The following is a 71,150-nucleotide window of genomic DNA, read 5'->3' as shown; positions in this document are numbered from 1 at the left end:
TGCTGTTGCCCTTGGGCAATGTGTCTCAGCAGCTCAGTTTGAGCAGCCAAGATCACCTCTAGCGAAGGCGGAGGCGAAGGCGGGGGAAGATCCTGCCTCTGCTCACTGCCACTAGGAACAGAGCCGGAACGGGTGCGGTGCGCCATCTGCAAGAGTCAGTGTTCCATTAGTTACATAATCCTAGAAGTTTTCCAAACATGAGGGAACTTATGTGCTGAATCCTTAATTGCTACTCTTGCCGATAGTGCAACACAACAACACATCTTTTATTAAGGAGGTGCACATCTCCCTTTGCCATCTTAGTTAGCAACTCACTCGCTTCTGCACCCAGCTACTGTCGTTTTACTCTTGCTAACCGAACGGAAAGGTATTTTGATCCACACTCGGTAGGGCCCACAAGATCTGTGTTCTCATCGGCTGGTCCGCACACATCCTCGGGCGAGTTGAAACTTTATCCCATGGGTCCCGCTATGTCTGACCCTTAGTGCCCGGGTCGAGCGAGGTGGAGACCTGCCGTGAGGGGTCGGGCGCATCCGACCTCGTGACCCTGGGTCGGCCAAGTTTTGGATAGACCCAAAAGAGCGGAAACTTTGCGTGCGGTCATAGCACAAATTCTCACACAACTTTGGCATTCAAGGCGTGTCCCAAAGGGTCAGAAGTGGATTCAAGAGCGAGGGGGAAAACATGAACTGATTTCGACAAAAATATTTCGTTACTGGTCTCTTAACACAGGAGGAGTACTCAACTCATGGCTAACCTATTACATCACTATCCAAAATTATAGGTTGCGAAGGAGTACAACAAAAGACCAACTTACTACAGCCTCAACCTAAAAGTCATCCAGGTTACCTACGGAGGAAACACTATGCGTTGGAGAAGGGGCGTTACCATCTTCAATGTCCATACTTGAGACTCCCTCTACCTCCTCGGGGTCTTCCTCCTCCTCCTCCTGAACCATTGGCTCATCTAGCTACATCTCCAAGGCGTGGATAGCATCGAGCTCAGTGTGGTGCTCAGCTAAGTGTGCATTAGCAACCGTGAGCTCCATCTCAACCTCCAATTTCTCTTCAGCAAGCTGCATCATATATTGCTCCATGTCAGTCGCCCTTTCCTCTAGCTCGGTAATTCGGGTCTGCATGTCGGAGACCTGTATGCCCCTCTGGATAAGCTGATATGACTGTTCCACCAAATCTCTCTTGGCGGTGTTGAGATGCTCTTGGGTGTCTACGGCTATCCGTGCCAAGACAGCCATAGCCCTTCCCTGAAGTTCAACCAGTCGGTACAAAGCGGACATGCACCTTATCGTGGTAGAAACGGTGACCAGCGAGTGTGATGCTGCCAACACCTCCATGTTATTTACTCGGTCAAGCCAAGCTGGGTCCATCCGATCCCTGGCGGGGAACAAGCCAATCAGGTCCAAAAGGACTTCGAACGGGTGTAGCCGACAAAACTGAGTGAGAGCCTGCAAGGCAGCGGACTCCCAAGTATCCTCAAGGGTGTGACCGTAGGTCGAAACCTCGAGCTGGGGCCACTCGGGATGCACAGGGGGTGGAGGTACAACCACTTGCATGTTGCACCGCTGCACTCCGTGCTCTTGGTACTCACGTCCCACGTAAAGAGGCGGCGATTGGTATCCAAACCACCTCAAGGTGTCCCACAGAATAGAAGGAAAGCCCTCGAAGTGTAGGCATGTGGAGTGGGAGGTGCCATCGGCGCCACGAAACACATGTCCAGGAGCAGCCATCTGGAACCAAAAACCGAAAGAAGCATGAGATAGAAACCCCCAAAGAGAACAGATCAGACAGGGTGAGACGCTCGGATTTCTGAACAGAGCACAAGTTGAGAAGGTAGCTAGAAATCCTTAAAGCAAAGAAGAGCTTAAAACAAGGGCAAGGTTGTTTTAAGGATGTGGGTTTACAGATTTTAGTTCATGATGCATGCACGACCTACATCATCCTCTCAACCAAAAATAACTGCCAAAAGCCTTGGTCTTACATAGTTAGTGCCGGTGGCAAGGCAACAATTACGTCACTCCCTATAGTATCTAGTCGGTCTCTAATATCGTTTCTCTTATGCGAACGCGGTTAATGTACCTGCAGAAAAACACAACCACATGAACCTTTCATGCCAGCACCCACGAAAGTGTCCCCAAGCATTACTGTTCACTATAGAAACGGTACCCATGCGTTTAACACTACATGGACAGCGCACAACCGTGAAAATAGGTCCCCTTTGAATAGAACCATAGAACCCTTCACATACTCGTGATGCGGAATCATGCGCATGTGTCATAAATGTGGGCGATCTACCGTGATGATAGGTCCGTTGGAATCGAACCATACCAACTTTCGCATGAGTTAACATACGGAACTTGCGCACGTATGATAAACATGGGTGAAAAAAACCGCGATGATAGGGTCCTTTGAATAGAACTCCCTATCAACCCTCGCATACTCGTGATGTGGAAATCGGCACACGTATGATACACGTGGTGAAATGCTGGAGGTTAGCAAAATAACCAATAGATAGTAGCCACCTCAAATAACCCTAAAATTCCCCTAGGGCCTCTCGTACTAAGTTCATCCTTAACGATCGTACGAGATTTTTCAAATACGTTTCTTGCAAGTTTTAATTAGAAAAAGTGTTTAGGACCTATTGTCTTCTCTGTCCTGCTAACCTGCTCTGGTACCAGCTGTGGCGGAAGCTCGGATTAACTTGGCTAAAGCACACTTAAGTCGCCTAACTTGCGATCATATGCTTTAATCAAGTTAACTCGGCAATCCGTCAGATTTCCTTCGATAAACCACTATACAGGACCGAGTTAGCATAGCTCACACGAAGGTGAGTGGTTCTAGAGAATACAACAGATCATCCACATAAACAAGTACATTAAGTTCTTTCAACATTGGTTCGGAAAAACAAAGTTTTACAGAGTTCATGAGCAGCAAAAAAGATAAAACAGCAGAAGCTAGCGCCGGGGTCGGATGTCCCTGATGAGGCCGATCAGGACATCACTAGTCCCTTTCCTCGCCGTCCGAGGAGGGATCCCACTTGACCGTCCACCCAGGAGGAAGCTGGGGAGGCCAAGTGCCAACAGCAGCAAACTCAAGAGCTTCAACATCACCTGAAAGATGTGGCACAAGCAAGGCTGAGCTGCTAAGCTCAACAAGACTTAACCGACCGGTGAGAAACTACTCCACCAACTTCTAGACATGCAAGGCTCTTTGGCTAAGGGGTTTGTTTTGCCAAAAGCGACTACAGTAGGTCCTTACTTTCAATATTTTAGCTCCAATTCTAAGTTCATTAACCAGCCTATATTAGCAACTTATGCTAAACAAACATAGTTCCAAACAATGTATAGAACAAGCATCAAAGTTCATATCATCATCATGTTCCATCTTTACTCAGTGTAGCATAGCGATCAAGCAGACTCAAACTGTGAGAGGCAGATGAATCGATTTGAATTTCTTAACCATGCATGGTGAACCTAATCTCATGACATCCGCGCACCATAGAGGGTCGCTTCCTATGTCGACCGTCCTCATCAATTCCCAGGCACGTGTCAGGTCCAAACTTCCCTTGGCATGCAATGCTCCATAGTCCCGACCTCTTGCCGTACTATGACCGCACTTGCACCCACATGATGCACCATGGGAACCTCGTTCCAGGGACAGCAGGGGTATAAGCCACGCCCTAGTTCAATCAGGTACTAGGCTTTCCCATCCCATACTAGGTATGAGATTAGTACTTTCAAACACAGAACACCAACACTTTCCGACCTTAAGCAAATTCCTGTAGACAGACGGGGCGATCCACCGACCACCAAAATAGTTCACAGAGCACTGCCCTGTCCACCGTCCTTATAGTTGTAACCCGAAGGAGAGCAAGTAACTCCTATAACTCGTGAGTGACAAGGAATCACTCGAATTTTACCGAGTCCTGTTAAACACTGCAACTATTCAGCCTATCATGCTAGTGTTCAGATCAAGGGAACTAAGTGATGCATCTATGGTTTCAAACAACTCCTATAACGTAAATGCACATACATACAAAAGAAGGCATGCGCAAGTTTAGAAAGATTGGGTTATGCTCCGGGGCTTGCCTTCGAGTGGCGCAGAAGCAAACTGATCTTCTGGGTGCTCTGCTTCAGCTCCTGCAGGCGGCAGCTCAGCTACAGCTCCGTCTTCTGGCACCGGGTGCAGCTCGTACGTGCCATCGGCGAGGTTTAGCTCTACACGGAATGCAAATGCAGGGGTTAAAACACCTAGATGGTTATTTCAACAACACTTGCAAGATGCAAGATTTAGCCCCAAAACTGTAGCAAAACTACAGGAAAGGTGTGAAATCCCATTCTATTGGATTCTACTCAGAAGGAGGATTCCAACCCAAGTGATTTCACATTTTCTGAGTTTTCCTCAATTTAAGATGAATCTCCCAAGCTTGGTCGATTCAGACAAGAACAAGGAGTCAGATCGGCAAAACTTACGATCTAACCCTCAGACCTAAGGAATAACGGTACCAGGGTCCTCGGATTTAATATAGAGAAGTCCCCAAAATTTTACACAGATGTCCTTGGTCAAAGAAAACGAAACAGTTGAGCCCTCGGGCGAGGTGGACAAGGGTCGGGCGAAGCAGATAGGGGTCGGGTGAACGGAAAGGTGTCGGGCAAGATGTAAAGGGGTCGGGCGAGATGGAAAGGGGTCGAGCGAGATGGAAAGGGGTCAGCAGCTTACCTTTGGGCCTACTGGTGAAGTCTTGGGGTCAGGAAGAAGCAAGCTCAGGCGAAAGGACTAAGGCGCTAAGGCTTGGGCGGTGGCAAGGTCCGGCGGTGTTCTGGTGACGACGGTGCTTCTTGTGGACCACAAGTAAGCTCTAGCTCAGCGCCGAGGAAGCAAGCGGATGGTGGGTCTGGAAAGGTGGGTGTTGAGCAGAGAGGGGAAGTTCCTCAAAGAGCTTATGCGGCAGCGCTTGAGCACGAAATAGGGGAAGGTGCGGCAAAGGAAACGATGGCGAAGGAAACTTCGGTAGAGGCTCTGGTACTCCCTTTATAGCTGTGCGGAAGAGAAGGAATTTGGGCAGCGCGAGGATAAGGTCCAAGAGGATGCAGTGCTCTGCCGTGGTGGCGATTGGTCGACGCCTCCATTGGCTGGCGAAGCGGAGCTTTGGGGATAGGATTCTTCGGTCATTGGGCACTGAAGACAGCGCTATGCAGGCGTGGTTTTGCTGGAGGGAAGGATTGGCGAGGGTGAGCGTGTGGTCTGGTCGCGTCAAGCGCTGGATTGGGTGCGGCGACTCGGCCAGTGTATGGCAGAAAAGAGGGAAGGGCACTGCAGGTGAGGGCGCTGCAGGCGAGGTGACAGGGCGAGCGGCAACGCTAACAAGCGCAGAACTAGCGGCTTTGCCGTGGCATGCTACTAGCGAGTCGGGGGAAAGGAGTTGTCACTGCCGGCGCAGGGGTTGGCGAAAGCGGTATCGTTGCGGGCGCACGCGTGGGCAGCGCGACTGAGGAACGACGGGAAAGCCGGAAGGCGTTGGGGTGCGCGGCTGGGGATCCTGGTCAGGAGATGTGCGCGGGAGGCGAGGCGGACTAGCGCGGCAACGGCCAATCTTCGGTCGCAGTAGCGGCAGGGTGCCTAGCGCGGCCGGCGGGATCTCGGGCGAGACGGGACAGGGCGAAGAGTCTGCAGGGCGCTCCTGCGCACGATTGGAAAGGAGGCGTGCTGATCCATCTTGTCGCAGCCGGTGACTGGGCGAGACGGTGCTCGCTGGTGAGGTTAAGCCACACGGCGGAGAGGCTCTGAGACAGGGCGCATGCTTGCTCTGGCACGCTTGACCCAAGAGATTTGTGGGATCTGTTTCTGGGTCCAACTTCCAGTCTCTTGCTCTCCCAAAATCCGAACTGCACCACTTCTGCTGCCTTAACAAAAGTTGTAGAAATTAGGCCAAGGCCCAACTCTTGTAATTGGACCGAGTCCAAAAACGCAGTGGATTTGGGGATACAAGGCTCCAAAATTTGGAGGAACACCAGTTTCGGGACTTAGAGAGAACGGCGATTTGCTGGGTTTCAGAGGTCGGGGCTGATTGGAACTGCAGATTTGGGGATCTTCGGAGGTGAATTGAATTAAGGTCCAACTAACAAGGTTGTAGCAGGGACTTCATTCTCCAACTTCCATAAAGGAATTTCTGGACGTTCAGATCGACTTGCAAAGATGAGTCCATCCTAAGGCGTGAGATCAGACTGATTTTTCCAGAATTCGCCGATATAGCTCAAGAAGACTGAGTCAAACAGATTAGGGGCTTGTCTTAAGATTAAGCTCGGCTGATTTAAACCTAAGTCGTTATAACCAGCTTCGTCATGGTGTTAGGCATCGATGTTTAGTTACCGTTGTTTATTTTCCGCTGCTGAACACTTTGCAAACTTGTGTTGAATTTTGAACTCTTTTGTTGTAATAAACTTATGCACTTGTTAAAAGAATGGACTGTTGTAATCTCTGCAACCGCTCACTCTCGGGTGAGTCCACTTTCGTGATCCTGTAGCGTGGTTTCATCGGAAAGAATCCGACAGATGACCAAATTGGCTTGATTAAGGTGCACAATCGCATGTCAGGCGACTTAAGTGTGCTTTAGCTGAGTTAATTGGGCAGTTCTGCCACAGTGTCGGAGGTGGAGGCGACGAAGCTGAGCTGTCGAAGGAAGGAGGCAAACTGCTGATACCACGCTCTCGAGGCCTGCTTCAATCCATACAAAGACTTCTGCCGGAGAAAGACGTGATCAGGGATGGCGGGGTCGACGAAGCCGGGAGGCTGCTGGCAGTAGACAGTCTCCGTGAGGTGTTCGTGAAGAAATGCATTCTTCACATCCAGCTGGTGGATCAGCCATGTGCAAGAAGTGGCGATGCTGAGGATGGTCCATATCGTCGCCAGTTTGACAATCGGACTAAAGGTCTTGTCGTACTTGATGCTGAGATGCTGGGAGAAGCCACGAACCACATAGCACCTTGTGCCGAGCGAGGGACCCATCAGCATGGAACTTACACCATAAGATCCACTTGCCCAGCACGACATTGGCACCGGGCGGACACGGGACGAGGCACTAGGTGTTGTTGTCGATGAGGGTCTAGAACTCGTCAACCATGGCAGCACACAAGTTGGCGTCAGCCAGAGCACTGTGATAGTTCGTCGAAATTGGAGAGGGTGGAGAAGAAGTTGAGGTTGTCATGCCCTGGTAGTGGACCTGCTGGATTGCCCCAAACCGAGTGACAGGGCGCGGAGGGGCAGGTGGCGATGAGGAGGACGCAGGAGGCGCTAGGTCCACGGGCACAACGGGCGCGGGAGGAGGGACCGTGGGCGCTCACCCGACTGGTCAGAGCGCTCGCCGGTGCGGTCGGGGCACTCACCCGACCGGTCGGAGCATTCGTCGGTGAAGGAGAGAGCGGCGTCCTACCCACAGACGGAGCGGGGTACATGATCGGTCCACGTACCAAGATGGTGGGGTCATCATTAGTGAGTTCCTGCAAAACAACGGGTGAGGGCTACGACTGCTCGTCGTCCGAGGATGGGGCGACCGACGTGGGAGCAGGAGCATTTGAGGGGCTAGACAAGAGGAAGTCAAGCTGCAACGGGTGATAGGGGTGGGAGGAGAAGGGTAAAACAGACTCGTCAAAGACAACATGCCGAGACATGATGACTCGACAAGTGGACAAGTCAAGGCAGAAGTACCCCTTGTGAGAGGAGGGATAACCGAGGAAGACACAGGCTGTGGAACGAGGAGCAAGCTTGTGGTGTGTTGTGGCTGAAAGGTTAGGGTAACAAAGAAAACTAAATACACGTAAGTTAGAGTACTCGGGAGGCTAGAAATAGAGGAGGTGGTAGGGAATGTCATTCTGAATGGTGGAGCAGGTAGAAGATAGGTGGCGATGGCGAGCGCCTTGGCCTAGTATGGGGCGGCCATGGAGGCATGAATGAGTAAGGTGCAAGTCATGTTATTAAGGGTGCGTAGGACACGCTCGTCTTTCCCATTTTGGGGAGAAGTACAAGGACACGAGAGGCGCAAGTGGATACCCTGAGAATTGAAAAAAGATGTGATAGGCTTATTGACAAACTGCGAACGGGAAGACTAAATTGCGTATGAGCATAGGCGCAGAAGGCAGTGATGTGTGAGGCGACTTCAGATTTGTGAACTAGAGGAAACGTCCAACAAAAATGCAAGAAGTCATCTAAAATGACTAGGTAGTAGCGATAACCAGAAACTCTATCAACGAGAGAGTCCAAACATCATAGTGAATTAACTCAAAAGGATCAGAGCTGTGAGAGCTAGAATGTAAGAAAGGAAACCACACATGTTTCCCTAACTGACATTAATGACATAGAGTGTGACTGTCTTTAATACAGGCAATAGATGAAGTCTGTCTAAGCGTAGCTATGGCGGCAGAACCAGGATGACCAAGACAGAGATGCCACAAACTGGACGAGATGACGAGGCCAGCGTGGGGTGCTGCAAAGCTAGCTGCTAGAGGCATGGTGTAAAGATCATCGGTGCTATTGCAGCGAAGGATCACACGTCTAGTCAAAAAATCCTTGATAGAGAAACCAAAAGCGTCAAACTCTATGGTGTAGTTATTGTCCTCAGTAAACTGACGAACAAAAATCAGATTACGAATTAAAGAAGGGACAACAAGGATATTGTTAAGGCGAAAGTGGGAGGTGGAGGCGGTGAGGGTGGAGTTGCCACGGCACATGACGGGAAGGGTGTGATTGTTACCGACAGTAATGGAGGAGTGAGAGAGAGGGAGGTGGGAAAGAAGAATACCGTCCGAAGATGACATTTGGCCGGAAGCATCTGAGTCAATGACCCAGCCGCCGTTCTGCAGCGCCATCTAGTTCAAGGCAGCAACCAGACCCGCCTGGTCCTAGGTTGGCGCCTAAGTGGGCGCCTGAACGGGGGTGTAGGTGGCGTGAGCCTGCGGAGGGGGCGAAGGAGGCCAGGGCCCCCAGCGCGCCAGCCTCTACCACCCTAACCACCGGCCAGCTGGAAACACGAGGCGTCGTAGGAGCCAAGCCCTAGACTGAAGCAGAACCACGGGCAGCTAGGCCGTGAGGGCCCACCGTTGTGGAAGCCGTCACTGCCAGGGGGCGCCTGGAAGCTGCCGCCACCCTTCTTATGCTTCCACTTCTTCTTGCCGCCGCTGGTGCGGCCACCGCTACCGCTACTATTGTGGCCACCACCGCCAATCTGGACAGAACAAGACGATGGGAGACACCCACCCGTACAGCCGGAGGATGAAGACGACGAAGAGTTCCTAGCGAGGAAGGCGGTGGAGTTGGAGATCTTCTCCTTGTTGGCGAGGCGAAGTTCCTTCAGGGCGAGCATGTCCCGTGCCTGGGCGAAGGATGGGAAGCCGGCGGTGGAGTTGGCGATGTCATCGGCGATGTTGGAGAAGCGCGGGTTGAGACCGCGAAGGAGGTTCAGGACAAACTAGGAGTCCTGAACGGGATGGCCGACGTCGCTGAGGGCGTCAGTACTCGGTGATGGAGGAGTCATCCTGTGTCATGGAGTGGAAGTCGTGGCTGAGGAAAATCGCCCGGGACTACTTGTTGGCATGAAAGAGGCCCTCGATGGTGAGCCAAAGATCCCGGGCGGTCTGATCGTCATCGGTTATAGTGAGGTCGAGGACGGAGTAGTCGACGGAGCCGAAGAATTAGGAGCGGACGTAGCAATCCGCTTGATCCCAGTCGGGGTCCTGGGCATGGGGCGCCACCGTGCCGTCGATGTGCGACTTGAGGCCGAACTTGCCGCACATGGACTTAAAGAAGGACGCCCACTTGGTGTAGGTGGAGGACTTCATCATCAATGTCATGGGAACGTGAGACTTGACAGAGACGGTGGTGCAGGGGTGGATGACAGGTGGCAGTGCAAGAATAATATGCAAACCGCCACCAGAGGGAGTGCCACCGCTGGCGCCGGGAGGGGGGTCGGGGGGTGGCACGGGGGCACCACTGCCGGTGCCAGGAGGAGGCGGACCAGGAGGTGGTGGCACAAGGGAACCACTGTCAGCGCCAACAAGTGCACTAGACGGCAGCACAGAGCCACCAACATGGGGTGGTGGCATCGTCGGACACGGAAGAGTCCGCGGAGGAGAGGCTGGCCATGGCAAACGGCAAGGATGGGGCGCATGCGATAGGAGGTGCAGCGGAGGGTGGGCGGTGGCGTAGCACAAGGGGCGCCACCCTAGGGTTACATGCAGGACAGGAGGAAGGCGCTAGGGAGAGGAGAGGAGGCCCACGATCTAATCTTGTGATACCATGTAGAGAAGTAGATGGGAAACACCACACATCCTAATGATGGGGGTGACCCTATATATATGGCCAATATGGCTTGGAGTACAAGGAATATATTAAGTATACAAGGAAAGGATAAATACATTCTAATATACACATATACTTCCTAATATGGAGGCGCAGCGGTGGCACCGCCCCGCCTGTGCTACCGTGGCTGTGGTCTGGGAGTGCGGAGCTAGGAATGTGCAGGGAGGGATTAGGATGCTCCGAGCGTAAGCCCTCACTAGCCTTCATGCTAGTGGAGATGATGGTAACACCCAAAGGCGTCATTTTCCCCGTTGGGAGCGTCATGTTGGAGCTACAACCTTGCTGCACGGGGTTCCTCTGGGTGAAAACCCTATCTAGATCCTAGACGAGCAACGGTGGCGCCATTGGCATCGTGCCCTTGTAACATCCCTAGTTTAAGTAAAGCAATTCAAATGTTAATTAAAGTGTTTAAGCACTCAAATTACCACTAAACCTAAAATTGCCACTTGTGAATTTTGAATTTCAAAATAAACTTTTAAAAGCACTCAAAAGGGGTAGAAATAGAAAAATAGATTTTGTATAAGAACTCAACTTTTGGCCAATATCAAAGTTAAAGAACATTTCAAAACAAACAAATTTTGTTATTTGCACATCTTCTAATTTTGAGTGGAAGGCCCTCAAATTTCAAATCAAAACTCAGCAAATTTGGGGAAATTCTAACCCTTTCCAAACTGGCGTTCTACCAAAGTTTGAGCCTTTCTATCTTCCAAACTAGCCAATTTTTCACCTATGAACCTTTGTAGAAGTTGTAGTCTATGGTTTGGTCAGCAAGTTTTGATTTTGGAAATTTCAAAGTTCAAATTCAAATCTGGAGCAAATCTGCCTCAAACCCCCTGCCTTCACGCGCCACCACGTCACCCCCCATGTGCCAGCGCACGATCACTGCGCACCGCGCGTCGCGCCACGCCATGCAACACAGCTCGACCGGCGCAGTGCCGCTGCCAATGTTCGCCACCGATGGGATGAGACGGCTTTCCTGCGCTGCCCAATCCCACGCCGGTGCTATCCTTATCCCTGCTGCCACATCACCCACGGCCAACCGCTGCACGACGCCCACGCGCGCTCCCTGCCCGCGCCCACGCTTGCCACCATGTCACCGCACTCCACTAGGCTTCGCCGCTCCACCACTTGCCTTTGCGGATGCAACCGCACAAGCCTGGCACTTGGCCATTCCGTGCTTGAGGCAAAGGGGTGGCATCCCGCCATGATCTTCCCCCGCCAATGGCCGCCGCTTGCCCATGCGCGCAGCTCTGCCATGGCCAGCTGCCACCCGCACCCCTGCACCGCCAGTCATCGGCCTCGTTTGTGCTCCCCAATAGCTACCTAGCTCATCCCGGTGCCCTTATCTCCTCCTCGCACCCCTCTGCCCCTATAAAAGGGCACCATGGCCGCTCATCAGCATTTCACCACTGCCAGTCTCCCTGCAGAAGCACTGCCTCGCTCCACCACCGCACCCCACCATTGAGCTCGCCCTCCCGAGCATCGCCTCCACCTCCTAGCCCCTCCAGTGGACCACGCGTACACCCGCGCAGTCTCTCGAGCCGCTGCCTAGCCTTCTCCGCCACCGTCGGCGCCAGAGACGACTCCTCTCAGCCGTGCTTGAGGCCTCGTCGTGAACCGGCCCGAATCTTCCTAAGGTCTAAACCATAAAACTGCAGGACCCTTCTGTGAAAGTTTAACAATTCCAGGGGCCTCTCCGCGAAGCATTTTTCTTTTTCTGTTTTATTTTGGGTTTAAAAGGGCTGAAACTTTGGAAATGTGTAGGAAAATATAGAAAAATGCTAAAAATACAAATCTGACTTTGTTAGACTCCAGATGATGAGTAGGTTCACTGAAAAATAGTTGCAGACATTTTACTGTTGTGTTTTTTGCTATAAATTTTAATTTGTGTTTAAGCCAATAAATGCCTATAAATCATGGAAAAATGGTAAAAATATGAATCCACCTCTGTTAGATCACTTTGGCATGCTTGTTCTAGATATGAATTTTGCAACCCTAGTTTCATGGTGAAATATACTATTTTTAGTTCAAATGCTTGAGTGCTAAGCCTAATCTTGTTATTTACACCATAAATGGAAGAAAATATGTAAAAATGCAAGATCACCTTTGTTGGGTTCCTGATATAATTCTTTCACTAGGAATAATATTGTTTCCTGTTTGATACATGTTTCACCTTGCCTAAATAAATGCATGTGAGTTAATACAATTAAAATATGGTAAATGTTAAATTAAGTTGTTTAAAAATCCAGAAACACGATAACTTTCCAAATGAATATTGAGCAACCCCAAAATGACCCCCACCTTTCTTTGCGAAGTCTAAGATGTTAAAACCTTATATGTGTGCGCAATCAGCATCAAGTCAAGCCCAAGTTTTAAATCGCCAATGCACTTTGCTTTGCGAAGAAATCAAGTTTAAATTCTTGTCTGGGTGAATGGGATCGAAATGCAATTTACACTTCTGGAATAATATCTGAAGTGCATCCTGCATATAAAAGCATGAAAACTTGAACTGTTGCATGTGCATCTCGTGTAGAAGTGAACCTTGTCGACGGGACATACGAGCTATTGCTGGCAGCCGAAGAGGAACCTTCTGCGAAGCTGCATCAGATCAAGGCCGAGCAAGACCCCAGCCAAGCTTCCAGCGACCCGCAAACTAACCAAGTTCAAAAAGGCAAGCCCCAGAGCATAACCCTGGTTTCCCAACTATGCAATACTTATGTTACTTATGTTTGTGCATTAAGTTTATAGGAGTTGCTTGAAATGTTAGTTGCATGATCCTAAGTACCTATGCTTGAATACTAACATGTTAAGTCGAGTAGATGCTATGCTAAATAGGTACACGGTAAAAGTTGAGTGATTTCTTGTCACTCGCGAGCTATAGGAGTTGCCTATTTACTTATGTTGAAGTCATAAGGTTCACAAGCGGGGCTTGGTGCTATGATATGCAATTATTGATGCCCCGTTTGTATAGAGGAAAAACTGCTAAGGTCAAAATGTGTGGTAGTCTTGGTCAAGTTTTTGAACATAATAAACACATGCTGAGAGTATGGGGAATCAGTAAACCTAGTACCTGATTGAACCGGTGTGGACCTTTACCCCGCTCTCTCTGGAACCGAGTTCCCATGCGGCCTCATGTGGGTACAAGTGCAGCCACAGTACGACGTCGTTTCGGGACCGTTGTGGCATTGTATCCAAGGAAAGTGGGCTCTGGACAAACACTGCGAATTGACGAGAACTGTTGATATATGTCAACCCGTCGTGGCACTAGCATATGTCATGTATTCAGATCCACCTTGCAAGGTTAAGAAATCCGATTCGAATCGTCTGCTTCTCACAGTTTGGGACTGCTTGACCCCTTTTCCTGCATTGAGTAAGAAGGTGAACAAGGATGATGCTTAATATTGATGCTTGATTAAATTTGCTTGTTCTACCATGCTTGCTTAGAATAGGTGCTTACCTAGAATGGTTAATCAACTAAAACTTGGTGCTAAAATTTGAAAGTAAGGACTTACTTTAGAAGCTTTTTGCAAAAACAAACCCCTCACCCAAAAAAGCCTTGCATGTCTAGAAGTCGGTGGATTAGATACCACGTGATGGGTAGGTCTTGTGGAGTATTAGTATTAGCCTTGCTTGTGGCTCTATTTTCAGGTAACGACTTGGTTGCCAGTTTGACTTGCCTGTCTCAGCTCCCTCTAGGATGGACGGTCGAGTGGGACCCATCCTCGATCGGCGAGGATTGTGGTGATCGATATCATGGCAGGCTTCACCATGGTATTGTGTACTGACATTACAGCTATCGTTTATTTTTCCGCTGCTTTCGAACTTTGAAACTCTACTTTTATGCATTTGAACGTTTGGTCTGTAATAAGTTAATATGGGACCTGTAATGATTATCTAGATTGTTGTAATCTCTGGACTTATCTTCGTGCGAGTATGCATTGTTTTGATCCAAGGCACATGATTTTATCGGGTGAACCCGAAAGACTACCATCTTAATTCGATTAAAGTGTCTGTTCGCATATGAGGCGACGTTGAGTACACTTTAGACGGGTTAATTTGGGTGGTTCTGTCACAGCTGGTATCAGAGAAGAGAAGCATACCTAGAGAAAGCAACAAGCCCTAAACACCTCTTTCCATAAAACTTGCAAGAAACTTGGTTTGCAAAATGCGTAAGTTCGTTAAGGGTAAAGTTAGTACGAGAAGCCCTAGGGGATTTTTGGGTTGTTTTAGGTGGCTAATTAACTATTAATTATCTTATACTGACTCCCAACACATTTACTTCTGTCAAAACTTACTTTCTTACACAACAGTTGGCGCAGGGGTACGATGATTGCTGTAACGTACCCCCAGCATCATATGAAAATATGATGGCAGCACATAAAAAGTAAATACGCTATTTCAGCGTATGAACGTTTCCCATACAGCGGAAATCGTGCGGGTGCCGTTTCTATAGTGAATGGTAATGAATGTGGACACTTTCATGAGTGCTAGCATGAAAGGTTCAGTTTGTATATGTGATCTTCTGTAGGTACACTAACCGCGCTTACGTAAGTTAACGAAGGTTAGAAATTTCGACTAGTTATTATAGCGAGAGCCAAAATTGTTGCCTTGCCACCGGCACTAACCCCGTAAGTCCAAGCTTTTGGCAGTTGTTTGATTTGTGAGAACAAATAGGCTGTGCATGCATCATGATAAAGAACTTACAAAAAGGAAATGAACAACAACCCTTGCATGAATAACGTGTTAACTAATGAAGTTCTCACAAATTCCTTGTCAATCACTTAAGGATTATCTAGCTGCCATAAACTTCAGCTGTTCACTGTCAAAATTATTCGGACTAGTAAATGATCTTTGTTGCATAATTTCCTAAATCAGGTGCTGTAAAATTTTTATAAAATTTGACCAAGTGGAACTCGAGTTGTGATCAAAATAGTAACCTACTGCTTGCTGAAAATTCCAGAATGCGCAACTTACAAAGATTGAATTTTCAACCCCCTTCAGATCAGTTTCTGTCTAGTGTCGTCAAAACAAAATTGTAGACCACATAGTAGAGAATCTTCTGGTAAAGTTTCAATACTTTTGGATGAGTATCTTAAGAGCTATGGATAGATTTGTGATGCACGGGTGCAGAAAATTTCAGGCTAGATCACAGTAGGGAAATCTGAGTTTAGGACCATCTTAGACGCTGTTTGAGCAAAAGCTCTAAATAACAAAGTTGTAGGAAAAATATTTGAGGAAGCTTCTGGTAAAATTTGGAAAATTTTGGATGGGTATTGCTCGAGTTATGAGCCAAATATCATAGCTCGGCCTGCTGAAAAACAGCCAGGACAGAGATGCAAGGATAGAATTTTTCGGCCTAGAAAATATCTGAATTGGTCCCTGAGTTGAATACCAAAGTTGCAGTATACTAAATTTCTACTCACTGATCAAAGATGACAAATTATGGATGCTTGAGTCAGGAGCTATGAATTTTCCCCTAAGTAACAGTTTTCTACCCACATTGTTTAACTACATTTTAAATCTTAACATTCCGCACATATTTTACCTTGTACATCTTCTTGTGAGCAAGCTTAAAAATTATGTGACTAATGGAAAAGTTCACCTTTGCAGATGGTGCAGGGAACACATCATAACCCTAGTGGTTTTGCACCTAGCGATAGCAGGCAACAAACACCACCACTACCACACCCGCCTTCTATGGAGGCAATACTGGCTGCCCAAACGGAATCACTGTGGCATCTTCTTCAACAGCACCGGCAGCTTCAGAGTGGGCGGAACGTCCACCAGCCTTGGGTCACGAGTTACGAGGATTTCTTTCACCTAGCCCCCATTGTTCCACAGAACGGAGAAGCCCTTGGATGCGGACGCTTGGGTTCGCATTATCGAATCCAAATTTTCGCTACTCACAACACCTTGTCTTGATGAAAACAAACCAAAGTTTGCTGCACAGCAACTTCGAGGCTCAGCACGTCTATGGTGGGACCATTATCATGCGATTCTCTCAGCCGATCATGTGGTTTCTTGGGACGAATTCCAAGTTGCCTTTAGGGGTCATCATATTCCAAAGGGCTTGATGGAGAGAAAGTTGAATGAGTTTCTGGCACTAATTCAGGGCACACATAATGTGCTCCAATATGCTCAGACCATCAATGAATTGTGTCAGTACTCGGGTTATCATACTGACATAGATGAGAAAAAGAGGGACCATTTCTGTAGAGGTCTCAACACCAAGCTCAAGGAACGGCTGAATCCCATCAAGTTGAATAGTTATAATGAGTTGGTGAGCTTGGCGATCTCGCAAGAGAACTGCATCATGGCTCATCGTGTAGAGAAGAAGAGGAAGGCTCCAATTCCATCAGCTTGTGCCTCGACTCCAAAGTTCCGGCTGGTTCCAAATGCTCCACCCTAAGTTCCTCAGAGAACCCCTCAGCCTAGACGTTTGGTCATTAGGCCGCCTCAGCAGCAGGGAGCTCCACGTCTCCCTGACTTCTAGCAGCAAGGCCCAAGGCCCAATGCTCAGCAGCCAGCTCGCACTGCTAATGGGAATTGTTGTTTCATCTGTGGGAGTCCCAATCGTTTTGCTAAAGAATGTCCATAGAACGAGCCCTAGAACCAGGGACAGGGCTCAAATTAGAACAAGGGCAAGAGCCAGAAAGTCCAGATTAAGCAAGGAAGGCTTAACTTCACCACTCTCGCTGATCTTCCCAAGGGTGCACCAGTAATGATGGGCATTTTCTCTATCCATAACCGGCCTGCGGTGATATTATTTGATTCTGGTGCATCACATAGCTTTATTGGGATAAAATTCAGTGCTAAATGTTGATTGGGTTTCTGTCACACCAAAGGGTCTTACATGATTTCAACACCTAGTGGTAAAATTGCTTCCGACCAAATAACACTCCGTGTGCGGCTCAAGTTGGGTACAAAAGTTTTCCAAACCGACCTTATTATTTTGGGACTGGAAGGCATAGATATAATTTTGAGAATGAACTGGATGACTCAGCACTAGACATTGCAGCATGGGCCATCCAAATAAATTCACATACACATGGACCTTCAACACTTCACCTATCAGCCCGAGAGTGTATAAATTCATGTGCCTATCCAGTAATAGAGTGAGACTGGAAGATATTCCCGTGGTATGCGAGTATGCCGATATTTTTCCGGATGACTTGCCAGGAATGTCACCGGATAGGGACATTGAATTTACCATTAAGCTGCAACCAAGCAGGGCATCGATATCAAAGAGACCTTATCGAATGTCGCCTGAGGAACTAGTAGAGATGAAAACCCAGCTCCAAGAGCTATTAGATAAGGGTTTCATTCATCCAAGCATGTCGACTTGGGGCTACCCAACTCTCTTTGTGAAGAAGGGTGATAGTCTAAGAATGTGTGTAGACTACCGACCTCTCAATGCGGTGACTATCAAGAATAAGTATCCACTACCCTGTGTTGATGTCCTTTTTGATCAACTCACCGGAGCCAGGGTATTCTCCAAGATTGATCTCTGCTTTGGCTATCATCAAATTAAAATCCGACCATGTGACATCCCTAAGATCGCTTTCTCCATGTGGTAAGGACTATACGAGTTCTTAGTCATGTCCTTCGGGCTCACAAATATTCTGGCCTATTTCATGTATCTCATGAACTCGGTATTTATGCCCGAGCTTGACATGTTCATCATGGTTTTCATCGACGACATCCTCGTATACTCCAAGAATGAAGAAGAGCATGCTGAACACCTCCGCATTGTTCTTCAATGTCTTAGAGATCACCAGTTATATGCTAAGTTCTCCAAGTACAAATTCTAGCTGGATAGTGTGAAATTCTTGGGGCACACTATATCCAGCGAAGGTATAGCAGTTGATCCAAGCAAGGTGCAAGAAGTGATGGACTGGAAGCCATCCACTTCAGTTCATCAAATCAGAAGCTTCCTTGGTCTAGCAGGCTACTACCGGCGCTTCATTTCGGACTTCTCAACGATAGCCAAGCCAATGACCGAGTTGCTAAAGAAAGGGGTCAATTTTGTGTGGAGCAAGAAATGTGAAGAAGCTTTCCACACCTTGCGCAAGTTATTAACCTCAGCACTAATCTTAGCCCAGCCAGACAACACCAAGCCTTTTGATGTCTACTGTGATGCTTCCAGCACTGGACTCGGATGTGTTCTCATGCAAGACAATCGGGTCATTGCCTATGCTTCACAAGCACTATGGACTATGGAGTTAGCAGCGGTGATTCACGCTCTGAAGATATGGAGACATTATTTGATGGGTGCTCATTGCAATATCTACACCGATCATAAAAGTCTCAAATACATCTTTACTCAACCCAATTTGAACATGTGTCAAATAAGGTGGTTGGAATTAATAAGAGATTACAATCTAGAGGTGCACTATCATCCTGGAAAAGCAAATGTGGTTTGTGGATGCTCTTAGCCGCAAGGCCCATTACAATTGCCTTTCTGCCGAGAACTATACAGAAATTATCGTACATACATCTATGAGCCCACCAGAAGGTTTAGGGATCCACATATGGGAATGTACACCGAGATGTATCAGACATGGAGGCTATGGTGCAAGACAGTGTAGTCTACATGGAGTCCAAGGGACTAGTCGAGGACAAGTAAACTACTCTTCCCAGTTAGAATAGGATTCTCTAGTCAAATCCGACTAGTATTCTTGTAAAGGCAACCGATCTGTAACCCTGCTCCCCCAGCATATAAGGGCGGGCAGGGACCCCCTCCAGGGGGGTTCAATCCAATACAAGTGAAATTACACACAGGACGTAGGGTATTACGCGATATAGCGGCCCGAACCTGTCTAAATCCTGTGCCTACGTACGCCAGCGAGTTCCTAATTTTGGCGACACCCACCAATACAAAATCTACCTCGGGTACACCCTTGGTAGGTTGCCGGGTTTAAACACCGACAGCTGGCGCACTAGGTAGGAGAAGTCGCCAAAATTCCCCTTGCAAGTTCGATGGCTCAAATCATCATCAAGCCCACGATCGCGTTTGAAGCAGGTGCGACATTCATCTTCGGCTCCTGGGTTTACGTAGCAGACAGCACTGGAAACTTCCACCGCTACATCATGGAGACTCCGAAGAAGAAGCTCCAGGACATCAACCTTCGTCATCAATCCACGGAGGATTTCGTCGAGAAATTCCACAAATTTTTTGATCGAACCAGAAGCGAGTCCGAGTACAACTCGAGCTCTACATCCACTCAAATTGGTCTCCATGAGCAGGCAATCCAGCCATCGTGCGAATCAAACCAAACTTTGAGCTAATTCCTATTCGGACTCCGTAACGCAATTTCCATCCATCAAGCAACTCTGTCCAAATTGTGATCTGACTTGGAGGTCCTTGAGGACCGTGGTTTCAATCTCCACTTGGATTCTATCGAGGAGACCCCTTTATCAGGTCCACAGGAGGGCCTGATGACTACTTCAACACCTCAAGGCAGATTCGTCTACTGGCCAGGCATGAAGCCATCCTTTCTTGCCCAAGACAACGGATCACGTCTCATCACCCACCTCAACATTCTTCTGTACTAGGAGGGATCACCCTTGACTCCTCTTCATGAAGACGATGGCTCCATAGAAGTCATCACCTCGAGCTCTAGTAGCTATTCTCCAGACAGAGAACTCTTGGATCTTATCACTGAAGGTGATGGGGACGACAGTGAATAGCAACAACCAGAGAGGAATCATCGCCAGGAGCGTCACCCAGATGATGTTTCACAGGACGAACTATCTGCCAACGTCGCCGGAGAAGAAACCGAAGGGTAGAGAACTCAACGGTGAGCAATGAATGCATCGAGAGCAGAACATCGCTGACAATTGGCAGGTCAACTCTCGATCACAAATCTAGACAAAGCTTTTGAGGTAGTGCAAACACGGCAACACCAGACACCCCTCGCTACTATTGCTTCCATTGACCTCATCACTCGCGCCATACCACAAGACAAGTACACCAGTATTATCACAGTTAGTGGAACGTGCCTACGAACTACTCGACAGGTAGAACCCGATTCCTTCAATATCTCATACCCCATCGGTGCGAAGTTAGCACGGCAGTAGTCACAGAGACCATGTAGGACCCTCAGCTCAACTACATGAGGACACCAGACATAACCGGGGTGCAATTGAAGGCCCAAGATAGAATAGAGATATACCAGAGGGTAGTTGGACAACTTCTACGGGAGGTCGGTGCCACTGAAGAGCCGATCCCGAACCCACATGTGATGTCGATGATCTCCAGCAGAAGATAAACAGCAATTGCGACGCTCGAAACATCATCAATGGATGGCGTTGTGAACGCAAACTCGAAGATGATTACAGGGGCGACGACAATGATAGCTTCCCCGCCTTTACAAGTCGGGTCAGAAAAACTATTATACCCAAGAAATTCAAACCTCTAGGTATCTCCAAGTACGATGGCAAGCAAGATCCAGTCCAATAAATGCGATGCTACTCATTATCAGTTCAAGCTACAGGGGGCACCGACAACACAAAAGTCATATATTTTCCCATATGCATGGAAACCGCACCACTAACTTGGCTCGAGTCCTTGAAGCCAAACTCAATCGACTCTTGGCAAGACTTGAAGAAGGTGTTCACCAACAATTACGCGGGAGCAATGCAGCGTTCGGGCAACAGAATCAACTTGACACAAGTTAACAACGGCGAGACGAGACACTACGAAGCTACCTGCATCAGTTCTTCGACAAGAAGGCCACTATTGTAGACATCTCAGAAGAAGATGTAATAGACTGCTTTCAGAACGGTCTCTACGATCGCGGCATGTTCCAGGACTTCGGCAGACGGCGTCCTCAAGATGTCAAATCGCTCAAAACCATGGCACAATCTTGGGCAGATGAAGAAGACAAAGAGATCGAAAGGTTTGAGTCGAATTGCAATCGAGGCCAACACAACAACAATCAAGGCAACGGCCAGGACCATGACAAGAACCGTAATGGCGACCATCAAAATAACTACTCGGGAGGTCAAAACCACAAGTGCAAACAAGACAACACTATCGCAGCGATGTCGCAATTGGCCAAGAAAGGGTCCAATAACCATGAAAACAAGCCTGCTTTAAGCGAGCTTCTGAAGAAATAATGCCCACGGCACCCTTATCACAAAAACACTTTGATAGACTGCTACATCCTACGCAGAGTAATGAAGGAGTTGCCAGAACCCTCGAGTACCAATGACAAGGGAAAAGCCAAGGTAGACGAAGGCGAAGATGGTGAGGGCAAGTTTCAGACCCCATCCAAAACTATCAACGTCATCTTTGGTGGAATCCCGGGTACCTCCTCCAAGCGGTCTCAAAAGCTAGTACTACGAGAAATCATGTCCATTGAACCTGCTATCCCAACACCTCTTAAGTGGTCTGAGGTGCCAATTACCTTCTCCAGGAAGGATTAGTGGACAAATTTTGAGCCGGGTCTTCGACTCCGTCTCGGTCTTATTGCGTCACGCCGAATCGCTGACTTGTCAGCAATCCAAACACGCTACGCCAAACAAATTGGTTTTGTTGATGAGATCCTTCAATCTCGCCCGATAATCTCGACGATCACCCCTACCTGGCGTGCTAGATGTCGGTGTTTTATACTGGCAACCTACGGAGGGGGTACCCAATGTAATAGATTGGTTGGTGGGGAATGGCCGGACCTAAAACTTGAAGGTAAAAGCGAAGACACAAGACACAGATTCATACAAGTTCGTGCCGCCTGAGTAGCGTAATATCCTACGTCCTGTCTGGGGTGTTGTATATTGCGCCCTGCGCTTGGGTGTTGAGGTGTGAGGATTTGGTCCTCTGTTGTGCCTGCTGATCAAAGTATATACTCCAGGGGGTGGGATAACTAGTCGGTTACAAGAAGGAGTCCTAATAGGATTACATGGTATGAGTCCTAGTAGAATTACAGAGGAATCCTAGTAGGATTATAGAGGAATCCTAATAGGAGTCCACCTTCTTCCTTCCTTGCGGGTACTGGGGATCTATACCCGACAAGCTCCCGAGCGCTTCATAGTCGAATGCAGTAGTCTTCGAATACTTTTAAGATCCTCACCGAGTAGTTCTGGTACTCTTTGAGTACTTTGTCTCGTTGAATCTTCGAAGTTTTTCAAAGCTGCCATGAGGCTATGGTGTGCTCAAAGCCTTTAATCATCTTGATTCTATAATCTTCATATATGGAGGGCGGAGAAAGTCACACTCCATATGGATTAGCCCCCCGAGCCTTAGGTTGAATCGTAGAATCAGGCTGAGGGTCAATAAAATCTTGAATTTTCTTCTTTCAACTTGAAAAAAATAATTGTTGGGTGTAGCTTATCAGCCCTCAAGCCTTACATTGATTGAATAATCAATACAAGGATAGCTTAGTCTTCACGCAAGTCATCATCCGAGTAGTTTTGTGGCGTCCAACAGAGCTTGTACGCTAGGTGAACCGTGTAAGCCACGTCGAGTAGTTATTAGCACCTACCCCCCAAGCTTGGAAGCTAGCTCAGCCATTGGAGATATTCCGAGTAGTAATTGGCACTTAGCCCCGAATTTGGGTACTAGCAGAGCCACTGGAAGTATTTTTGAGTAGTAATTGGCGCTAAACCCCTGAGTTTGGGAACTAGCTGTGAATGGAGGAAGTAATCGAATGGCGTGTGGCTATAGAACTTAGCAAACAAGCTAGTAAACAAGCAGCTACATCATCAAGGGCTAATGTCAATGTAAGCCCCTCTCAGCGTCGAAGCAGCATCGTTTCCATGGAATGCCCAATTGGAGGATTTTCAGACATGGTTGAGGAAAACCAATGCCACCCCATGGACGATATCACTGGGAGGGACCCTTGTGAGCTTGTTACTCCAATGAAAAACAAGCTCATTGTGGTGGCTTATGGTGTGGCTGAACAATCGACCCAAGGCCAAACAATTCATGGCGGAGATTCCAGCTCATGGTTATGCCAAAGTTGAGGTGGGCCAAGTGGTCAACGGTTGGGATGACCTCAAATTGGAGGTACCTGGAGGTGACGGGGAAAAGAATCTAGGAGAAGCCATCCACAGTTGGATTCTACGGCCCAAGCGCTACATAAGGATTCCACAATCGAATCCCCCGACCTTAGGATCATCTCCTCAGGGCTCAAGGACAAGATCACCTACGCCATCAGCTAGGGCACCCTCTCTACTAGCTAACAGGGATCGTACCATGAGTCCACGCATTCCAACAGATGACAGGGATCCTAACATGAGTCCACGCTCTCCACCAGCTAACAGGGATCCTAGCATGAGTCCACCTCCCCCTATTAAGAGCAAGGCTACACGAAGAAACACGTCTTCAGTTCCGCCTACTACGGCTACTAAGAAGAAGCAGAAGAAGCCGAAGGAGAAGCTACCAGAGCCCAAGAAAGCTTATGATATGACTAATGAGGAAATTAATGCAGTAGTGGATGTTGAGGTTAAAGCTCACTTCGCATGAAAGCCTCCCGTGAAGGAAGATCCACCACTTGATAAGGTTAAATTCCAGGCTTTCATTAGAAAAATATCTAAAAAGTCAAAGAAACCATTGCTATCTGACTACTACCGCTCAATAACAAAGTCTTTTCAGAAGAAGAAGAAGAAGTAAAGGGGGTCAAGTATTTCACAACTTGGAACCCAATCCAACCAATCGATTGCCCCGCTCCAGGTACTTTCGGAGTTCGATAAGAACTTGCTTATATTCGCCAAAGGTATAAATCTCACCGCAACTCAACTTCGAGGGGAGAATCGCATCCCAAAGCATCCTGGGGTTGGTAAATGAAAACTTGAGTTAGGGATAGAGCTCGAAGTTAGAATTAGAGATCAACATTATTTCCGTGGGGATGCCAATATAAATGTGCCACACGATGAACTTTATTTTCTTTACAATCAAGATGCACTTGACAAATCACTCATCAATTCTTAGGTTATGTAAGTGTTTAATTTGCTCTAACTTTAAAATCTCTACTCTAGTCATTGTGCGACCTCTTATCTCCTTTTTGTATCATGCAAGATGTAGATTCAAACTTGCTGTAAACGAGGCAACTGTAAGAGATAAACTAAATCAGACCTTGAAGAATATATATAATTTCTTAGACAAGCAATATTTCAAGAAGTAAATACTTCTTCCATAAAACTTCAAGTGAGTGTGTTTCCCATCTCTTCTCTTTTTCGAACTAGCAATTCAAGATAAGACTAACTAGCTTTTGACTATACATATATGTATAGCTACCACTGGATACTCCTTGTTATCGTAGTTGATCGAAGCGTGGTCTATATCATGGACTCTTTGAGGAGACCAAGAGATCAATACCCCAACCTCATAGTCATGCTTAACAAAGCATGGGCTCCTTCCGTCAACATCACTCAAGTGAATTCAAGGAGGAACTCGATATCAAGCCTGAACTCCTGGTATGTATTGAATTTGCACATCTCATGTCACTTCCTTATAGTGTTCGAGATAGGATCCGGGGAATAATTTATGCAGATACTACGTATGTGAATTCATCCATGGCTTTGTAGGTCCCAAGCATGTGACTGACTACGAACTTAGAGTATGTAGATAAAATTCTTAACAATATATTAGTTCAAATTGTGCAGATCCATCATGAGACATCTAATATAATAATTCAAGAACAACTTTGTGGATTTCTTTTGGACAAGGTAGTAAATCCAGCGGGAGAGTTCCATAATGATGGACCAAATCTGCATCACCGTTAGGACTCGGGTTCAGAATAGTTGATCCAAAATGTTGAACATGAAAAGTTGATGCAATGTAATATTATTCATATATGTGCATGCACAAGATGTCTATATATAGTAGTATCTCAAATGTAATATTATAAATCAAATACAACTTTATATATATTAATGTATTAGAACTAGTATATTTAAAGGAAACAAATATGGAATACTAATATAGAATAAAGAAATAGAAAACAAAATGAGAAAATAAAAGGAAAAGAAAAAGGGCTTAGTACCTATTAAATTGGCCTCGGCCACACGCGACGTGGCAGCCAACCTTCAGTACTTACCGGTTGCACAACCGGTACTAAAGGGGGATTTGAACCCGATACTGAAGATGCATTCCCCAGCAGTGGATGGAGGGCGCTGTAGTGCCGACATGTTCCGAGTCGCAGGCTGGCGCTTCTACTTCGGGTACGTGGCGTGCGTGATGTCGTGGTGATCATGGCCACGACCAAATTTGTTGCTTGTGTTAAAAGCGTTAGCGTGTGTGTGTTCTTCCTCGTCTCTGGACTCTGGCAAGGTTTCGTCAGCGATCACAAATTCAGCAAGGGCTGTGCGGGAACTGTGAGGCGCTCTGTGCGGGAAGGCACCGGCGCTCTGTGCGGGAAGGTTTCACCGGCGCTATGTGCGGGAAGGCACCGGCACGACACGTCGTGGCGCGACCACAGGTAGTGCAGCCATGGTGCACCAACCCAGGAGAATCGTGGAGAAGACCCTGCCCCATCCGTGGTGCTTCAAAGTCTCACATCATCATCATGTGCATAAGCCAGTGCGAATCGGCCGCACCCGGATAGCCTGTGTGGACGTGTGGGTGCGCGCCGGCAGCGAATGGGTCGTGCACAGGCGAAAGGTGAGAGTGGGCTGCGGTGACGAGCCTATGTTTGTTAGCGTGAAGGAACCACACGAGCCCACGTGAAGGATCCAGAGGACACGACGCTTGAGATCTGACTATTAGGAAAAACCGAAGATGTGGTCCAATGAGGGACCGGAGCCTGTCCGCAGGTTTCCGGGGTGTTTGGGAGACATGGGCTAAACTTTAGCCCCAGTCACATCGGATATTTGGACACTAATTACGAATATTAAACATAGGCTAATTACAAAACTAATTGCACAACCCCTAGGCTAAATCACAAGACGAATCTATTAAGCCTAATTAGTCCATAATTTGACAATGTGGTGCTACAGTAACCATTCGCTAATGATGGATTAATTAGGCTTAATAGATTCATCTTGCGATTTAGCCTAGGGGTTCTGCTATTAGTTTTGTAATTAGCTCATGTTTAGTCCTCCTAATTAGCATCCGAACATACGATATGACAAGGCTAAAGTTTAGCCCCTGGTATCCAAACAAGACCTTCGTCTTTTAAAGACTATGCGCATAACAGTTGTGTGGACTGTTTCTCCCTCGATGAGGGGGTTAGATTGGTATTACTTCCTTTATTAAGAAAAAAGCAAAATAGGCATTGTGGTCCCTCAACTATTACCTTAGGATTATTACCTTAGGGTTAACTTCATCCCTCAACTTTCATTTAGGGTCCGTTTGGATGTAGATATTGAAGACCTTGGTATTGAATTGAGTTCAATACCAAATCAGAGTAGTATTGGAAATGAGTTACAATACCAAATCTGTCGTTTGGGTGTAGATGGAATTCCTAGTTGAAATTGATTAGGGTGGCAAATACCGATTCATGTTTGGATGTATATGATATGAAATTGAGAATTTACATCTTCTTCTTCATCTTTTCACCCTAGTCTGAGAGAGAGAGGCATCGAATAAGAAGGGATCTCAGTGAGCGGGCAAGCATCCGCTGTCGGCTGCCGCTCCACCTAGACACTCGGGCCTCCGGTAGAGAGGGAGTGGAGGGTGGCGCAGCTCGCCGGTAGATTGAGGGGAGCTAGCGCGGCCCATCAACGGAGAGAGGAAGGAAGGAAGGTGGCGCGGCCTGCCGATGGAGGGAGGGGCGGCCCGTCCTGCCGATGAAGGGAGGTGAGAGGCTAGTGCGGCCCACTGGCAGAGGGAGGAAGCAGTGGTGGCGCAGCTCGCTGGCGGACGGAGGGGAGGACGAAGCGGCCCGCTGACGGAGGAAGGTGAGGAGAGACCAGCATGACCCGCTAGCGAAGGGAGGGAGCGGTGGCGGCACGGCTCATCGGCAAAGGGAGGGGAGATGGGGGCAGCTCGCTAGTGGAGGGAGGGAGCGGTGGCGGCATGGCTTGCCGGCAGAGGAAGGGGAGACGGGGGCAGCCCGTCGGTGGAGGGAGGGAAGGCAGGGGTGGCCCGCTGGGAGGGCGGCGGGCGCGGCCAGATGACGGGCGGAGGGAGGGAGCTGATGCGAGAGAGAAGATGATTCCAGCGAATACAGAGCGGGTTGGGTCGGTATCGAGGGTGAAGGGGTGAGGGTGGGATGAATACCGGTTGGTATTGAGTTTGATTTCCAATTCTAAATTCCAGGACATCCAAACAGTCGGTATTCGGAGCTACCAATTTCAATTCCCAATTCCGACCTCCAATACTAACATCTAAACAGGGTGTTAGGCTAATTTAGTCATCTAACTTATATTTTTGGATTAATCATCTCCTTCATCCTAGGTGACCATCCATGTTGGCATGCCATGTCACCGTACACATGTGTTCTGCTGAATTATCAGCATCAAATGTCCTATATACCTCCTGTTCCATTCAACTGCATCCCCTTCTCTCCTTCATCCATGGCTGCTTCTTTATTTTCTTTGGAAACATTGTTTGCTCTCTAGATTACCGAATGGTAGAAAGGAAGTAGTAAATGGACCGAAGGAAGTTACATATATTTACTTGTTGTATAGTTTTAATAAAACAGAAGTGCTATCGACATGCTAGGCAGGTGTCACTTGAGAACACTGGGGTGTGTATGGGCGGTAGACCAGAAATCATTAACAAGTGAGAAGTAAGCAAGAGTGGTGAGACAAATGTACACCAAGTAGATGCATACCATTCACATAAAACAAGTCATTAATAGGTGAGAAGGGGAGAAGAGGATGCAATCAAGTGAAGCGAGGAGCATTTAGGACATCTAGCACATATAGGGTGACTTGGCACGCCAACATGGACGGCTAGAACGAGTGATGAGATAGACCCTATAAGTTAGAGCTAAAAGTTGAGGAACTAATTTGACCTACGGCTGATAGGGAGGGACGACAACGCCTATTTTGCCTAAGAAAAAATACCATGCAATCCAGTACTACCTCGTTTTTTTTAATCGACCCCGATCCAAACATGAAACCATCTATACATGGAAAGCTGAGCAAGAGCAACTCCATAGGTGACAACAAAGAAACACGGACACCTTCCTAAGCTAATTCTAGGCATGACACAGTTTCCCCAAAGCCGTTCAAACTTCAAAGCATGGTTGAAAACCCCTTCCATTCGTCTCCTCCCTTCGATGTCCTCCTTCCGACATGCAACAGCAACATATAGGTAACCCGCGAAACTCTCGTGGCCTCACACACTATGCACCCACCCTATATAAGCACTACGCGCTCATGCCACCGCCACCCCACCAAAAATATTTGGTTCCCGACACACACTACACAAGAAAAAACCATGACCCGGAGCACCAGGACCGTCGCGATGGCGGCGCTGTTCGTCGTCGTCGCCGCCGTCGTGTTGGCGGCGGTGGCGGCGCAGCAGCAGAGCGTGTCGGAGTTCGACTGCAACCAGTCCTGCGTCGCCGAGTGCGTGGCGTGGAAGGAGGAGGCCGACTGCCCCGGCTCCTGCAAGGAGGTGTGCGTGGTGATGGAGAAGATCATGGCGAAGTCCGCCGCCGACAAGGACTGCCCCCTGCAGTGCTACGAGTCGTGCATGATACAGGACGGCGCCAAGGAAGGCAAGGCGGGGTGCACCAAGAGGTGCATGAAGTTCTGCAAGGTGACCAATGAAGCCGAGTTCGCTGCCAGGCTCAACCCCAACAGCATGAAGTAAATTTTGTTGAGGAACCGCCGTTGCCGCTGGATCGGAGCCCATCGCCGATTTTGTAATCCGTCGCAGCAGTACATTGGTTTGCCTTACTTTTTTTGATTATTTTGTTGCTCGTTGTTAGTTGTGTCTGTGTTTTCCATCGATCGAAGGAGTTTTTTCAATTTTTGTGCAATAAAGAATGTTCATTATGTTACTACATGACTTGGAAATGCTAAACAGAGAGCGCTCCCATTTTTAGACTATCCATGCAGCATGCAGGTCTGGTTTTCTGGTTCTCACTAACTCCTTGTCATGAACCTTGTCCTGTCTCACTATCAGTAGCTACTTTCCATCTGTATGCAATTTTTCCTCCATTTTTCCCCCGGATAACATAACTATTTTAAAATAATCTGTTGCAAACAACATTATAAGAAGAATGCTATCGGAAAATTAGGTCTCAAGTGGTAACAAGGGTAGATGATATTGTGCATGGTTCACCATACCCCACTTGTCATAGAACCACAACAAAATAAAATGAACCAATTAAACAACTTTGTATTACAAATAAATCCACATCATCCCTACTGTTTTCACATTTCTTTTCTTTTTTTTAGAATCACAGTACAGACATATGCTCACACATGTGAACATCCTAATAGTCACTATCTGAGCTTTAGTTGTCCTCATCAGGATAATCTATAACAGTAGTATTACCGCCACCATATGCACGGCTTGATGGGTGGACCATCAGAGGACGATGTTTCTCACAGGCATGGCAATGACCTAAATTTTTTACAGGGTTAGCATTGAATAAACAAACATTGAAAATTGAAAAGGTAAACAAACTAGGAGTTTATAATAGAACACAACCACTAGTTAGATTATATTTATGCAACCCATAAGTAATGCAATATGTTTTATAATACTCATGAAGTTATTACAACTGGAACCAAAAAAAATTATCCCAAAAGTACCAATTTGCTTAATTGCTTCATCTTATTTGTTCATGTTGTTGCACTATGACAAGTGACAGTATTTACTTTGCGCTGTCAAATTGGTAGCAGTAAATGCATGGTAAGGCATCAAGGTTGCATAATATTGTCCTATATTCTACTGGATTTGGAGCCATTACTCCCTCCATTTATCTTTATAAGGCACATGCACATATCAAGATTCAAACTTTACAATTTTTGACCAATAATTTAGCCAATATTTTTTTATTTTTATAATATAAACTTGACATGGTTAGATTCGTAATCAAGTGTACTCTCCAATGATTATAAGTTTATAACCATAAATAATATAATGTATGATAAATGAACGGTCAAAGTGTAATCTAGGAGACCGTGTCAAGTCATATCACACCCTATAAGGATAACTGAGGGAGTATTTACTATTTAGACGTGCTGGGTGAAGTGTATGAAATCAATGATGATATAGGCGTAGCTAAGAATTCTGAAACATGAAACATTACCGGAGGACAAGAGTCGAGCACAAAAGTTAGGAAAATTCAGAAAAACTAAGCTAGATAATGAACCATACCTGCATCTTTCTCCCCAACTATACAGCACAGCAATACATCATCCTCACTCCGAAGAGGGCAGTTAATTTCAGAGAAGAAAAGCTTTGTACTGCCACCAGCAGAATGATGGTTCTCAGGCTTAGCTGTGAAGTTACAATGATAGCCAGGCCCCCCAAACTCAAAGAACAGACACTTCACTGTTATCTTATCCAGCTCGAACTGAAAATAGCAGAAAAGAGTACAGCTGAATCTTACGTTAAAACAGCTGATAACAATTGCCCAAGAGAGACGAACAAAGAGATTATGGCGTACCGTGGTCTTGTTTGCTGTGTTATATTTGCGCAAGGCTGTCTCTACATGGCGCAGTGAAGCCCTTTCACTCTGCAGTAATTTCTTTTCTCGGATTGCTTTCTTTTCCTCTGGGGACCTCTTTTTCTTCGGTGGACGGGCAACATCAGGAGCTTCAAAAGCATCTACATATGCATCTATTACTGCTTGCACTCATCCCTTGCGGGGGCTCAAATTGCCAAGCATGTTCCTCCCTGTTGTAACCTTCAGGAGTACTTCTTTCCTTGGAAGCCCAACCTGCTTTACTCCTATGTCACAGTAAAACAGTGGCGGTCCCAGCAATAGGGCGAGGTAGGGCAGCCGCCCTACCTAACGCCGGCAGCGAGGAAACCCGACCCCTTCTTCGTTGAGGATTCCGACCATCCGACGCCTCGCTGCCCGGCTGCCGCCTGCTTGGTGGGTTCTGTTTGTGCGTGCGTTTGCCGAGCCGGGGGGAGAAGACAACCACGAAAGCGAAGGGGTATATATGGGCCAGACAACTATAGAAGAGCCCATTCAGCTCTCTGTGGTAGATTAAGCCCAAACATCAAATGACTCATTCGTTCACCGCTGCTGTGCTGGCCGTTGCCTACTTGCCTGATTCCCTCACAAATCTTGTGCGCAGGAAGCGAGCTGACCGCCAACGTAAACCATCATGGTCAGAGAGACAGCACAAGCTAATTGGGCCGGGAGATGCATAGGCACAAGCTGTTGATACGTCGGGTATAGTAGTTGTTCTTCTCATGATAATATTAACCATTTTGTGATATGTGATTGCCGGGTCTAGTAGTTGTACTCGTTAATCAAATTTTTTGTGGGTATACTCATTAATCAATTTATTGTTGGAACTAAAGGATTGTATCTTTTTTTCATTGCATGAAAAAAAATCTCAATGTTTTATTAGGGATGCCACGTTTTTACTTCTTTTCATCTACAAAAGTTCTTATTTTGTGCTACTTATCTATGTTTACAAACGTTTGTTACTAGTTTGGCAGCTTTGGTCAAATTTGTGCTTCTCGTCTCTGCCCTACCTAAAATTTCCGGCTGGGTCTGGCACTGCAGTAAAATGAGCATAAGTCTCATATAAATCCCTAATGATCAAAAGTACATGGGAGAGAAAGATGAATTGATCAATTATTATTTGTGCTTCCTTTATGCGATACGTTACTGACAAGAAGTTTGCTACATTATTTCACTACAAGAGAAACATGCCAAGCATTGGTTAACATATTAATTAGGGTACTATCCACAGTTCCACACTGCAGAGCACTGGAGTTTAGGAATTATTGTTTTCTCTTTAAATTCAGATGTGGAACTTTGGATTAAACCAGGTGCCCAAAGTTGCCATCCATGGATGCCGGGTCTCAACAGATACTTGCTAAGTTGGAAACAGGGTGAGGACATTGTGCTCATCACAGCACAAATGAATGAGTAGAAGGCTGCATATTTTACTTCACTTATCAATTGAGCTTGTAAAATCAAGGTAGATTATTAAAATGAAAGTGCAAAAACTGCGAGATCAATCAAAACAGAAAACAAGAGGGTGCGAGTTTACCTCGCATATCTCCCCCTTGGAGCAGTACGCGAGACTTCAGCCCCAGTAGGATGACACTGCTTTGGCCTCCCTGGCAACGCATCTTTGAGTTCCTGCTTCGACAGTGCAGAGAAGGCTTCAGGACTGAGACTGCTCTGGCCATGAGAATCTTCCTTTGAGCTGAAACAGGACAAGGCAGAACAGATTGTATTTCAATACACTGAAATGAAACCAGAGTTAGTTCAGTTGTAACTTCAGCAACACAAACGCATTCTAGCGAGTTGGCATCTATCTAAGGTCCTAGATTTAACCACCGACGAACTATATACAGTTATACACACGATCCCTCCAAACATTTTTTCCCCAAAAAATCGTTTCTCGTGCATGTTTCTCATTTTCGTGGAAAAGGATAACCAAATCATTTGTCAGCAAAGAGAAGCTAAAGACAAAAACAAGATCTGGTGGCCAATGCAATACAGAGGGTAGTTACTTCAGAAAAGTTTGCGCAACCACTGCTCTGACCAAGAAACAAAAATTGAAAAACCAAACATCGTCAGGCGATCCTCCAAAATTCAGAAGCTTATAAACCACGATAGAGTGTTTATTTTGGTATTGGTTCTACTTGTCCAAGTCGCCAAGGTTTAAACAAATTCCTACTACAATTAATTTAACTCATAGAATTCGATCATGTTGGCAAATCGAAAGGATATGTATTTTGGAGGTCCAAGGAAGAAACTGATTACTAGCATTCATGAAGGTGCAGCAGATAATAAGAGAGACTTACGAATCCTTCTGATGCTCGTGTTCCGCCATTACGTGAGCCTGAGAAGGGCAATTTACCGCTTCAGGTTTCAGAGTGTTTGGCGTTCGCGTCCACCGGGTTTGCTTACATACTGTGTGCGATCCCTCAGCGTTCGCGAGGCCGAATCCTGCTCGGAGTAAAACGACGACAACGATTACGGAGACGGCACAGTGCTCGGGCCCGAGTCCAATGCGGTTTCCGGACGAGACTGTGTGGCGCCCAGGTTGCCGACGGCACGACCAACCTATCCGCATTTCGATCTTGCACCTTCTCCTGTGGAAAGCCCAACTGAGTTTTAAATTTCGAAAATTGTTCTGCGCCCGTCGCCTCTTCCCTCCTCCGATCCTCCTCTCTCCCCGTTCACGCTCTGGCGTCGCGGTTGGGCTGGTGCAACCTCATCGGCGGGATGACGGTGCAGGAGAAGGCGGGCAACCTGGGGGGCCGATCTCCCCGCGTGAGCCTGCCACCGTACTGGTGGGCCGAGGCCGTGCACGGCGTCGCCAGCACGGGTCCCGCCAGGCTCTTCGACGACGACGCCGGCCACCACTTCAGGCGCGCCGCTGTCACCTGCGCCACCGTCTTCGCCAACGTCGTCAACAGCGCCGCGTCCTTCAACGAGGTGCTCTGGAAGGCCGTCGGCCCAGGCTGTGTCTCCATGGAGGCGCGGGCCATGTACAACCTCGGCAAGGGCCAGCTCGTCAACGTGGTGCGCGATACGCGCGGTGGGGCCGCGCGCTCGAGAACCCCGGCGCGGACCGGACCTACTTTGTGTGCGCGGCATGCAACGGCACCACGGTCACCATGCCCGTCGCCGGCCGCCACTGCGAGGGTCTCAGCTACCACCCCAGCGCGCTGTCCTCCTCCGCCGCCGCGGCGTCGCCATCGTGCCCGGCGCGGCGATCAACGTGACGTGGACGGGCACACGCACGCGTGGACGGAGACCGTCGTCCGTGAGCTTCAACCTCAGTGTGATCAACGGCGGTGGCCGGGACCGGGACGGCGCGCACACCGTGCGGGTGTGCGCCGACCCGCCGCCCGAGGTCACCGGCGCGCCCGTCAGCGTTCCGGCGGGTGCTCGTCTTGTCGGCGTGGAGCTGAGCACGGCCGCCGAGAAAATCACGCTGAACGTGTGCTGGGCGTTCGGTATCATGGCCTACACCGTCGTGCCGTCCGGCGTCAGCGCCGTGCCCGTCGAGAACGGCGACTCGTCTTCATCGGTGTCGTTCTCCGTCTAGTCGTCGTCTTTGCTGCCTTTTCCCTGACAGACATGAATGTTTTAGCTGGGGTCGGTTCATAGTTTCGTTGCCATGCATCTCAGTGTTCAGGATCGTGCTGAATTGGAGTGTTGGGTGGTAAATCTTGGTTCTCGAGCAAAATAAGTGACACTTTTCTCAGAGGAAACTAAATCAATCATTTGTTGCCGCAATCTCGCAGATTTTCTCATCGGTGATGCCTAAAGGAACCGGGAGGCCGCTGTTGGGATTTGGAAACGGACACTGCTGTGGGCCATGCTAGCGTTACCGGCCATCGAATCATCACAGCTCACTTCACTCTCTCAAACTTTCCATTTCAGGAAAGTATTCTTTACATTTTTAGAACCTGTACTATAACTTCGACATATAATTTTATAATTTTGTACTAACAACTTATTAGATAATTTTTTCATGCAACTTTAATGGCATGCGAAACTTATGCGTATAAATTCTACATACAATTTATAAAGGACAACTTCAAATTTTATTTTTTACAAATTTATAACTTATGCACACGATTTGTATAATTTTTTGCTACCAACAACTTATGTGATAAGTTTTGTAATACAACTTTCATGATATATACAACTTATACGCATAACATTTGTCGTAATTTTACGAGAATCTTGTTAAAAATTTATGCAATAACATATACGCAAACAAGATTTACTTGAATACAAAATATATGGAAAAATCAAAATATATGGAAAAAAATTAATTGAATAGGAAAAACGAAAAAAGAAAAAAAAACATGCTCGCGCGCACAGCACGGCGATCCGCGCGACTTTTTTGTTTTTAGCCCTTTTTGCGAAAGATTCTCACAAATAGGCTCCTGGCGGAACCAATTCCAAAAATGGACCCTTAGCTTGGCGCCATCCATGCTGGCGCCAAGCTACAACGTCTCGGCGCCAGCCATCCTGGCGCCAAGGTCTATACATCAGCCATCCTGGCGCCAAGGTCTATACATAGCAGCTGACGCGGATGCCGACGTGGCGGGGGCTTGGCGCCATGGATCTTGGCGCCAAGCTTGGCGCCGTAGATCTTGGCGCCGAGCTATCTACCCCGTCCCTCTACGCGTTTCGAACTAAACAAGTATAATTATTCCGAGAAGTATGCAATAAACTAAGCTGTGGTTCAATTGAACTTTTTTTCTACATTTTATTTTTTTCTTTATTTTTTTCTCTGTTGTACAGGTAAACAAACGGTGCAACTTATTTTACGGAAAAAAAATCAGTTCCCTCGACGGTGGCGCCGGTAGGTCGTAAAATCTCGCGTTTCCGGTCGATATGGTAAAATGTAGAAAAAAAAGTTCAATAGTGGGGTTCAAACTTAGGTCTCCAGGATAAGAAGCCCACCCCTAACTAGTTGAACCATAGCTTAGTTTGTTGCATACTCCTTGGAATAATTATACTTGTTTAGTTCGAAACGTGTAGAGGTACGGGGTAGATAGCTCGGCACCAAGATCTACGGCGCCAAGCTTGGTGCCAAGATCCATGGCGCCAAGGCTTGGCGCCATCATGGATGGCACCAAGCCCCCGCCACGTCGGCATCCGCGTCAGCCGCTATGTATAGACCTTGGCGCCAGGATGGCTGGTGTCGAGACGTTGTAGCTTGGCGCCAGTGTGGATGGCGCCAAGCTAAAGCTCCATTTTTGGAATTGGTTCCGGCGGATGCCTATTTATGAGAATCTTTAAAAAAAAAGGCTAAAAAACAAAAAAAGTCAGCCGATCCGCACGGTGGCTGCAGCAGCGCCATCACATGTGGGCGTGTGGACCCCACACCCTGCCACTCGCACCTCACTGCCTTGCCTCGCGTGCCAGGAAGCGCGATGGCTCGCAAGGGTGGAAGCAGATTTGCGCACTGTTGTTTGCCATTATCTAGCTAGGTGGGGTTCCTGGGACAGCCGAACTAAGTGGCTAGTTTATGACTTGTCAAATACACTTAAGTTGCAAATGTTTACCGTCTTCTAAGAAAATTCATAGATGTGGCAAGAAAATTTCATGTATAAAACCTAGAAAGCTTGTCCAATAGTATAACAACAAAGAAACAAATCATAGCACTAACTAGTTCATAAAAAGAAAGAGAGCAGTAGAAGATGTTGAACAAGGTACGAAACACCACATGTAACCCAACTGGCATTAGTGTTGTTTTTAAGCTAACAATCAACATGCATCAAGTTAGGTTTGACCTAAAGAATCTCCATACACAAATCCAAAGCCACCAATCCCCCATCGATGGTTGTACCTGTTAAGGTACTCTTAGTAACTCTCAAAGATTTCTGCCACATCACCACTATCTTGATCCTTCTTAATATCACTGTCCTGAGCCTTCTCAACATCACCATACCCGGTCAAGACTACAGCATGAACATTATACGGAGCCAGCCTTCCTGAATGTATGATGTCCCTCTGTACGTTAGTGCTCCGTACCGGTATATCTCGTGGGGAAGGATTTTGGGACATTCTCTTGATATTCAGAAGCTGGTTAGTATGTGTCGTTGTCAAGATTAGTGGATCAAGACTAGGACTAGTAAATTTCTTTTATACGCGTAAGGCTTCGGATGGTGGCGTGGGAGACATGGGGTTTAGACTGGTTCGGGCAAGGGAAAGCCCTACGTCCAGTATGAGGAGCTGCTCGTGTTGCCCACGCGTGGTCTGTAGTAGGGGTTACAGGAGGGCAAGAGAGGGAGCCGGTCCCAAGTCTCTTGGGTGTGCACTGATGCTCTAATGGTGAGTGTGTGTGTGTTTTGTTGGCTTGAGAGAGTCCCCTGTCTCAGGGCCCCCGGTTCTCCTTTTATAGCTCAAGGAGAAGCCCGGGGTTACCGATGAGTTAGTGTGAGGAGAAGTGAAAGAGATAAGTAAATACAAGAAGAGGGACCAGGTCCCCGGGTCGCCGCCTCCTGCTACGGCCTTCGGTCCCTGTCAGCGCATCCACCGGAGGAGGGCGGCTGCTGTTGGATCCTGTCGACGATCCTCCTGGCGACCGCTGCCACCAAGCATGATGATGGTGTTCGGTTATGGCAACTGTGCGCGTCGGGGAAGGCGGCCGACCCCTGTGTCCTGCTTGCGACCCGTGGAACACGGACGTCGCGTCCCTGTCGCCAGATACGCGGGGCGCGAGGGCGAGCAGAACTCCCTCCTGTGTCAGGCGGCGCAGGCAATGAGTGCCTTTTGACGAAACGAGGGGAGCCACGGTCACTGTAGCCTGTGCTGTGCGGTCGTGCATGGGTACTTGTGACGGGTCACGTCGGGGGTGCGGGCGCCGTTCTGCGCTCCAGAGCCGCGGCGCATTTATGGCGAGATCGGTAGGGGACCCATGAGATCCGCACTCTTATCTTCCAGTCTGCACCCGAGGCGGATACTTGTCTTGTGAGTCCGACCCCCTACGCCCTGGGTCGGGTGAGGCAGAGTCTTGCAGCAAGGGAGCGGGTGCTCCCGACCCTGGGATCACGGGTCGGGCGAGGCACAGCCTGGCCATCAAGGGGTCGGGGGCGTCCGACCCCGGGGCACTGGGTCGGGCAAGGCGGAGCGGGGCGCTCCCCTCCCATGTTGGGCCGACAGCAGTCTTCATTACCGCAGGTGGGCCTGGGCCTTCATGATTGTTGTTTTAATGGGCATTAGGAGGTCGTTAATATTTCCCCCAAGAGTATGACTTCTCCACAATCCAAATAGCTATCAATCGATTCCATTTCATAATTGGATAAGGAATGGGATGGCTTTATTCTATACCTTGTAAGCTGCAATGAAGAAAATACGGCAACAATGGAACAGATATCTGCATAATTTCAGCTCCAGCTCCAAGATCTGCTTCTAAGTCATCTTCACCCAACACATACTACTAGAGAACCCACTTTCAATCAACCCTAATATTAGTATCGGATCTAACTTTAGCTAGTATATTTGTGGTGGATGGAAGATCTCGAAAGCCTTTAGTACCGTGTGGTAATACTATGTATTGCATAGAGGCAGTGGGTTCGAATCCTATGCACTGCACATATTTTCACGTGAAAAACTGTATGACCTGTGACTTGCATGTGTGTAGGCCTCCCGAGATTTTATATATTTTTTCAATAATTCAATGTACGCTAGGTTCATCCATTGTATGTTGCTTCCACAAAGACAGATTCTTTAGTACCGTGTACCCCTATCTACTGTTTCGGACACCAGTAGCTTCAGGGTTGTTTAGGAAGATCAACAATTGTATGCTTCACTTATTTTAGAGAAATTATTAGCAAAATAGGTGCATTTCAATTTAGTTTCTCTGCATGATCAAACTTAAAGTTAGAACTTTTCCAAATTTCAGTGGTTCATTAGAATTTTGACATGAACTCTAGATTCACATTCTTTTGTTCTAAAATGTCATATATGGATATACCAACAGAACTCAATATTTCATAATTTCTCTATAGCTGACTTGTTCGAAAAGAGTATCCCCACTGAGTTCTAGTAGTGCACAAGCTCTTCTCTTGTAGCGTTACATTCAGTTTTATACTCTACTAGTCAGCTTTGGTACTTGGATTTTTACTTTCAAAACTTTTTAGATGACAAGATCTTGCAACGCAGAAATCAAAGGACGTTGTCAAAGAAACCATTGAAATCCTTGGGGTTGACCCCTGCCAAACTCTTCTGGAATGGCCAGTAATAATTGATGTTTTTATGAAAAACCTCAAATCTTTTAGACCTCACCTCACAAGGCTTTCGCCGCCACCAGAGAAAGCAACGTTGAGGTAGAGAAAAACTCAGAGGACCTTATTCTGAAGCGAAGTCGTGGTCACCACCTTGCCGATCTCGCAATGGAAACCAAAGCCACCCTGCATGCTCACCGTCACCAAAGAAGAGAAGGGAGAACCAAATCATTAACACCGAAAATCTCAATATGTGGGAGCCTAAAACCTAAACCTAGAATTTGATCTATTAGCACTACTGCTGCGGAGACGAGCGATAGGGTTTTGCTCCACCGCAAGAATCTTAGAAACACATTTATATCGACCAATTATTGGCTTCAGTTCCCAAAGTCCTGATGCCAAATTTGACTAAAGCCTCCCAATCGCCGTTATTCTTCACCTCTGTTTTTCAGTCCTTGATCTATCTGAGGTAGTCTGTGGTTGGTGGATAATGACTGGTTCCACATGCAGTGTCATGCCAATTTTCATATGACAACAATGTCATGCCATCAGTGTTATATCTAATTATCTTGTCACCTGTGATCTAAGCACTTCCTAGCACTGAAACAAAAAAAATAAAGAGTTACATGCTGTTGTCTTAACTAACAGTTTGGAGTGCACTGTTTACTGATCATTGCTCAATACACAATTACACATTATTTGTGAATAATAAAGATATCCATAATTCAGAAGTTCAGAGGTATCAAATTGTTATATGAGCAAGATTTCCAATCATGACAAGTGATGACAGAAGTCAGCAAAACATAAAAGGCGTTTCACTTGTCTGCATTGCCAGAAGATTCTGCGCTTTCAATCCCATCTGAAGCATCAGCCGGAAGTTTCTGGGCTTCCAAAAGCTTCATCTGCCGCTCGGCATGCTCCCTCTCACACTGGCTAATGCCCATGATGATGTCAAGCATGGTTCCTGTCGTGCCGAAAAAGACTAAGGGAGCAAATGATTTCTTCTTTATGCCCACAGGAATAGCAACAAGGGCACCAGCAACTGAGAAGAACCAAGTTCCCAGAGCACTGCATAAATATGAAAACTTGTATCAGCATACCAATATTCTAATTCATTTTTTCATACACATCTGAGCCGAGCTGATATTAGTTCTTTTTATAAGTAAGTCCCGTGTCAGAAATTAGGATACAGAGCCAAGCAATCAAGCAAGTAATGATATGTTGTTTTTAATGCCTACACACTCACTAGTTTCTATTGACCATTTATAAGTTGATTGTACTATGGCCCTGTTTGGCACAGCCTCTCAACAGCTCCCACACCGAGAAAAGATCAACTGTTGCCATATGGCAGAATTTTGTAACAACTTATTAGTAAGAAGGTACTAAGAATGTGCATTTCAGTAGCTTCTCCCACAAGTTTGATTTTGTAGCAGAATCTGTGCCAAGCAGAGCCTAAAAACCATGGAATTGAGATATTGCAGATGAGACTGTACAAAAGAGGTCACCAAATGGGACAGGACGATTTCATATTATATTACAATATATACAGTGTTTAGAGACAGTAACCATCACATTAGAATAAATAGTTCTAGCCACACAAGACACTGAAATAAATCACAATCCAATTCAAATGGGGGAAATAACTGTTCTCGTGCATACGCATGTATAGCTGATAGATCAGCTCATAGACAGCTCCATATTTCTATGCACTCAAACAACTCATTTTTAACACAACAATTATGTAAATCAAAAATATGATTGCCTTAAAGATAACCTCAAGCAACTGCTGAAAGCATCCGCAGTAAGTTTGCCAATTGATCAATATAAATCCATCCAACAAAAAAATCCCTCGAACAGTCAAGAAGAGAAAGGAAGCATAATAACTGAAGTTAAACATGATGTAGTCTTAAACAGAACTTGAGATATATATGTCATACTACAGATTGCCTGAATTCACGCAACCTGAACAAAAACCAGCGCCCTAAATAAAGTTGAGATCATAGGCTTAAGCTGAATAAAATTGAACAGAAGTTGCAGCAAACAAACTATCTGGAAGGTGATTATCTATTCTCACATAGCTAGTAAACTTTTTACCACACTTTCACTATCTTAACTATCACGGTTGTATCAGCAGTACCTCACACCAGTTAGTAAAAACGTTAAAAGGTTCACCAATCTTAAATATAGGGAAACACAGTAACATTTGCACTCCTGTTGTATCACAACTAGTGGAAACTGGGCTGCCCCAGAATACAAGCTATTTTCCTTTCAGAATTATGTCATTGTAACTCTGTATTATCTGACAGCTGGACAATCCAAATGCCATGTTTACAAACCTTTCTGTTTCAGGAGCAAGCAATTTACGGCAACCTCTCTTTATCAGAAGACAACTAAAATTATTTTTATCTGACACACTTAAATTAATGCTTCTTTAATTGCTTTTGATTCTATGAACGTGGTCCTGCAATAGGCTAACAGAAATTCAACTTTAGTTTTTATTAGTGAGTCCCAGCAGGCAAACAACATAGAGTTGGTCTCATGAGTTTCTAATGGTGATGCTGGAAGTTGTTTAGCCGTGTCGTAAAGTCCAAACACTTCATGAACTTTATTGCCCCCAACCATTTCCCCGTGCATATATAGAAACAGAAGGGTTCAATGGCCTTTCATCAATTGGGTATTCCTCTCCTTTTGTATCTCTTCCATTGCAAGAACTTGAATAGCTGCTTGCATTTTCAATCAGGGATTGCAGCTAGGTATCAAGGATTGTTTTTTGAAAGATGGTAACAAGGATTCTCACCCTGCCCATCTTTGTAAAATATCCAGGATCTTGCAATAATATAATTCAAAAAATACAGTTAGCCCAATAGATTGCGACACACTTCACGCAGCACTTGAAAGCACGAAATCTCTTGCGCACAACGCGAGGAGCACAAAGAAAACTCTACTATAATATTTAACAGTCATGTTAAAGCCTATCTTTCCAAAGGCATGGCCTAAAAGGGAGTCACCGCTAAGCACAAATAAATCTCGAACACACCTATTTTCATGAGGGGGTTAATCGCCAGACGAACAAGGGTTCCTAGTTCGGCGAATCTGGGAGCGGAGAGAGGGACCTAACTATCTAATCCTGAACCGCACACGCGGGGGGTGGGGGGGTGGGGGGGGGGGGGGGGTGGAAGATCACACTGACTTGGCCACGGTGCAGTCCTCCAGCTGCTTCTCGCCGCTGCCGACCCGGTCCATCGCCGCAACGCCTCCTTCCGCCGGCGTGAGGTGGCCTCCCCGAACGACGCGTGAGTGACGGCGAAGACGGCTAGTTGCAAACAGCGGCGCGCGTCGCTGCGGCTGCCGGCGGCGGGGAGCTGCCTGGAGATGGGAGACACTGAGAAGCACGTGCTCGCTCTACGTGGGCCCCACTTGTCATTACTGAACTTTAACTTGGGCTCGTGGGCTCGGGATTACTACCTCTGTTGGGCCGCTCTAATCCGATGGCCCAATCGAAGCCCAGCCCATCACTACCTCGATCGGCCGCTCTCCTCCACGAAACCCTGGACTAAACCCTCGCTCCGTTCCCCTCCCTCTTTCCGGCGCCGGAAAAGCGAGTTCACAGCCACCTCTGTGTGTCTCCCCCCCCTCTTCGCCATGGACCCCAGCTTCCGGTTCGACCCGGACGGCTCCGACGACGAGGCCGCGGCGGCCCCCTCCGCGCGGCGCAAGGCCGCGGCGCAGTCGCCGTGGGAGTTCTCGTCCTACGCGGAGTCCGTGGCGGCGGAGCACGCGCGCCGCCGCACCACCTCCATCGACGAGAAGATCTCGCAGCTGCGACAGGGCCGCGCGAAGCCCGTCCTCTCCGATGACTCCGAGAGCGGGAGCGGGGAGGACGATAGCGATGAGGAAGAGGTGGAGGGGGAGAGCGGGGATGAGGAGGACGAGCTGGAGGAGAGCGAGGACGAGGAGGAGGAGGTAGAGGGGAGCGGCGATGAGGTGGAGGAGGAGGTCGAGGGGAGCGACGAGGAGGAGGGCGGCGAGGTTGAGGGGGAGGAAGAAGGAAACGAGCAGGGAGAAGAGGAAGAGGAGGGTGCCCATGAGGTGAGCTTCGCACTGTTCGATTCCCAACCTTGTTCTGTTCAGTATCGTTTTAGCTACTTGTGCGGTGTTCATTACATGGAGAACTACTGAGAATTCCTGATTGCAAACAATCAGTGCCATTTAGTTACTCAGCAGTCAGTATGCTGGTAATCTGTTGCTTTTCATGTTGTGAGATGCTTGTTAATTGGTAATAACAGGAAGAAGATACGGCCGAGCAGGATGGTGCAACTGGCACTGTGGATCCTTCTAAATTTTTTGCTTCTTCGGAGGGAGCATCATTCCATGCAAATTCGTTCCTTGAGCTCAACTTGTCCCGCCCACTAGTCCGAGCTTGCGAAGCACTTGGCTACCAGAAACCAACTCCGATTCAGGTTTGCACTTTCAACTCTTTATTAGTCCATGTTTACGAACAAGTTGTTGGTACCAAATGCCCAAATCAGCCCTTTTGCAGTTCCTCAAATATTTCAGATTCTCTAAGCAATGAATACGAACTGTTTGATATTACCCTAATTGCTAATTTCACATTCAAAGAACTTGTTCATATATCGAGAAAATGCTTCACTCATATCTCATGTTTTCTTATTAGCTCAGTAGGCATAAGAATTTAGATGGCACAGGTGATGAAAATTTGTGGGTCAATTGCTGCCAATTTTATATCCATGGAGAGGTTGGAACTGAAAGGGAAATGTTTTCTAAAGGGAGATTAAAACTATCATACCTTCATTGTGATTTATTTTGGCATGTCATGTGTTTGATAAATCAATTCCCTATAGTTATTCACCTTTTTTTGTGACAAAGAATGTTTTGGGATTGGAAGTAAATCCCAATTTCCTGCCCAGTCCCATCACAGCTCTCTTCCCCCCTCCCAAATATAGTTATTGCAGGAGTTATATGCCATTTTTTTTTCATTTCAAACTACAGTGGAGAATATATATCAGTCTTGGATGCATGGGTGCTATATTTAACTACTAGTGGGGGAAAGAAGTTAGTGGTTGTGGAAATGCAGTTCGGTATTTCAACTAGTCTTGCACTTCCCTTAAGTTTAGTAAAGGGGTATTTTTCCAAAATCCAAATGAATGACACTCTATTTTCATTTTTCCTTTTTAGTTTAGATCAGGGCTTAGTCTATGGGTTTTAAAATCTTCACAATGTATATGTATACTTTGAACATGTCTTAGTGCGGGAGTGAAATAACTATCTTTTTTTTAGAAAAATGTGATTTAACTATCTTGATTGCCTATAATGGCCACGGTTTGTTAGATAACATCCACCTTTCATTTTTGAACTGAAATGCTTTGTTCATGTGACATTTATAATGAGCATGCATTGAAATATGTCTTGGGTGTTACATTAGTTTGATCTTTGGGTCATTATGCTGTTAACTCTGCTTTTTAACACTTGTCACTTACTGAGTGGAGTATTGTAAATGGAAAGAAATACTAATATGATAAACTGTGCCTGTTGATAAGCTTACGAACTGAGCCTACCTCAGTTGGTCGAGGGAATAGATGTACGCCCAGGCCACCCAAGTTCAAGTCCTCCTCGAGGTGAATTTGGGTGCCTAGTTCTTCTTAATTAAATAGCCACCTAGTTCCTCCTGGGTTGCTCGATTTTTTTTCCTTGTTGGTAAGCTAAGAGCAGATTTCGGCTAACGTGTTCATAAGAGTCAGCAATAAGGGCCAAACTTAGCTAATTTTACCTTTATAAATGCGTATTTATCTCCTTGATCTTTAAAGAAATCATTTTTTGTTTCTGTTATGGAACACTTTCATATAAGTGGTTATACTTGCAACTTGAGTTGTCAACTGTGAATATTCCAGGCTGCTTGCATACCTTTGGCATTAACTGGAAGGGACATATGTGGTAGTGCTATAACAGGATCTGGAAAGGTATCTCTAATGACGCAGATATTCTTTGGGTATTTTGAGGTTGTATCGGCGCAGAGTTACTAATCTCTTTTAAGTTAGACAGCTGCTTTCTCTTTACCCGTGCTGGAACGTCTACTTTTCCGACCAAAGCGTGTACCTGCAATTAGGGTGCTTATTCTTACTCCTACCAGAGAGTTGGCTGCTCAGTAAGTTTCATATTTTCGTTTTCTTATGTGACCATATTTTATCTTACCTCATTTCTGTGTTGTTATTACATCAGACATAATTAAAACTGCAATGTAGTCTTCAAAGTCCATTTCCTTCCTTTAATTGTTTGAAACTGCAATGGTTTGTTTTATCTGTATTTTCTGGGGATATGAATGCTGTGTTTCTTTTATATTTTGTTGTATTATTTGACATTTCTTAAATTGTGGCCATCTATATGTTCTGTTGAAACACAGTTCATTAGGTTCATAGGTATTTTTTTTCACGTTCCTCAATTATTCTTTATTTCATTTGCTGTCACCTTTGGGACTACAGGGCTGTTTCCTGTTGCATGATTTGTAACTTTATGATGTGATCAGGAATCTTTTGCTTAGTTGTGAAGGAAGGCCATAGTGAATTGATGTGATATTTGCAAGGCAGTTTTTTCTTAATAATGTTTTGAACAATAAGAGAAAATTATGGCAGATCATTGGCTCTTTGGCTTGTATAGAACGTTACATGTGAATATCTAGCATGTTAACAAACAGAGCCGCTCTATTCTTTATTTTTAGCTTTGCTGAACTGATATAAAAAGTTGACTTAATTCATTATATTAATACATAGTTAGTTTCAATACTCATCAGTATTAATGCGTCTGTGTTCAGTACCAGTTAATACTTACTAGGGAACTATTTAACATCCATGCCCCTACATATGCAGGGTCCATAGTATGATTGAGAAGTTGGCCCAGTTTACTGATATTAGATGTTGTCTCATTGTTGGAGGACTTTCATCTAAGGTATTCTTGTTTGTGCTGTGTTCTATTATGCTGTTTATGTTTTCCTAAGGCTTTTTCCTTTCCCTATAGCGGTTAATATGTCTGTGCACAACACAATGTTTTTCCATGCATTAGGATGTACATGCTTTAATTCCATTTTTAGTATTGAATTTAGAGATGTTTAACATCTGGTCTGCTATTTTCAACACTGTCCAATGTATTATAACCTGTTGTCTTGCTATTAATCGCTTTGATCATTTGACTTGTACACTACAATCGTGCAATTTATGGTAATATTTTTACTTTTTCTTTCTTCTGTTATTGCCCTCTGATTCTTTTGTCTGGTTCAATGCTTCCCAACACTTATGTGTTGTAATCTTGCTGATGAAATGCTGCTCAGGTTCAAGAGGTAGCTCTAAGGTCAATGCCTGACATCGTTGTAGCAACTCCTGGGCGTATAATAGATCATGTACGCAATTCTCTCTCTGTTGGGCTTGAAGATCTAGCTGTTGTGATCCTTGACGAGGCTGACCGTTTGCTAGAACTGGGTTTCAGTGCTGAAATACAAGAACTGGTAACTGTCTAACTCCTGTGCTAGTTTTGTTGTCTTGCGATTTTATTGTAGTTTTTCATTGTATTATGTGAAATCCAGTTGTTTCTAACTATTTCCATCTCACTTTTGCCTAATAATTATTGCAGATTCGCATGTGTCCTAAAAGGAGGCAGACTATGCTTTTTTCTGCTACAATGACAGAAGAAATTGATGAACTTGTAAAACTTTCACTAAACAAGCCTGTCCGTCTTGAAGCTGATCCTTCTCTGAAACGGCCTGCAACGTTGACTGAAGAGTATTGCCCATTCTTCATTCATGACCATTTTTCTCTTCTAAGTAGTTTCTGCTTTCTTCTGTAGAGATGGAATTACTGTATGATTTATGGCTGTTATGTTTGTGATGAGTAGACGTCTTCATCTGCTCAATGTCTATGTTTTGACGAATCTACTAGTTTCATTTATATCCTCCCAATTTTATACAGGTTTGTAAGAATACGACGAGCACGCGAATCAAATCAAGAAGCTGTTCTACTTGCACTCTGTTTGAAGACTTTCAAGCAAAGTGTTATCATCTTTAGGTTTGTGTTCTTGATAACTTGGTAAATTTTCATTTCTTAATTTTGAGGATGACTTTTTACTGGTAGTACAGTGGACATTTGCTGTCTTATACTCATTGTGTTATCCTGGAAAATGCCCAAGAATCATGTTGAACTGGCTTGTTACTCATTGTGTAGTAGTTGAAAAGATAGTCCAAAAATATAATATTCTGGTTTAGAGTCCATCATGAGAGTTTGTAGGTATGTGCGTGCGCGCTCGCGCCTGTATATAATGATTCTGTTTTTGCACTGAAGATTTATATACCCATCAATTTGGTGATATCAATCGTTTGTTTTACTATTTTTGTTATCATATTGATTTTAATGGCTTGCCCCATTGCAGTGGGACAAAGCTATCTGCTCACAGGCTAAAAATAATATTTGGTCTCAATGGCATGAAAGCTGCTGAACTTCATGGCAACCTTACACAGGCCCAGCGACTTGAGGTAATTTATTTTTTATGTGATGTTAACTGTTATTCCCTCCGTTTCAAATTGTATGTCGTTTTGACTTTTCTAGATACATAGCAAAATCTATGTATCTAGAAAACCCAAAATGACCTATAATTTGAAACGGAGGGAGTATGTCTCAAAATTTCTCTTGGGTATATGATGCCAACCTTGCAGAGGCCTTTTTCTTTTTGGGTATATATGATGTTAACTGTTATGCTACAAAATTTCTGTTCCAGTGCATTCACTGGAAGATGTTGGAGCACTGTTGTAATGCTATAGCTTGTCAAATTGTGTATGAACTGTCTTATGGTTAAATCAGCTTTCGTCTCTGAATTCACACTTAATGTGCTATACCTCTCAGCTTATCAAATAGTCCCAATGATGAGTCTGTGTGGTTTGAGCTAGTTGAGCTTAAAGAATTTAATGTTCAGATATCTTTGTAGGCTTAATGTAGGGTCAAAACATGATGCATATACTTAGTGCAGAAAAGCTCCAAACTGACTTGACTCGCACCATATTGGTAGGTGTAAGATGATGACTGTTATAATTCATTACACTGTTTCTCCAACAAAGGAACTGCATAAATTGATTATTGCTGTTTGGGGTCCAACTGAGCACTTTGGGATCACATCACACCAATAACATCCAGGGATCCTAAATACATATTTCTGTCTGGATAATCTGAACTACATGAAATTGGTAGCTTCAGATGATCTGTTACATGCAATAAGACTTGTATGCTCAATTTTCTTTGGTAATCAAATAACAGTTTACATGCAATTCTCAGCATTTCAGTTCATTGAATCAAATTGTCATATCTTCACCAGTCTGATGGAAACTTTTTTTTTTTGCTCTGTAGGCTTTGGAACTTTTCAAAAAACAAGAAGTGGACTTCCTGATTGCAACTGATGTTGCTGCTCGTGTAAGTGACTTTGTACAGCTTTGTAATTCTCTTTTACTTTGTTGTGCTGTTTATTATAGAAGGTGCTATTATTTTGACAAAAAAATTACCGTATTCAATGAAATTAAACAATTGGAGATACATGGGTTGATGCTTTATTGATGAATTATTGGTTTAACTTTTAGGGGATTGACATTGTTGGTGTTCGGACCGTAATAAATTTTGCTTGCCCACGAGATGTGAAAACGTAAGTTCTAAATATGCGGAAGACTCATTTTTCTGTCAACTGTATTCACTAACATTTACTTAGTTCAAGCTTCATGTCCTAGAGCGAACCATTTACTTGTCCAATACTGATTGTTGAGTTGACATCTTTTATTTATCTATTATTATTTAGGCTTCAATGCTTGATCTTCTCTACCTATAAATATAATTGAACTGTTTAGCTCATTTCTTTATTAACATTTGCAATACGAGATATCTGATCCGTTGTGTGGCTTTGGTCATCTTCAGTAGATCTCTCTTATTTTGTTACTAAAATTTGAATGAGTAAGAGCAACTCCAAGAGTCTACTAAAAAATCATTTCCCAAAACTATCTATTGGGGGCTCTACTAAAAATTTTGTTTCCCCAAAATCATGTCTCACCCCACAGCAGATCCCCAACAATAAACTCCCCAATACTTCAAAACTGGCCATGTCAGAACGTGTGAGCCCCTCAATTGGGCTGCCAACACCCCCTCACGATCTGTTCTATGTCGCACTCCTAGCGCTGCTGCCCGCCGCCGGCGGGAACCAGATTCAGTAACTTGCCGGGCGTAACTTGAGCCCCCATATCCGACTTCCAGAGCCCATCCAACGATTAATATTTGTTGACTTCTCTCACATCTTATCCTTTCACGAGAAACACACGCCACCGGCAGGGGCAGCTCAGGCAACCAACGCCGCCGGTCAATTCCATCACTGCCATTCAATAACTCGCACTAAGAATTAGTAAAATCGATTGCCCATGGCCACCTCTTCTCTCATGTGCTCTCAGTTTTGTTAGACATGGCTTAATTTGTTGTTGGTTCTGGGTGTTTGCCGTTGCTGATTGCGGTGGAGGAATGACTCACCATCGCAAGCACGCCCTGCTCCCGTGAATATGCTCCCCCCCGCAGCCTGCACCGACTCCGCCTCACAGCGCTCAATAAAGTCTGGCAGAGGAGGACCCCTCGTTTCCCCAGGGCCTCGTCCGCACACCTCCCAATCCGGCAATCCCCATGTCTAGCAGCGCCGCCCCTGACCTGGAGGAGATCAGGGCGCGCATCGTCATCCTCGGCGGCCCCCATCAGAGCAATCCGCCCCTGCTCCAGCTCCAGCTACTCCTCCCAATGCTGCTGCCAGGCCGTCCAGCAGCGGTAACAACGACGGCAAGAAGGCCACCCCGCCTGCCGCCCTGTGCGGCCTCTTCCGCTTCGCCGACGGCCTTGACTGCGTCCTCATGCTCGTCGCCGCCCTCGTCCGCGGCTGCTTCCTCCCCGTCTTCCTCTGCTTCTTCGCTGATCTCGTCGACTCCTTCGGCTCCCAAGCCAACGACCTGGACACCATGGTCTGCCTCGTCGTCAAGTACGCATTCTACTTCCTCGTTGTAGGGGAAGTAGCTTGTCGAGGGAGATGCCACGGAGGCAGAAGTAGCAGCGCACAGAAAAAGGAGCAACGCGCGGGTAAGGAGCAGCGCTCGAGGGCGATTGGGGAAGACCAGGGCGACGGAAATATACGGGGCGACGGGGGAATTATTCGGGACGTTGAATATTTGCGGGGTGTTTAGGGGAGTTGTTGGAGCCTGTTTTTTTCGTTTTCTCCCTAATTGAGGTATTGGGGCTAATAAAAGGGAGCTCTCGGAGTTGCTCTAACCTTACAATCCATTAATCCATTGTTATGGAATGGGGTACTTCAATTAATGAGATGGTTGTTCCTTTTATAATAAGTCCTACAACCATCTCTTCTCAAAATCAAACACTGTACAACAAAACTGTTTATCAGGATTCTTAAGGTGACCATGTGAGTTGTTTTTGTGCAACTGACATGCTTTTTTTGGGTATCACATTCTGTCCGTGACTCAGTGATCTGTTTGCACCATGAATTTGTTTTCCCCCCCTATGTTTTCCACTTCCAGACTTGACTTAATCATTCCATAGTCCTCCTTTTTAGTTAAAGAACTTTGAACCGTGAATTTCATCGCCACTCATATGTGACTCCCTAGTTCCAGTCTTATGTAAGAATTTTTCAGATTTAGCCATGCTATGCTGTAAGTCTGTACTCCTATTGTCTATGTTATTGCAGATATCTTCATCGTGTTGGCCGCACAGCGCGGGCAGGCAGAGAAGGATATGCTGTGACATTTGTAACAGATGATGATAGATCCCTCTTGAAAGCAATTGTAAGTATTTTTTTGTAATATGCTAAGGATAAAATTGTTATATTGTAGAATTGCAATCATTTCCTGCTTTAGCTCGAGAACAGTAGTTTGTTTCCAATTTCCGTCATTCTAAAGCTTGATTGTTTTGTAATCAAAGAATAACTAATGAGAACTGTGGTCATTTTTCATGAGGATGTAGCTATTTGATAGTTGTAGTATGTGAGTCACATGGCTTTTAAGTTTCAGCCCTTAACAGGAAATGAACACAACTATGTTATGAGGTTCATTAGGGTAAACACCACCAGGAAGATAGCCAGGCGTAGACGGCTTGGAGGGGGACTAGACTATTGGGGACTTGAGATTAATTCTTCTTCATTGATTGATCTCAAATGTCTGTGCCTGTTTATATATAAAGCCAGCACCTAACAACCTGATAATTATCCTAACAAACCAACTAATTGACCTAATCCCTATCCCAATCCTTATCTCTTGACGTGAGGGATAGATGGTCTTGTCCTCCAGTCACCCATATATTGATGTATGCAGCTGTTCTGATGGTTGATTTCATTTTTATTTGCCTCGATTTGGTTGGTGTTGATTGGTTTTATCTGACTTATCTTTCAGGCAAAGAAAGCTGGTTCACAGTTGAAAAGCCGCATCGTTGCAGAGAAACCTGTGGCTGATTGTGCAAAACTGATTGAGCAACTAGAAGACCAAATTTCTACCATCATTCGAGAAGAAAGGTTACTTTGACGCTGTATTGTGCTATACTTATTTAACTTTCATCTATTACATAAATATTTATGCCTTCTCTTTTAGGGAGGAAATGTTAGTGAGGAAAGCTGAAATGGAACTTGCAAAGGTATCTTTTAGAAGTTCCAGTTTCCTTTACTAAAGAATTTTTCTTTCCTGTGAATATCAATAAGTTAGTAGATCATAACTCAGTTTAAGAATTCTGACTATATGCATTCCTTTGCCATTACCAGGTAGAAAATATGATGGCTCATAAGGACGATATATACTCACGGCCAAAGAAAACCTGGTTTACTACTGAAAGAGAAAAGAAGCTTTTGGCCAAGGCAGCTAAAGTAAGTTCATCCGTATTCTGATGTGTTATGTACTTTATCTGGGTGAGGTGTCGTGTATTTATCTTATAACAATTGCATATATTTCTATCTTTCCCTATTAATTTTTGCGATTTCACATTTTGTTGTATTGATTCTGCTTTGAGTGTTAATTATTTTGCTCACATTGTTTTTTGTTTTTAATTGCAACATTCACAATCAATTTAATGAGAACCAGATAATTTAGTTATGAGTTTCATTAACTGTATCCAACAATAATGTAGATTTGTCTGAAACAAAAAATTCATTGCAAAAGGTGCTACAAATGTGCCCCCTAGTTCCTGGACTACAGGAAATCATTTCTTGATCTGATCACTCAGCTCATATGAAAATCTAAAGAGCAACATGTTTGGCCTGTTCATGCACTCCCAATTCAATACACCAGTGCTATCTATTCCGCACTTTCCCAGCCCGACGATTCCATGGCCCTTTGCGGAGCAGATGCCAGATCCCAGGAAATAAATTGTGTCCATGGTCAAACAACTGAGAATGGAATTAGATTCAGTGGCAGCCGAGCATTGCCAAGGTCCCACCTAGCTCCACTGAGTGTCCAGCTTGGCCTACTTAGGTGTCACATCCTGCCCAGAGCCCCAGACCACTGATTTGGGTGACATCATGGTGGTTGGCTAGTGCCTAGGCAGCTGCCTAGATCACATTTGGAGAACTTAGCAAAACGGAAATAGCGAAGGATAAAAAAATAATGGATTTTGCAGACCAAACCATTTTGGAAGTGCATATGGCATGATTCAGCCTTCTATTTTTTGTCTATGAAATAGTCTCCAAGTTACTTACATGTAATCTTCAGTGACAATGTTCTCATTCTCATGACGTACCATGGACAAAGCCTTACAAATTTCTACAGAAACATTTATATATCTTCGAATGTTCCTAACGTTCTCTTGTCTTTGTTTAATTTTTCTTTTAAAAAAAATCCTGCTTACGTTGGATTGATATATTCTTTCCTCTTCAAACATATCTTGTCATTCTTCTACACGATACTGTATCAGTAATATCTGGCTTTGTTTTCTTCATCAAGGATTGTTTGGACCAAGGTAAGACCACCTCTGGAGTTATTAGTGCAAAACAAGCTGAAGAGCTCCATCTGAAGGAGAAAAGGAGAAGAGAGAATGAGGTTTGCAGTGTGCTTACAGTGATGTTTCATTGGTTTGTTAATAATGTGCATGAGATTTGTTTTACTGAATTTTTTCTTCTCTGTTTTACAGAAGAATTTACCTAGGAAGAAGCGCCGAAGATTAGAGGCACAGCGGGAGATGTTAGAAGGTGATGATGAAGATGATGAGGAAGCAAAGGTTCAGTTTATTCAGTTATTTTGCTCTCTACCTGTGGTGATAATTGAATTTGCTCAGTTATAGGAATTTGCTGCTACTGAATATAAATTAATTGAACCAGTTATAGGTTATGCTACAACTATGATTTTTGTTAAATAACTGAAATAAAAGGGTGGTATTTAGATTCGGTTCGGGCTTGATGTCTGGTGGGTACTCTATGCTGTGTAGTCTTCTTGTTTAAATCATTACTAGTTTCAGTAAGACTTTCTTGTCACTTCAGAAAAGATGCTTCCAACTACTTTTTATTTATAAATGGTGAGAAAAGTGTGTTGAACTGTACCATGATATGAAATAAAGCCCTAAAATTTATTACTTTGTGTAAAATTTGCCAAACACTTGCATAAAGAAATTTGGTCTTCAACTGCATTTCTAAGATTATTGATGACCTCTAATAGCCTAAGAAATATTGACATCTAAAGCCATTCTTATAGCAAGGTCTAGATTCAATTCAATCTAAATTGACAGTTGTGATATGTTTGTGCTTTTGCATGTATGCCATGCTACATAGGTTGTAATCTGGAGCCTGAGTTGATAGCTATGAGAAAAAGAATTATTTTCAAAAGCTTCTCTTTTGAAGGCACCTTGTAGCAGTAGCTCGTTTTACTGGAAGCACCCCTTGTTTACCTTACGCAACAAAAAATTTCTCCAATGAGGTTTAGATATGGTTTCCTGTAAAACGTTTTTGTCTGGTATATCTGGTTGACAACATCCTAACTATAACATTCGGTTCTAAACATTGAGGAGTCTCCTGCAGGAAAATAATAAAGGAGGGAAGAAGGCAAAGAAAGGCCAATCTGTAGTGGATGTGGCTTACCGTAAGGCCAAATCAATGAAGGCGACCAGTAGACGCGGTCCTGGTGCGGGCAAAGGGAAGAATGAGAAGAATTCAAGACAACATTCTGAGAAGGCCCCGACTAGGCAGGAGGAAATGCATGATCTGTTCCAGAACGATATGAGTGAATGGAAACAGGGACGCGCCTTGAAGAAAAACAACGATTTTGCCCGCAAGAAATCCAAGAATGCTTTCAAGAGTAAAGCAAGGTATGCAACAATGCTTTTTCTTTTTTAGTTAGAACAATTTGCATTGCCAGTGAATTGGAAAAGGAAAGGGTATGAAATGACTGGCTTTAGCGCTTGTGACCATATAAAGCAGCATAATTGTCTTTTTACCAGTGATGCAAAATGCCAGGCGCCACAACGTTTCTAACTGTCTTTTTTCCTTTTGTTTTGGTAGGTACAAGCGCCGAAAGTAGAAGCCTGGCCATCTTTGAAAGCGTTTGCAGCACTGGGGATGTTGTATCATTTTTGACTGACTGGTCCTGAGAAAACACCAGGATTCAGATTATGTGCCTTTTACCTTGTTGGTTGTAAAATTATTTTGCCATAGCATGTAGTTGACCCACATCATTTTCTTTATGTTTAATGTCCCGGCTTGTTCGGTGGAAGATGATTTGGAGGGGATTTGAAGGGATTAAATCCCCTACAATTCCCCCCCCCCCCAAAAAAAAATTGCATGGGGAGGGGATTAACCGAAACCTATCCCCGCTTTCAACATCTTTGTATTACCACCACCGATCTCTTAGTTCTTATGCCGAACTCTTCTGTTGCCTGTTATTTATCTGTAAGTCTTATCACTTCCTCGGTATGTTCCTGCTCCTAGGTGTATTATTGTAAGTTTGCAGTCACTATTCCATTGCAAGTTTTTTGTTCGGTAATGCTAAGATTCTGAGGAATCTTAAAAAAATCGGATGTCTAGACATATGTTTTCAATAGTTAAACATTGATGTGGCAACTATTGTTTCCCGTATGTTTCACAATGAATGTTGCATGAACTATAATGTTCATATTGTGGTGGGAATTTTCTATTCTGGAGTTGAATGATGTAGTTATTTTTTCCGCATATTTTTTAATGTTGCAACTATAAAATTTTGATGTTGCAGATGTTTTGTTTCGATGTTGCAATGGAGCGTCCGATGGTCTGGGTGCTAGCAGTGCAGGTTTTGTTTTTCATCTGGAAGGTGCCCAGGAGGCAAAACATTCCTCCCGGTGCTCTGTTCACTCACCACCATTCCGGCTTTCATCGAAGTGTACAATCCCCTCTGCGCTGCTCCTTTCACTTTATTCACCCCATGTTCCCATCCTTGGATCTCTCGCTCCTTTCCGAAAGCCTGCGATGTATCCCAATCTGCGTCACAACGTCTGCAGAATTGCTTGTGCTGCAAAGAGCCTATGAGATGAGATCACAGGACCACTCCGTCGTCTTTGAGCCCTGTCATTCCGGCCCCAGCTCACTTTAACGGCAGGCGTCAGCAGCTTGCCGGGCATGGCAATGGCACCCCTCTTCCTTCATATACCATCAGCTGTGCGCCTCGTGCTGAAGCAGAGACGCATCGGCAGCGGAGAGGCTGGACGGAATGGCGGCGTTCCGGCGTGGCAGCGGCGGGGTCGAGGAGAGCGCGTGGGTGGCGGAGGTGGAGACGGCAGTGGCGGACGGCGGCGCGTCGGAGGAGGAGTCATCGCGGTGGCGCCTCCACTGCATCTACCGCGTCCCGGCGTGCGTCAAGGACCTGAACCGTAAAGCCTACCAGCCGCAGGTGGTGTCGCTGGGTCCCTTCCACCACGGCGAGCCCCAGCTGGCGCCCATGGACGCGCACAAGCGCCGCGCCCTCGTCCACTTCCTCCGCCGCGCGCGCCGGCCGCTGCCGGAGTTCGCGGCCGCCGTCGCGGGGCTCGGCGAGCGGCTGGAGGGCGCGTACCAGGGCCTCGGCGACGAGTGGCGCGGCGGCGGCGGGGAGAGGTTCGTGGAGCTCATGGTCACCGACGGGTGCTTCATCCTGGAGGTGATGCGGGCGGCGACGGGGTGGGAGGTCAACGACTACGCCGGCGACGACCCCGTCTTCAGCGCCCACGGGCTGCTCTACACGGTGCCCTACATCCGCCGCGACATGCTCATGATCGAGAACCAGCTGCCGCTGCTCGTCCTGGAACGCCTCCTCGCCGTCGAGACCGGCAAGGACGGGGTACGTGCGTGCTTCTAAATGCGGATTTCGATGAAATTGTTTAATTCGATACTGATGTTCAAACTTTTCATTTGGCTCAAGATCATCCGTGCTCCAAAGCAAAGCCAAATGGTTCTTTATTTTTGTGCTTTTACTTTGTCCATGCATGTAGTTCCAAAAAGTGAAAGCAAGCGCCTGGTGCTATTTCTTGAGTGCATAACTTTTGTCTGTTGCAGAACGAGGATCTGATCAACCGGCTGGTTCTTCTGTTCCTGTCGCCGACGGCGTGGCCGCTGACAACTGGCGTCGGGCTGGCTCTCCACCCGCTGGACGTCCTCCGCCGGAGCCTCCTCTATGGCCCGGCCGCCGCGCCGCCGCCGTCAGACCCCTCGCCGGCGCCGGCGCCCGACGACATCATCCGGCCGGCGGAGGAGCTCTACGAGGCCGGTGTCCGCTTCAAACGCTCCCCGACGTCCAGCCTCCTCGACATCCGCTTCCACAGGGGCACCCTCTACCTCCCGCCAATCGCCATCGACGACACCACCGAGTACATGCTCCTCAACCTCATGGCGCTGGAGCGCCTCCACGCCGGCGCCGGGAACGGCGTCACGGCGTACGTGTTCTTCATGGACAGCATGGTGGGGTCGGCGCGCGACGTGGCGCTGCTGGCGGCGCGCCGGGTCGTGCACAGCGCGGTGGGAGGGGACCGGGCGGCGGCGAGGCTCCTCAACGGCCTGTCCAGGGACGTGGTGCTGGAGCCGGGGAGCGCGCTCGACGGCGTGCACCGGGAGGTGAACGCATACTGCCGGAAGAGGTGGAACCGGTGGCGCGCCAACCTGGTGCACACCTACTTCCGGAGCCCCTGGTCGTTCATGTCCCTCCTCGCCGCCGTCTTCCTCCTCGTCATGACCGTCTTGCAGACCGTCTACACCGTCCTGCCCTACTACGGCGACAAGAGCTAGCTCTCTACTTTCAAAATACAAATAAAATGCAGAGCTTATTTGTGTTACAAGGATTTCAACTCTTTTTGCAGGATTTACAAATTTGCTCCATGGTTTGTTTGTGTTACGTTACATCGCAAGATCGTCTTCCTTTTTCGGAACTTTGAGTTATGTTCCTCATTTTGAAATGACAACTATATAGACTCTTTTTTTTTTCAAGCACAACTATAGTTTCTGCAAACAAATTTATAATCCAACTCATCTGCAGTTAAACGCAAATCCATTTTACTCGACAAAAGATGGCGAAAAAAAGAGAGCAAATCTCTAAGAGCAAGTACATTGTTACACGTCAGCGGTCTCGTAGGTCGTCTTATGCAGTGCCACGTATGATTTTTGATGATGTGGAGGAGAGAGAGCGATGAGAGAGAAAAAGATCGTTGTTTCGTGAAACAACCGCCTCATGAGCTAAATTGTAGGACTATGAGACAACTCAACAACCATTCTACGAGTTATTGTTGCCACATATCTCATAATATTTCATTTTTTTCATATGCACAAATTAAGGAATTATATAGCTCTACCAGACAACTTATAAGACAACCCATTGTACGGGTTGTCTGTTGAGTCGTCTCAAGATTATGTATCAATGCATGAGACTGTCTATTAAATGACACCAATGTACTTGCCCTAAGGCTGACCAGGCCACAACGTTAACAAATGGACTGCTACCATCCTTTTTAGTTGGTACACAACGTTAACAATTTTATCTGACATGACACCAGGAAAGTTGGCTATTACAATAGGAAAATACAAATATTCGGAACTTTCTTCCACATCATGGACAATAGCCAAAACAAAACCAAAACAATTTATTACGCAATATTTGGTGCAGTACTCACGACATATAACAATTAATATGTCCAGCAAAATTACTGAACCAAACTCTTCAAGTCATGGAGGTAACAACCGCTGCAACATATTTGCTCCATGATTTGTTGCACCATCTATGTCCTTTGGCTACGGTGTGGCGGGGACGCCATATGCGGGCTATAGTCCACTGAGAACAGTTGTTGGAAGTGACGATTTATTACATACTCGCCTGCAAGGGGAAAAAACATCAAAGTAGTAAAGCACGTGTTAGAGGAAAACCAAAATTTGAGTTACAAATCTTCTATGAATTCAGCACGCTACCGTTCTCTGAGAGTGTGACATGTGGCGGAGACTGGCGCGGCCTGGTAGCAGTGTCGTTGTAGTTCTCTGAGATAATAAATTTTCGGAAATCGATTTATTGCAGGAACTTGAAATGGGCGAAAAGCTAATTAAATAATAATAATGTCAGAATTTCTGAGAAAAATAAGATACCTGATTTGAAGGTTCCTTGGCGTAAGTGCTGGGGAGGCAAATAAAAAGAGGACCAAAATTAACAAAACAAGAATGGCAGAATTGGATCTTCATTATTTCCCCCCAACCCACAATTTTTCTTGGTTTTCTGTTGCTTGCCGTCCCATGTGATGGTGGAAATGCTGCGAGATGGCCCTTACTTGTAGGACGGACTTGGATGTCATGTAATGTGGACCCATGCACAAGAAAACAATCTACCACTACTAGGGAATCCACCTCTCGTCCCGAGGATTTGTACCGGTCACATTTAAACCCGGTACTAATGTTAGCATTAGTAGCGGGTCCAAATTTAGGATCCCCAGAGGCCCCCACCCGATACTAAAGACCCTAAGGTATATTAGTATCGGGTGGAGGCTCCACCTAATACTAAAGGAGGCCTTTATGTAGCGGTGGGAACCCCACCCGGTACTAAATCTCCCGTCCTCACCCCCCCACACACACACCCCACCACGCGCGCACTGCCTCCTCTTTATCCCTTCCTCCTTTAACACTGCCTCCTCCCTCCCTCCCTCCCCCTCTCTCTCTCATGCGTGCATCTCCTCCTCTACTTCCTCCCCCCCTCGCGCCCTCACCGGAGGTGAGGAGCAGCGGCGGGGTGAGGTGAGGTGGCGGCGACAACGGGCGGCGGGGCAGAGGCGGGACGGGGCGGGGCGGAGCGATGGTGACGGTGGGGCGGAGGTGAGGTGGCGGAGGGGCGGAGGCGGGTGGGGTGGAGACAGAGCGAGCGGGTGGGCTGGTGGAGGGTGCCGGCGGCAGGGCGGCGGGGCCGACGGGGGTGCGTGGCCGGCGGAGGGGGCCGGCGGCAGGGTTGCAGGGCCAGCGGGGCGGCGGGGGTGCGCGGCCGGCAAAGGGGGCTAGCTGCGGGGGTGCGGGGCTGGCAGGGGGGGATTTTGTTTTTTTAATATTTTTAATACCCCTTTCAACCGGTAATAAAGGATCCCTTGCCAGTACCGATTGCACAACCGGTACTAGAGGGGAGTTCCGAATCGGTACTAGACGTAGATTCCCTAGTAGTGTAGCATATGTAATCTGGGGCATTTCTTGATGCTATCTAGCTTGTCTACTGGTTTCTCATTTTCGCATTAATTCTCCAGTAAAACTTATTGGTAGCTTAATAAATCATACGGGATCCTATGATGATTTCCGTAACTAACAGTTGTACAAAGAAAAGATATGTTTGAGTGTAAAGATACGCGGCTCCCGGACAAACTTTGCAAAACGACTATGGGATGTTTGATACATCTCTTAAAATTTAGTACCTGAATGTTTGATACTAATTAGGAGTATTAAACATAGACTATTTACAAAATCCATTGCACAGATGGAGTCTAATTCGCAAGACGAATCTATTAAGCCTAATTAGTCCATAATTTGACAATGTGCTGCTACAGTAAACATGTGCTAATCATGGATTAATTAGGCTCAATAGATTCGTCTTGCGAATTAGTATAGGGGTTTTACAATTAGTTTTTGTTGACGCCGGATTTCGTCATCAGTAGAATCGGCGCCAAAGAAGAAAGAAATCGAAGGAGTACGGATGGGAATCGGCCAAAAGGTGCTATAATGCGGAATCGGTCAGTAGCTTTTACTTCGCTTCAGGGTGAGTGCGCCAGGTTCCCAATCGGCAATCCTTTGCTGATAAGAAATCGGCCGATTCGGGAAGATGGACTAAGGTGGGCCTGTATGGGCTTGGAAAGATGGAGGGATAAGGTGGAGTTCAGCCCACGAAGCGTGGGGTAATTAGTCTAGCACGGATTGTGCTTGTAGATGTTTGTTTTCTGTTTGAATTAGAGATAGAGTTCTAGTCGGTTAAGAAGATTATTTCTACGGGGCTATAAATAGCTACCTTTGTAAATCTGTAGACACAACAATCAATCAATACAACAAGTTACTTTATTCTTCGTACTTACTGTCAAGCAGGCGGCTTCGCCATTACTTTTCCTTCTCACGAGTTCGTGCGGGTTGGCAGGGCTGCATCATCTTGATCTCCGGTCGATTCTGTAAGTTCCGTTTATCGAGTAATATCTAAGCTTTAACTTCTGGCGTATCGCTGTCGTTTCGTTTAGATTTATTCATCAGTTATCGATATCGACTAGATTCATAGGTTTTTGCCTGTCTTTCTAGTTTTTATCACCAGTTATCCTGCTAGGAATCGGTAATATCGGCTTTCGTTGCTTTCTGTAGTTAGATCCATTCGCTGCCGATTAGATCTTTTCCTAGTATTGTTTTCATAAGCTTTGTACCGATTGCTTTAGTATTTATCTGTTTACGAGGCTACATGGATCGTGCTGTCTTATAGCCGATTTCATCATCACGGTAAGTCGGCCGATCTGCCGATAAGCTATCTCGATCGGAAACTTAGCCGATCGTGGTTACTGAATTTGACACGTGTTCTTCCTTGCCAATCAACAGGTCAGATTGGCTGGCACGCCGCGCGAACCGCACCAGGGCATTCACCCGAACAGGAGCTAAGCAGATTCTCCCGGGTCGTGTGTCGGTTGCTGGGATTTGGTTGACCGATTTCTAGCGCCAACACACTTTTGGCACGCCCAGTGGGACCAATACAACCGCTGTCATGTCGAAAGCTGCTGAAGTCTCCGAAGATAACGTAATCGAAGTGACGGAGGCAGATCTAAAGGACAACCAAAAAGAAGAACTGAATCAGTATCTGGAGCAAGTCCGTAAAACTTGCTTGAAATCCTTCAGTCGTTCCAGGAGCGGGGAAACTGTTAAAAAGTCTCCTTTCCCTACTCCCCGCCAGATCACAATTTCAGAAGATTCGGATAAAATGTCCGATATGATTCAACAATCTCTTCATCACGCCTTCATCAACCAATCCCCGGTACTTTCAAACATGGTGCACAATGCTGTTGTCAACTCCTTCACCGGGGGTATACCTCAAGGGTACAGGGGACCTACGTATTTTCAGCCAATTCCACCAAATCAGGCTTATCAGGCTCCACAGCCGATCCAATCTTCAGTAGGAGGATCTGGTGCTTCTACGTCATCAACTCCTTTGGGATACGGCTCCATCCAGCCGTCCTCTGCACCACTCCCTCCAGTCATCCCTTTACCCTGGGGGGCACCCATACACATGACCGGTTTGAATCAATCGGTCAGCCAAGGAAATTCTCCGTTCCAGATACCCTCCCAAACGGCCACTCGACCGATCATACCACCATACCAGCCTATCGCTCCGGAGGTCAACAAGACGTCAGAGCTCATGCTATATGATGAAACAAGTGGTGCCTACAAGCAGCCGTCCTTTACTACACCACCGGCTTATACTCAGATACCACCTTTTCATCAACCTCATTTTATTCAACCTCCGATTTATCAGCATGTGCCGATCCCACCGCCAACTATCCCCCAGCAACAACCAGATTGGTCGGCGCAAATCGCGGAGGTAATGCAAGAACAATTCGGCCTAAAGCCGAAGGTGCAAACGTATACCTACAGGACACCATACCCATCTACGTATGACTTGTTGCCGTTTCCCCATCGGTATAAAGTTCCTGATTTTACCAAGTTTTCGGGGATGGATGATACTTCCACCGTGGAACATGTGAATAGATTCATCATCCAATGCGGGGAGGCAGCTACGCAAGATGCCCTGCGGGTACGGTTGTTCTCGTCATCCTTATCTGGATCGGCCTTCCAATGGTTCACCACTTTGCCACCAAACTCAATTATCACATGGGCCGATCTAGAGAGGCAGTTCCATAAGTACTTCTATGCTGGGGTCCACGAAATGAAGCTGTCCGATTTGACTAGCCTCCGGCAAAGAAGTGATGAGCCGATACCCTCATACATACAGAGGTTTCGGGAAATCAGGAACAAATGCTACTCCTTGGCTCTAACCGATGCGCAGTTGGCCGATATAGCTTTCCAAGGCCTGCTGCCACACATTAAGGAGAAATATGCTTCACAAGAGTTCGAGAGCCTGAGCCAGATTGTCCACCGATTGTCCGGGCAGGAGGTGCGTCCATTCGATCCAAGAAGGAATTTCCAGAAGAAAGTGTCGTTTCTGGAAGAATTGGAGGATGAAGAAGACGCCGACATCGGACTTGCAGAGTGGATTAAAGGAAAGAAACCGATATCATGCCCATTCGGCAAAAAGGAGCCGGAAGCATTTGGTTTCGACACAACTAAAGCTGACAAAATCTTCGATCTTCTACTCCAGGAAGGACAAATTAAACTCTCGCCTTACCACACGATACCCTCTGCCGAACAATTGAAGAAGATGAAGTATTGCAAGTGGCATAACGCCACGTCACATGATACCAACGAGTGCAAAATCTTCAGGCAACAAATACAGTCGGCCATTGAGCAAGGCAGACTCAAATTCGAAGTGCCGGCAAAACCGGTCAAACCAATGAAGATTGATCAACACCCTTTTCCTACCAACATGGTGGATACGGGTAAGAAGCCCCTCCAAACAAAAGTGCTGACGTCCGAATCGGCAAAAAGGAGTGGCTCTGTCGATCCCAGGAATCAAGTCACGTCTGAAGACATCAAGGGGAAGCGACGGATGGAGGCCGACGACGGTGAACCAGAAGGACCACGCATTACTTCCCAGTTCCTGCTCCAAAAATACCAACGCCAACATGAACGATCGAGGTCCCGAGAGGAAGCAATGCGTCGGCACGAGGAACACTGGAGATGCCCATTCTTCATCCATTGTTGGGAAAATAACCTCAGACTTCCATCAGCCGATACTTGCCCAGAGTGCAACGGTCCCTATCGAGGCAATCGGCCGTTCACTAGGTCTCGTTCCAGGGATGGAAGGCCAGAACCGATCAGCAGGGATCGGCGCAACCCAGATGATCAGCGCCCTTCCTTGCGTGATCGGCTGGGGGGCAGAAGTGACCGATATGATCGGTCAGAAGGTAGAAGCCATAATAGGCAGGGGGGCAGGACCGATCGACACGATCAATCAAATAGCAAAGCCAGCGTTCACAGCCGGCTCGAAGACATGGCCGATGCCCGGGTAACGGACGAAAACCCGTTAGGGCGCGAACCAGAATGGGAACGCACCCGGAAAGAAGGGAGGTTAATAAACCCCAGATGGTGCCCCGACGGTTTAACCAAATCACAAAAACGGAGAATTCAACGCCTCCGCCAATGGGAACAACAAGAAGAAGAAGGCGCGATGGACAAGAAGGAAGGAAGGCCTCGGGTGTGGCGCCCCAAAAGACACGACAAGGGCAACGATGAGTCGGCGGGCGACGAATCGGCAGCCGAAATCGGTATGGTTTTCATATTGCCGATGGAATTTATGACTCCTGCCGATCAACAGGACGTGTCGGCGATAGAGGAACAAACAGCACGATTGGCCTTAGAACCAATGATGGCCACGTTCGAAAAGCCCGAAGACGATGAACGACAACATATGAAGGCATTGTTCCTGAAAGGGCATGTTGACGGTCGCCCCCTCACTAAATTGATGGTCGACGGGGGAGCTGCCGTCAATATCGTGCCGTATGCCGTACTCCGAAAGCTGGGAAAGAACGACGACGACCTAACCAGGACGGACATGATGCTCAAGGACTTCGAAGGCAAGGTGTCAAACGCTCGCGGTGCCCTCTGCGTCGACCTCACCATCGGCAGTAAGACCCTTCCTACCACGTTTTTCGTCATTAATGGCAAAGGGTCCTATAATATGCTTCTTGGCCGAGACTGGATACACGCAAACTGCTGCATCCCGTCAACTATGCATCAATGCCTCGTACAATGGGTCGGCGATAACGTCGAAGTGGTCAAACCCGACTCCGCGTACAGCATCGCAGCAGCCGACGCACAGCAATGGAGCTGCGAAACCGTCAGATGCATATCAGGTAGGGTGTGGGAAACCGATTTCCTGAAGGTCACCGATTTTGGCCTACAGCCGATCCGAGCAGTCGGCTCCGAAGAAGCGCAATAGATGGATCAATTCGCCCAAGAAGACGGGAAGCTGGGACACGGATTCACGTCGGCCGATTCACTGGAGATGGTAGATTTAGGTGACGGAACCAAACCAAGGCCGACTTTTATTAGTGCAAATCTAGATCCAGAGTATAAGTGTAAATTGACAAATTTATTAAGAGAATTCAAGGATTGTTTTGCTTGGGAGTATCACGAGATGCCCGGATTAGATCGATCTATTGTTGAACATCGGCTACCCATAAAGCCAGGGTATCGGCCGTACCAACAACCCGCACGACGATGCAATCCTAAAATTTTACCAGACATAAAAGCCGAAATAACTCGGCTAATTGAAGCAAAATTTATTCGGCAATGTCGTTACGCCGAGTGGATCTCTAATATCGTACCGGTGTACAAGAAAAACGGGAAGCTGCGCGTTTGCGTTGATTTCAGAAATCTTAATCAGGCCACACCGATGGATGGTTACCCCATGCCTACGGCCGATGTACTGATCGACGCTGCCGCGGGGCACAAAATTATTAGCTTCATGGATGGAAACGCCGGATATAATCAGATACTTATGGCCGAAGAGGATATACCCAAAACGGCTTTCAGATGTCCAGGCCATCTTGGTCTATTCGAGTGGGTGGTAATGACTTTCGGTTTGAAAAATGCTGGTGCCACATATCAGAGAGCCATGAACTACATTTTTCACAAACTCATTGGCCTCCTGGTGGAAATCTACATCGATGACGTTGTGGTCAAGTCCAAAAGCCACGAGGAACACCTAGCCGATTTGCGACAGGTGCTAGAGTGTACCAAAAAGCATGGTCTCAAGATGAATCCCAACAAATGCGCTTTCGGCGTCTCCGCCGGACAGTTCTTAGGATTCATGGTGCACGAACGAGGTATAGAAGTCAACCAGAAGACCATAGCGGCCATCAACAAAGTCGTCGCTCCACAGAACAAAACTGAGCTACAGTCTCTAATCGGCAAGGTAAACTTCATCAGAAGGTTTATATCTAATCTATCTGGACGAATTCAGGCGTTCACACCACTTCTGAAGTTGAAGCCAGACCAGGAATTTATATGGGGAGAAGAACAGCGCAAGGCGTTAGAGGACATTAAGCGATACTTGGTCTCACCCCCAGTCCTGGTTCCCCCTCAAACGGGTAAGCCGTTTAAACTATATTTATCAGCCGATGAAAAAGCTATTGGGTCGGCTCTAGTCCAAGAGTTTGAAGGCAAAGAACGGGTAATTTATTACGTTAGTAGAAGACTCCTGGATGCCGAAACAAGATATCCTCCAGTGGAGCGTTTGTGTTTGTGTCTTTACTTCTCGTGCACCAAACTCAGGCACTATCTACTATCGGCAGAATGTATAGTCGTATGCAAAGATGATGTAGTAAAATACATGCTGTCACTGCCAATATTGAAAGGACGGATCGGTAAGTGGATCTTAGCTTTATCAGAATTTGACCTACGGTACGAATCGGCAAAAGCCGTCAAGGGTCAAGTCATGGCCGATTTTGTCGCCCAGCACTGTGGGCCGGAAATCGCTTTCGTGGAGCTAGCGCCTTGGCAATTATTTTTTGACGGGTCATCATGCGGGGTCGGATCAGGAATCGGCATCGTTCTCATATCGCCTCGGGGGGCAAGATATGATTTTTCTCTGCCGATAGAAGCCGCCGCCACAAACAATCAAGCGGAGTACGGAGCTGTATTAAAAGGTTTGCGGCTATTGAGAGAAGTCAAGGCCGATTCTGTTGAGGTCTTCGGAGATTCGATGCTAATTGTGGATCAGCTAACCGGAAGAGCTGAGTGCAAAGATGACATATTACGAATTCATCACGAAGATTGCTTACAGCTTTTAAAAGAATTCAGATCGGCAACAATCGAGCACGTCCCAAGAGACCGCAACGAGGAAGCAAACAGACTCGCTCAACACGCATCCGGGTATCGGCCGATTCCGGGCGCCATGGCCTTAGAGCTGGCAGCTGACGATTGGCGTAAAGAAATTGCCGATTACCTGAAGGATCCGGCTAAAAAGGTGGAACGACGAGTGCGCTTTCACGCTACCAAGTACGTATTGCTCGAAGATGATCTATTCTACCGAACGATCGACGGTGTTCTTCTTAAATGCCTTGGGACGGAAGAAGCCAAGACTCTAATGGGAGAAATCCATGAAGGGGTATGCGGAGCTCACCAATCGGCACATAAGATGAAATGGATGATCCGAAACAACGGGTACTATTGGCCTACGATCCTCGAAGACTGTTTCAAATATTATAAGGGTTGTCAGGAGTGTCAAAAGTTCGGAAATGTTCAGCGTGCACCGGCGTCGGCCATGAACCCCATCATCAAACCATGGCCGTTCAGAGGGTGGGGAATAGACCTTATCGGCCAAATTTATCCACCATCGAGCAAGGGGCACAAGTTTATTCTGGTTGCTACTGATTACTTCACCAAGTGGGTAGAGGCAATCCCATTAAAAGCTGTGACTTCGGCTATCATGGCCGATTTTGTAAGGGATCATATCATCTACCGATTCGGTATCCCTCAAACTATAACAACCGATCAAGGAACGATGTTCACATCGGGGGAATTCGAGGAGTTTACAACCGATATGGGCATCAAATTGCTAAATTCTTCTCCGAATTACGCTCAGGCCAATGGTCAAGCAGAATCTTCCAACAAAGGAATAATCAAGTTGATCAAAAGGAAGATTGAAGAATACCCGAAGAAGTGGCACCTATGTTTGACCGAAGCCCTATGGGCATACAGAATGGCCTGTCATGGGGCCACCAAGTTATCTCCCTATCAGTTGGTATACGGTCACGATGCGGTACTTCCGTGGGAGTCAAGGGCAGGATCAAGGCGCATTTTACTTCAAGACCAGTTGTCAGCCAATGACTACTCGTCTCTTATGAAGGAAGAACTTGATGATTTGGCCGGCCAACGTCTAAGGGCTCTGATAAGTATCGAAGAGAATAAAAAGAGAGTGGCCAGGTGGTACGATAAAAAGGTCAAAGTCAAGCAGTTCTCCCCTGGAGACTTGGTATGGAAGTTGGTACTACCGATTGGGTCGAAAGATCCTAAATTCGGCAAATGGTCTCCTACCTGGGAAGGGCCGTATAAAATCGGCAAATGCGCTCCAGGGAATGCCTATATCTTGGAAACAATAGAAGGAGAAGAATTCACTAGAGCTCTGAATGGGAGGTACTTGAAAAGATACTACCCAAGTATATGGGTCGGTACCTAAGGAATCAACATGATCATACATGACCGATACGATTCGGTTTTGAGACGCACATAAAGTCGACCAAAACGGCCGATTACATTCATTCGGTTCGGGCGACGGATCACATGGCCGACAAAACGATTAGTCGCCCTTAGAACAAAAAATACAGCAACTAATTATTCTTTTTCTTACGCTCCCTCTCAGCCCGACCTAACTCTATCATGAGTCGGATGTATTCTTCTTCTATGGCCTTCATTGAAATCTCCGCTTCGACTTGACGGGGGAGATCTACGGGAGGGCGCGAAGTCCCCGCTCCCGTATCTTCAAGAACGACTTGCCGAGAGAGCAGATGACTCCTGCCGATGGGAGGTCGCCGGCTGCCGTTCCTCTCCACGAAGTCCAGGATCGTTCGGGCCTCCGTGGCGATGTCGTCTTCAAGATCGCCACAACGGTCGCTCCTGACAGGTGGAGATTGATAGTTACTTTCACTCACCACGGAATCCAAGACTACGCGAGCCTCCGTGGTAATGTGGTCCCGGAGCTCATCTCGGTGAGCCACGATCAGCATCTTGTCCTCCGACGTTAATGGATCTTCAGAATGAATGCACTCAATGGCGCGCACGAGCTCGGGGCTAAGACGTTGAGGCTGAAACAAAGAAGGAATGAGGAGGGATATTCTCTTCCTTAGGGTCTAAAAAGAAAGGAAGGTAGGGGTCAAAGATTTCACCTGGTTAACAGAGGAAGAAGAAGACGACGAGGCCATGGCGAAGAAATTGCACCGATGAGAAGGGGCAGAAAACCGAGAGCCAAGATTGATGCTACCAGGAGTAAGCGCCGAGGTTGGTATTTATAAAAGAATGCGTGGAAATCTGGTAAGGCTACGTCCCATCGGTAATAAGAAGGCAATAAATAGAAAGGGCGTCGCGAGGGGCGGTCAAGGAAGATAGTAAATGATTCGTACAAAACGGTCAGTGTTTTACAGATTACCCAGAAGGGTATCGATAGCCGTGATGGCCCGACGCCGGATCTGATCGGCAGAGTCAAGTACCCGTTGGTCTTCTTCCGCCGATCCAGGAACCTCCGATGCGCTGCGATGGAGTCTCAGTGCCTCGTGAGCAAAGCGTTGCCTCTCCCGTGTCAAATCGGCAATAACAGAAGGAAGCTCTTGGAGTTTTCTCTCTTCGGCACTGATTGCCTTGGTCACTTGCTCCATTTCCTTGGCAAGCTCCGCCCTCCGACGCTTGAGACGGTCTATCTCACCTATGATCGCCGGGCGGGAGTCTTCTAGAACATGGATACGCCGATTCGCCTCTTGAGCCTGACGCTTGAAAGCGTCTTCCTCTTCGCGAGCCTTGGTCAGCTTGGCGCGATCGGTCATGTGACGAAGGGCTCTGAAGACCGGGATCCTCATAGACTCGATGAAGGCTGCCGGCGCCAAGGCCTCCTCCGCCTCTTCTGGTACTCGTCCGCTGACGTCATTGAAGAGCTGCCGAATCGGTGAAGCGTCTTCTACTAATCGGCCAATGTCCCCTTGAAGGAGGGATCGGATGCTGGAAAGTTTGGCTCGGACGTCATCAGGAACGGAACTCAGGGCAACTTGGCGAGAAGCAACTTCTTCGTCGTCAGAGAGGGCGACCGTAAAAGAGAAGAGGCTGTTGTCGGGGGTATCCTGTTCCTGAAGATAATAAAATAAACCAGCTGTAAGAAAGAGCAAATCGGCTGAGATAGAAGCAGAAGCAGAAAAGTTACCATTTTAAAGCGAATCTCCTCATGTTGCACTTGAGAAGCCGCCATGCCTTGCTCGGGGGCCTGCGTCATGGGTTCATCAGATGAAGAGGACTCCACGATAATCGGTGCCGTGCCTGGACCAACCCCCTGAAAGAAAATCGGCGATCGAGGAGCGATTGATGTGCCGATGGCCTGTGTCAGAAGTTTGAATAAATACGGTACGTGAATGCCCAAAGGAAATCGGTACGAGAAGTTCTATACCGTAACAGAAGGAAGCGGGGGCGCGTCAATAGCTGGAGGGGCTGCTGCCGATTGTGGTACTTCTGTAGGAATGCTCTGTGCAGTTTAAAGACAAAAGAAAAGTTAATATCAAAAATAATGATCGGAGGCATGCGCAAATCCGTTTTACCTGTATGGCCTCCAACAACAACGATGCGGCGGCCGCCCCAGCTTGCGTCATAGTTTGAGTATCGACACCTTGGATGACTTGAGGAGGTGGTACGGCCAAAGTTTCTGCCGATACGCTCACAGGAAGATCCGCCGATCCCGTACGAGCTCGGACTCGGCGACTGGTCTTCTTGGTAGTCCTTTTATGAGCTTGTTTCGATCGGCCAGTAATCACGTCAACAGACGGGGCGTTATAGCCGATAAGGGGATAAGTAGTGTATGGATGACTCTCTATCAGTCGTCCGCTGCGGCTGTGTGTTGGAGGGATCCGATTCTCGGCCTAAAATAATAAAATCATTAGTACTCGATCGTGTTAAGAGGAATAAAAGGGAATAAAAATCGGCTATGTGAAGTACCTCGGCGTTTGGATCAATGTTGGTCGGGTCCAGAAGATTGCAGTATGCCGATGCTGAGTTGCAGAAGAGGAATTGCTTCCAATCAGCCCACCAGAGTTTGAATGGCTGGACAGCAAATGGAGCTACTAGCCAGTCGTTCAAGTTAATTGTACTGGAGTCTGGAATTCGGTCTCGCAACCGACCGTAATCTAGGCTAGATGTGAGATCATCTCTAAACTTGATTTTGCCAGCAAAGTACACCTGAATCGGCAGCTGACCCATGCCGAATTGTCGTGCTGCAGCAGAAGGGTTGTAGAATTCGTACGTAGGGGCATCCTTCCCTGAGAAGAAGTTGGCCGGTAGGATCCCTGGCTTGATCAACCCTTCATAAAGGTCTTCATCAAACCGGCCAGAAGTTGAATCAAAGCAGGAAGGGAGCTCGAAGATGGGAATGTCTCGCTGATATGGAAACCAGATAGTTGCGTCCTCATTAAATCCATTATAAAAACACCGAAAGTACTCGGCTACCTTTGTAGCGGAATACGCACAACCTGGAAAAGCTGATGCTGCTTCACCATAAGACATGCATCGGCGGCGCTCGGTAGGGTCTTCTGCCGATTCAATATTGGGAAATGTCATGCGGTCCACTGGCTGCCGAGTGATCCTGTTCATATAAAGGTTCAACCATAAATTGACGAACCACCAAGGCCCACCTGGGTTGCCGATTGGTT

At 46.6% G+C, this 71,150-nt stretch overlaps 4 protein-coding genes across 4 annotated transcripts; 2 read left to right on the top strand and 2 right to left on the bottom strand.

Annotated features, from left to right (window-relative positions):
• Positions 1-29,624: 29,624 nt before the first annotated feature.
• LOC117846983 (uncharacterized) lies at positions 29,625-33,245 on the bottom strand. The gene is made up of 6 exons (XM_072292434.1): positions 33,217-33,245; positions 32,454-32,612; positions 31,073-31,167; positions 30,884-31,032; positions 30,592-30,790; positions 29,625-29,832 (listed from the first exon to the last, which is right to left on the bottom strand). Exons 1-6 carry the CDS (start codon positions 33,243-33,245, stop codon positions 29,723-29,725), a joined length of 741 nt encoding a protein of 246 aa, XP_072148535.1. The 3' UTR covers positions 29,625-29,722.
• A 6,481-nt stretch (positions 33,246-39,726) lies between these two features.
• Positions 39,727-42,522, bottom strand: LOC117847357 (uncharacterized). The gene is made up of 2 exons (XM_034728547.2): positions 42,302-42,522; positions 39,727-40,179 (listed from the first exon to the last, which is right to left on the bottom strand). The coding sequence occupies exons 1-2, from the start codon at positions 42,352-42,354 to the stop codon at positions 39,927-39,929; spliced, it is 306 nt and encodes a 101-aa protein (XP_034584438.1). The 5' UTR covers positions 42,355-42,522; the 3' UTR covers positions 39,727-39,926.
• Positions 42,523-42,687: 165 nt separating this feature from the next.
• On the top strand, positions 42,688-55,068 carry LOC117848798 (DEAD-box ATP-dependent RNA helicase 28). Its single transcript, XM_034730341.2, has 19 exons — positions 42,688-43,200; positions 43,398-43,571; positions 45,021-45,089; positions 45,168-45,274; positions 45,993-46,071; positions 46,451-46,624; positions 46,750-46,898; positions 47,085-47,180; positions 47,542-47,644; positions 48,510-48,572; positions 48,737-48,798; positions 50,875-50,971; positions 51,575-51,693; positions 51,770-51,812; positions 51,937-52,038; positions 53,111-53,206; positions 53,298-53,384; positions 54,178-54,464; positions 54,658-55,068. Exons 1-19 carry the CDS (start codon positions 42,754-42,756, stop codon positions 54,674-54,676), a joined length of 2,373 nt encoding a protein of 790 aa, XP_034586232.1. The 5' UTR covers positions 42,688-42,753; the 3' UTR covers positions 54,677-55,068.
• Positions 55,069-55,348: 280 nt separating this feature from the next.
• LOC117848799 (UPF0481 protein At3g47200) lies at positions 55,349-57,474 on the top strand. Its single transcript, XM_034730343.2, has 2 exons — positions 55,349-56,443; positions 56,659-57,474. Exons 1-2 carry the CDS (start codon positions 55,838-55,840, stop codon positions 57,382-57,384), a joined length of 1,332 nt encoding a protein of 443 aa, XP_034586234.1. The 5' UTR covers positions 55,349-55,837; the 3' UTR covers positions 57,385-57,474.
• Positions 57,475-71,150: the final 13,676 nt, after the last annotated feature.

Source organism: Setaria viridis, chromosome 3, assembly GCF_005286985.2.
Source record: "Setaria viridis chromosome 3, Setaria_viridis_v4.0, whole genome shotgun sequence".
In the NCBI taxonomy this organism is placed as follows: domain Eukaryota; kingdom Viridiplantae; phylum Streptophyta; class Magnoliopsida; order Poales; family Poaceae; genus Setaria; species Setaria viridis.
This window is presented reverse-complemented; position numbering and strand designations above follow the sequence as displayed.

Excerpts from the sequence above, each read along its gene's own strand:
- LOC117848799 (XM_034730343.2), top strand. The coding sequence starts at position 55,838 with ATGGCGGCGTTCCGGCGTGGCAGCGGCGGGGTCGAGGAGAGCGCGTGG. Across the intron at positions 56,444-56,658 it reads TCGAGACCGGCAAGGACGGG|AACGAGGATCTGATCAACCG; the intron begins GTACGTGCGTGC and ends TGTCTGTTGCAG.
- LOC117846983 (XM_072292434.1), bottom strand. The coding sequence starts at position 33,245 with ATGGCGGAACACGAGCATCAGAAGGATTC. Across the intron at positions 32,613-33,216 it reads CACGAGCATCAGAAGGATTC|CTCAAAGGAAGATTCTCATG; the intron begins GTAAGTCTCTCT and ends GTCCTGTTTCAG. Across the intron at positions 30,791-30,883 it reads ACACAGCAAACAAGACCACG|TTCGAGCTGGATAAGATAAC; the intron begins GTACGCCATAAT and ends TGCTATTTTCAG.
- LOC117848798 (XM_034730341.2), top strand. The coding sequence starts at position 42,754 with ATGGACCCCAGCTTCCGGTTCGACCCGGACGGCTCCGACGACGAGGCC. Across the intron at positions 46,072-46,450 it reads TTGGAGGACTTTCATCTAAG|GTTCAAGAGGTAGCTCTAAG; the intron begins GTATTCTTGTTT and ends AATGCTGCTCAG. Across the intron at positions 53,207-53,297 it reads AAAGGAGAAGAGAGAATGAG|AAGAATTTACCTAGGAAGAA; the intron begins GTTTGCAGTGTG and ends TCTGTTTTACAG.
- LOC117847357 (XM_034728547.2), bottom strand. The coding sequence starts at position 42,354 with ATGGACCGGGTCGGCAGCGGCGAGAAGCAGCTGGAGGACTGCACCGTG. Across the intron at positions 40,180-42,301 it reads GAGGACTGCACCGTGGCCAA|TGCTCTGGGAACTTGGTTCT; the intron begins GTCAGTGTGATC and ends ATATTTATGCAG.